The 71331-nt window shown below is 34.3% G+C and overlaps 2 protein-coding genes across 6 annotated transcripts in view; one reads left to right on the forward strand and one right to left on the reverse strand.

Annotated features, from left to right (window-relative positions):
* The window catches only part of LOC123535774 (uncharacterized), a 5401-nt gene extending 2739 nt beyond the window's left edge, over positions 1-2662 (reverse strand). Inside the window, exons 1-4 of one of the 2 annotated variants that reach the window (XM_053528014.1) lie at positions 2280-2662; positions 1579-1804; positions 981-1113; positions 49-537 (exon numbers count right to left, since the gene is read on the reverse strand). In XM_053528014.1, coding sequence (XP_053383989.1) covers positions 49-537; positions 981-1113; positions 1579-1804; positions 2280-2382 — 951 coding nt within the window. In that variant the 5' untranslated portion in view covers positions 2383-2662. Of the gene's footprint in view, positions 1-48; positions 538-980; positions 1114-1578; positions 1805-2279 lie in introns of those variants that run through there. The other variant, XM_053528015.1, reaches the window with a different exon arrangement.
* An 8092-nt stretch (positions 2663-10754) lies between these two features.
* LOC123537189 (CCR4-NOT transcription complex subunit 4-like) lies at positions 10755-48270 on the forward strand. Of its 4 annotated transcripts, none has more exons than XM_045320814.2 (22): positions 10755-10851; positions 14607-14666; positions 17074-17142; positions 19881-19946; positions 20305-20351; positions 20623-20712; positions 21007-21154; positions 21430-21594; positions 22050-22117; positions 24039-24137; positions 24852-24978; positions 25330-25514; positions 25882-26078; positions 26419-26553; positions 27420-27587; positions 28296-28388; positions 31291-31427; positions 33280-33412; positions 36718-36804; positions 44395-44499; positions 47327-47425; positions 48165-48270. In XM_045320814.2, exons 2-22 carry the CDS (start codon positions 14640-14642, stop codon positions 48173-48175), a joined length of 2256 nt encoding a protein of 751 aa, XP_045176749.2. In that variant the 5' UTR covers positions 10755-10851; positions 14607-14639; the 3' UTR covers positions 48176-48270. The 4 variants fall into 4 exon arrangements, with proteins under 4 accessions (XP_045176749.2, XP_045176750.2, XP_045176751.2 ...); XM_045320815.2 differs by having other exon boundaries at positions 22050-22108; positions 48165-48259; XM_045320816.2 differs by lacking the exon at positions 36718-36804 and having other exon boundaries at positions 48165-48256.
* The last annotated feature ends 23061 nt before the right edge of the window (positions 48271-71331 follow it).

Genomic DNA, 71331 nt, shown 5'->3' on the forward strand with positions numbered 1-71331 from the left:
ATATAATATACAATGAATAATGTCAAGTACAGTTCTTGACCAAATTACCTTAAATGTTCCATCCATGAACCATCTCCGGGTGTTGCTAAGAAGAGTGAGCTGTTCCTCTGTAGCAAATATCATGTGGCGGGCACTACCGTTTCGGATGTCTGCGACAAGGAAGTCTTGACACTGCAGGTAATCGTTGTCAACCACAAACTCAAGGTCCTTGGGCTCTGCAGGCCTGAACTTCGATCTGTACCGGTTGGCAGAACGATCAACGCTTTCTGGTACTGGCATCCCTGGTTGGTTCGGTGGTAAGTGCTCTTTCAGGGCCTTGCTGACAATTTCTGGTACTGACTGGTAGACATGACGTTGCGCTTCGTTTTTGGCCTGGAGGTTCAGCTTTACCTTCTGGGAAAGTGACGGTTCTGGAGCATGCTGGTGGGAGTTTGAACCTCTGGTATACTCGCCTCCTTTCTGGACCACTGTTGCGTAACATTTCACCTTAGCACTCCTTGCACTACAGGTCCACAACACGGAGCTCTTCAGGGTTTTCTGTAAAGCAATTTCATTTTTGCAAACATGAGGACAGCACCAAATACTAGTAAATAAACAAACAGCCTGGCAGATGAACATTTAGTGCCACTTACTAAATTTCATATGCGAATTTTTATGAAAATACTTCCATAGCAGTATATAATGCACTTAAAGACAATTGTTTAAAATTACTTTTAAGGATCAATCCTAGCGAGTTCCGCAATACTGCCTCAGTAGCCTACTGGCAGAGTGCTCGCTTCAGGTGCGGGATGTCATGGGTTCGATCCCTGGTTGCATAATACCAAAGACATAAAAATTGGTACTAGTAGCTTCCTCTACATAGTACATATTTTTGATATTCGCTTTTCTTGAATATTTACAATGTGTATTATTAATGCTCGTTTTTCTTAAATATATAAAATGCGTATTATGAATATATGGAATAGGCAGAAAGAGCATACCTTTACATAGTACCTGAAGCCATCACTGCCAGCTAACAACGGTTTTCCACGTTTGCTGCCCTGTTCATATAAATCATAACAGACTGGTTCTTCTTCCAAGACAGTAGTTGAGAGTGGTTCATCTGCCATTGATCTACAAATACAGCATGTTGTTATGTTATGAGGTAGTCATTTAAAAAGGATAAAACAGGAAAAAATTAAGATTTAGTTTAATTAACTAGCTTTGTATAGTGCAATACCTTTTTTTTACTTTATAACTTTTGTCAGTGTATAAATTGTTTAAAATGTAAAAGATTCAACGAACAAAAATAAAAAAATGATTGATTATGCTTACGAAACCTTTTTATTGCAAGATACTAAATAACACTGAGTATTTCCCAGTAAAAGGCAGTATTTTCTGGGAAGTCCCAGTATTGCCCATGTTCTGTTTTTTTTTTGTATTTTTTTAGTATTTCCCGCTTTTTAGCCAACCTTGTACGCACTACTACTGTCAGCGACAATATTGGCATTATCAAACTCAGATATGTATCAAACCAGTAGGACACTGCTACTGGTGATTTCAAGCTGTAAAGAAAAAGAGAGAAATAATTATAATTACGTTTCATGGGTTTCTGCCGGGTCTGTTATCTGCCTGTTGGATATGTTGAAAGGCTGATTGAGTGGGTTTGTGTTTGAAGCATTGGCGGTCTCATCACTTTCTGTAGGAGTAACACTGTCATCAGCGTTTTCATGGTCAGAGATTAAGGAAGTCTGTATGTGAAAGGTTATCTCCCCCAGCATGGACTGGGAAGTGTTTTCAGTGGTATCCATTGGCTCTGGTCTTGCTGGAATGCGCAGTATTAATATATGATGTATGAACAGTAACATTTACTAAACTTTATGTTTAAAAATCAAATTACCACTTCTAATCCATCATTATGAGCTTAGAGTATACGCATTGTATTTTCTATATCAAACCATAGAAAATTGCTGGCTTCTTTCATATGTTCCAAAGATATTACAATAATAATAAAAAAGTTATACATAAATAAATGATAAATTAGTGAATATTGTTTCGAGGATAGATTCTATATTCAACTCTTATTTCTGGTAATACTACAATTTAGTACAAACTAAATACTTATAAAAAGTATTCATGAAATACTCATTAACTGCCAGGGCATTACTATGATAATGTTAAAAAAAAAACAAAGTACAATTTGAGCAATACAAACAAATGCCTTATTTAATTTTAATTCATTTACACGAGTATATAATAATAACAACAATATTGTCAATAATTTTAAAAGCTTTACTTACCAGTTTTACAAGTCCTGTGCTGCCATCTTTCACATGATTCGCATGCAACAGCATGCTGACGAGGACGGACCTCTTTCCCGCAGTCTATACAAGGATATTGCATATTTATAACTCAAAATAGTCAATTTACGAAATAAATCCAATATTAACTAATAGTCACTATCAAATAATTCCAGTAATAACACAATTTCTTTCAAATAATTTCAAAGACACTTAGCAGAAATGACTGTATTTGGTATTAAGCTAAGAAAATGTATAATTATTCTTTACTTGAAATATATATATAGGGAATTTGTTGGATAACTTACAATTTAATTGATGAAAATTAAAAATTTAATGATGTTAATTAGATACTGAGTAACAGATAATTAACTAAGATTAAAGTACAAGTGCCACCCTTTTCTCATAAATAAGTTAGATAATCGCCTTCAATCAATAGAAGAGAGTGTATCGAAGCTGGGCTTAATCCAGAAAGAAATTGGACAAGTAAGATCCGATGTTACAACCTTAAAATGTGAAAACACTGTAATTCATTCAAAACTGAACGAGATGGAGTCTTTTTGCCAGTCTGTGAGCAATATTGCTGATGACTTTAATAATCACAAAGTAAATTGTTCATCCACTATATGCGACATCAAATATGAAAACAAATGTCTACATGATACGGTAAATAAACTTCAACAGGAGAATACACAAGTTAAGCAGCAAGTTCTCGATTTACAGTGTAGAAGCATGCGTGACAATTTAATTTTCGTTGGTATAAATGAAAATAACGGGGTCGAAAAGGAGGACTGTGAACAGGTATTGCGTGATTTTTTAGAAACCCATGTGGAAAACGACTCAACTGTAAATACAAGGAATGACATAACAGTGAGCGACATACAATTTGACCGGGTGCACCGATTAGGAGGCCCCGACAGAAAATCTACAAAACCAAGGCCAATTATTGCAAAATTTACATTTCCTAAACAAAAAGAAATAATTAGAGATGCGGGTGTTAGATTGAACATCAAAAAGGGAACATATTATATAAATGAACAATACCCACAAGAAATAGAAGAAAATCGCCGCAAACTGTTCCCGATTTTGAGAAAATATAAACAGGTTAAATCAAACAAATGCTCGTTAGTAAAAGATAAATTGACTGTAAATGGCTGGGTATATAATTTAGACAAAGAAATTTTCGAAAAACCAATTAATGCAAAACCGCCTCTCGCACCCGATCGTCAAATGGACATAAATTTCCGGCCTGAAAATTCGAACGCCAGCCGTTCAAGAAAACATTTTAATGCACGTATACCAGCATCTAGAAGTCAGTCACCACATATCGACTTCAGGACGCCCAATAGATATGATGCCCTGAACGCAGGGGAGCAGCCACCATCTTCAGTGCGCAATAATAAACAGAAAGCTGGATCTCCACTGGAGGACGACAATTTCAAGAGACCTCGGGATGAAACGATGAGTAAAACTTTGTCTAATGAGAATGAGGACGAACCTCATTTTGATTCAACGGTTTCGTGTATTAATAATGACGGTTACTAGGACAGGCGGGGAGAGTTACCGTTATATGACAGTGTATTATTAGCGAATAGTCAGAGTTCTGATCAATGTGTCAAACGCTGTATAAATAAGACACCGGATTATAATCTGAAATTGCTTTCTTTAAATGTATGTGGCCTCAAATCCAAACAAATTGCCCCTGAATTTAATTCATTTATTGAGAGGTATGATATTGTCGGTTTTCAAGAAACCAAAATGGACTCTTTAGATACGGTCAATTTACCAAATTTTAACATTTATTACAAGCACAGAAAAGTCAAGCACAGAAAAGTCATCTCTAAAAGAAAGTCCGGTGGTTTAGCTTTAGCTGTCAAACAAAATATTGACAAATACATCACTGTGATTGAAAGTGAAAGTAAACTGGTATTATGGTTTGCTATTTCAAAGACATTGATAAATCATAATGATATTTTGTATGGTGTAGTTTATTTGCCACCAGAAAATTCCGAATTTTCCATCGATGATCCATTCACTGAAATTCAAAATGAATTTAACTCATTTTCTGATAAATTTTCTTCAGTATGTTTATTTGGGGATTGGAATGCTAGAACAAAAAATTTACAAGATTATATAAATGCTGATTTTGACATTTTTCACGAAATCGACCTAGATGAAGTGTATTATAATTTTCAAATGGAATTAGATAAATTCGATAAAGGCAGTGTTAGACTTGAACGAAAAAATTGTGACAATTCATGTAACAATTATGGCTACAGGTTTATAGACTTTTTGCAGTATAACAATCTGTACTTACTTAATGGTAGAACACATGGGGACATAGAGGGGAAAACTACGTGTAAAGGGGTCAGTACAGTTGACTATTTTCTATGCACGTCTAGTTTATTTTCACATGTTTGTGAGTTAAAGGTAGCTGATTTTTGTCATTTGTTGTCAGATGTGCACAATCCTTTAGAGCTTTCACTAAACTTTAAAGTAGAAGAACAAAGTAGTGCGGAATTATATGTAAGTAAGGTAAAAAACTGGGACCCTCTTAAGTCAAGCTTATTTTGTGATAACATTGATGACTCTATTGTACAAAATATATACACAAATCTTTGCCGCATTGAAAACTGTAATAGTGTTACTGAAAAGCAAATCGATGATGTTGTAGAACATCTCTCGAATTTATTTATAGGTAGTGCTAGTAAAACATTTGGTCAGTGTAAACATAAGCTACATGTAAATGACATACAATATGATAAGGATAAAAAATGGTTTAATAAGGAATGTAAAGTGGCACGAAAGAACTTCCATCGGGCCAAATACTTGTACAAATTGCGTAAAAATGATGAAAACAAAAGAAACCTGCAATGTAAAAGTAGATCATACAAGTCATCGTTAAAAAATGCATTTGCTAGTTATAAGAGGACAAATGCTGAAAACCTAAAAAAAATGAAATTTTCAAAACCTAAACAGTATTGGAAGATAGTGAATGGAAGAAAAACAAATAGATCAGGTGCGAAATTAAATGACTTGTATGAATACTTCAGGCAGTGTAATTATGCAAATGTTGATGAAAATAATGTTGATATAGATGTCACTAATGATAACATTAATCAGGATCTAAATCAATCCATTTCTATGGAGGAATTAGAGAAAACAGTAAAAAACTTAAAGAATAACAAATCAAGCGATGTTGACAATATCTGTAATGAATACATTAAGGCCACTGTTCCGAAACTTAAACATGTACTGGTTAAACTTTTCAATATCATTTTTAAAACTGGAGTTGTGCCTAATTCTTGGACTGTAGGGAAAATTGTTCCAATTTATAAAAACAAAGGAGAAATCACAGACCTTGCAAATTACAGACCAATATCCTTACTAAGCTGTTTAGGAAAAGTTTTCACAGCGATATTAAATTCAAGACTGGAAAAATTTACATCTGATAATGATATCATAAACAAATTTCAAGCTGGATTTAGAAAGGGTTACTCCACAGTTGATAACATGTTTGTTCTTAGTACTTTAGTTGAATTGTTAAAACACAGTAAAAAGAATGTATTTTGCGCTTTTGTTGATTTAAAAAGTGCTTTTGATACCATATGGAGAAATGGACTTTGGGCTAAACTTATTGTTGATAATATAAATGGAATTTTTTTACGAGTTATTAAAAATATGTATGACAAAGCAAAATCGTGTATTTTTTCAAATGGCTTTAACTCTGATTATTTCCCTTGTAATATCGGAGTCAGACAAGGGGAAAATTTATCGCCCTTGCTTTTCTCCTTGTATCTAAATGATTTGCATGATTACATTAAAAACAGTAATTTAGTAAATGGTGTAAAATGTCATAAATATGGTATAGAAAATGATATTAACAATTATATTAAACTGTTTGTTATTTTATACGCTGATGATACGGTTATAATATCTGACTCAGCAGCTGATTTGCAATCAGCACTGAATGTTTATGAATCATATTGTGATGATAACAAATTAACTTTGAATACGTCAAAGACAAAAGTTCTTGTTTTTTCAAGAGGTAGACAAAGAGCATATGATTTTAAGTATAAAGGTGAAAGTATTGAAACTGTTTCAGAATTCAAGTATTTAGGTATTTTATTTAGCCGAAGTGGTTCATTTTACAATGCTAAAAAAGAGATAGCCAAGCAGGCAACGAAAGCAATGTACTCCCAGCACGCAAGCCTATATGGGGCCCATATGGGCTATATCTGGGCAAATGTACCATATGGGTCCCACATGGGACCCTTATTGTAAGTATTGGCCCATATTGGTCCCATATGGGACCCATATATAATGTCCCAGTGATGTAAATTACAAATGTATTCATTTTAAGTTTATATGTGGTGTCACCAGTATATAAGTTCATATTTTAAGTTTTCTTCGAAAATTTGTATATTTTTTGAAGTATCAGAAGAAACATGTTTCCAAGAAGGGTCCCATCTGGGTCCCATATTGTAAGTATTTGCCCACATTGGACCCATATGGGACCCATATACAATAACTCAGCGATGGATATACCAATGCATTCATTTTAAGTTTAAAAGTGATGTATCTAGCATAGAAAATAGTTTTTTATGGTTTCTCTGAATGTCTCTACGTTTTCTTTTCTCTCAAAAAGAAACACGTTTCCCAGAATGGTCCCATCTGGGTCCCATATTGTAAGATTTGCACACATCAGAGCCATATGGGACCCATTGAAGTGATACAGCAACGTCTTGACTTTAAGACCATAAGTGTTGTCACTAGTATAACAATCCTTTTTTTCTATGTTTTCTTTGAATTCTAATACATGTACATTTCTTTGGTCTCAAAAAATTTGTTTCCCAGAAGGGTCCCATATGGGTCCCATCCCAGCAAACAAAAGACGTCTTGAAGACGTCTTTATTTGGTTGTTTTATGGTCATGTCATCTGTGAACAGAAAAAAGACGTTCTTTTCCGTTGTTTTACCTACGAAATAAAGACGACTTTTAAAAGACGTTTTAAAGCCGTCTCTGTCTATAAGAAAATGCAAGGTTTCGTTCTTCTTAGCTGCAATAACATTTACAATATAAACTGTTAGAAAAAAAAAAAATATGCTATTAGACATACCGGAATGTTGGATCGAAGGTTTGATAATTTTCTTACTTCACAATAGAAAGGACGGGTATAGCATTTTATTGTATTTTCAAAATAGAATTACTAGGGTTACAAAATCATGAAAATGGACTAATACTAGTAAATGATTTTTTGCACTTCCGAAATTATTCCTAATTGTTATTAAAATTCGACTGTTGTCTAAACTATTTCGAAATTGTGTAATCACTTTTTAATAATAACATTCATTCATTTCAAAATATTCAGGAAAGCTATACTGGACATTGGGAACATTTATAATACATGTTTGTAACCATGGTAACTAAGGGTCCATCTCTCTCTACACATGTTATCTATTAGTCACGCCAATGGTTTACACACTATTCAGTTAATTGGATGGAGGTTTAAGCTGCAATACAGAACAAGCTTATTCATTATGTACAGAAGGGACCGATGCAGAAAAAGTGAGTACAATACTTTAAACATTATTATAACATAATAATTATATAATTATTCGTCAATAACTTGACGTACTTATAAGATATCTATTTTAACATCATTAGCTTTTTTTTTAATCTGCATTCTATTTCCTTAAAAATATCTCATACTATAAACTTAGAGAGGACAATGTTGATAATAGTTTAAATGCTTCCATTAAATGTTTAATCAGTACCTTATTTATCAAAACTGTTTTTGCATTTCTATTTAATTTACGGGAAAATGATGAATGATAATTATGAAAAAACTCGAATTTAATATATTTCAGGTGATATTAAAGCTATAAATTACGACTTACTTTTTTGCATTTAGCCTTACTTTTAATGGACAAATGCTTTTTTCTACTTTACAGCATGCCTTTACAAAGAATCTGATGAAGTGAGTTGGAAATGCAATAGATCAAGATAAAAAGGTCCACAATGATTCTGAAACAACTACATGGGCAGCTACAATGTTTCGGACAGTTGACAATATCAATCAGTCAATAAGACCCATACAATTCCAGAACGCCCCTAAATGGCCCATACTATATATACGACATGGGACCCAGAAAGGTCCCACATGGGTTATAAGATCTGGGACTCATAAGGGGCCCACATTGGTCCCATATAGTATATCCCATATGGGACCCATGCCAAAATGGTTTGCAAAACCCATCTGGGTCCCATATGGGTAGCCCATATAGGTCCCATATGGGAACCCATATGGGTCCCACATGGGTCCCATGTATGCTTGCTAGCTGGGCTGTCTGATTAAAAAATCTAAAGCGTTATGTCTACCGCTTGACATGCAGATTGAACTGTTTTCAAAAACTGTAAAACCTATACTTTTATATGGTTGTGAGGTATGGGGATATGGAAACTTAGATGTAATTGAAAGGGTACAGTTGAAATTTTTAAAGTATATTTTGAATGTGAAAAATTGTACGGCAAATAATATTGTTTACGGTGAAACAGGTGTTACACCAATATCAATTGACATCAAATCGAGGATTGTGTCATTCTGGTCAAAACTTGTTAGCTCAAATGAAAGTAAGTTAACAGGGGATATGTATGCCATACTTTTAAGTCATTTCCAGGAAACAAATGTAAATAACGTAAGACATTATTTATGGATTAGAAATGTTAAAGATATATTGATAAGCAGTGGAATGATAAATGTATGGGAAACACAAACATTCCCAAATGGTAAATGGTTATATATGACTATAAAGCAAAAATTACGTGATTTATTTCTAAATGAATGGTATTCAAATATTGAAAATTCAAGTAGTTGTAAAAATTATAGGATATTTAAAACAAAATTTGGTTTTGAAGAATATTTGATCAATACACAAACAAAATATGTTAAGTATATTGTTAAATTCAGAACGAGAAATCACAGACTGCCTATAGAAACCGGTTGTTGGAATAGAATCCCTTTAGAATTAAGGAAATGTACATTATGTAATCAAAATATTGGCGATGAGTTTCATTATCTCTTAGAATGTTCAGCATTAAATATTGCAAGAAAAAAATTTATTAAACCACAATACATAAGGAACCCTAATATCATATCATTTGAAAAATTAATGACAACCAATTTACACAATCATGTTGAATATAGAAAGCTATGTATGTTTATTAAGGAAATTATTAAAACATTTGAGTGATGTCTTGAATACAGTGATTTATGCTAGTGGTGATATATGTATACTTTTTGTCAGGCATTATTGTCATTACTACAAATGAAATGTTTTTGGTTATATATATTCTGTTGAAAGGAACATCTCCCTTTGTATAACCATGTTAAATGTATAATATTTAGCCTCACTGATATTATATGTCAATATTGTATTTTGCCTCATATTATCATGTGTATCATGAAATGAGAGTAATAAACTGAATTGAATTGAATTGAATTGAACAGGAGGCATACATAAAGAAATGTAAAAGAAATAAATATGCATAATTAATCTTACCTTTAGCATCATTGCAAACTGTTGCTTCTCACACTCACAGGTACATAAAAAAAAAAACACTTCAAAAACCGTATTATTTAATGAGCGCAAACATATCCATTATGGTAATTCACAACTATCATAGGCTTGATAATGAGTAAATTGTTAGCTGGTCAGACTAATTAATTAACCCTGATAATTTGTCACAAATAAAGCCTTTTTGATTTATTTTTTCAACTTTTTCAACATCAATGGAAATTATAATTAATTGATGTTTATCAATATTTTCCTTTGATCTTTTGTTGTTTACATTACAGGTCTTCTGCTTTACAAGTGTAACCATTAAATGTTATAAACATTTTTTTTTTCATTTCAACACATTTTTTTTCTTCATATTTTTTATTTCAACACAGTTTTTTATTTCAACACATTTTTTTTTATTTCAACACATTTTTTTTTTATTTCAACACAACTTTTTTTTAATTAAACACATTTTCTACATATTTTACTGCATATTTTAGCTTATATGTTATATGGCATATTATAATACCTTTTTTTTAGAAATGGGGGTTAAAAGTCTTATAAAGCTAAGACAATTCCCCCCCCCCCCATTTGGAAAAGTCTTGGGGGGAAACGTCTTGGCGGGCGGGGTGGGGGAGGGGGGGGGGAATGTCTGGACACCGCTACTTACTAAATTGGTAACAAGAAAATATTTCGTGTTATCAGATATAAATTGACATTCAGACAATGTTTTCCGTTACTATACCACTGAGTTATCGAGGTGAATGTCTAGATATCCGGTTACCGGAAACCTTGAAACTGCCTCATTGACATATATTCGCTTTATTTCTAATGACAGTGACTTGATGCGCTATACTTAGTGGTCATTGATCAAGTAATTCATGGTTGTAATTTAGTAGTATCTGTCCTCAATCTCGTGAGTGTGACATCCGGGCATTCGATGCGTGAATTTGTTGCGCACAAATCTACGATTCTGTCGTCGTTATAATACTTCAGAAAATTTCTGCATTGTAAGCTATCTGTCGTTATTAAGAAATATATTTTTGCCTTATATACATCCATAAGATGTTAGCTAACGTTCGGTTTTACAGAAACTACTTATATGATAACTCCAAGCTGGAAAATACATTGGGAGTTTACCATGTCTAAACCCGATTTTCAGTCTAAACAGCTTGTGAAGGACGGCGAAAATTTTGACATAATATTTCATATTCTGGTTTTAAATAGCACTGAATTATTAGGTCAGCGACCATCTTTATTCTAAAGTTATTACAGGAGTTCTGTATCCTCAACATTAAATTCAAAGGAGATAATTTTTGTTGCAGTTGTGAACAAGGGCACACACCCATTTTTCTTTTGATGAGAAATGATCTAATTATAGATGATAATGATTTAGATATATGACATTTCATTAACAGGAAATCTTTGTTATGCTTATTTATATGTAAGTGATGATAAATAGCAGGCTCACTTAAAGCATACATGTAGATGTGTTGGGGTAGTCGCTACTTGACAAGTAGTTCTGGCTACCACCCAGTAACTTTATTTCTTAATCTTTTTGGTGGCATCAGTTAAGACATATTCTCATTTCAGGGCTTTCGTTTTTGCAAAATTTGGGGCTGAATGTCGGCCACAATCCCCTCTCAGAATAGTGTTTTTTCCCACTTTTTAAAAAAAATTCGACCTCATAAAAAAATAGCAAGCAGAAGGGGGGTAACATTGACAGATATGCGCCATGTAACGTAAACGGCACTTTATACTTATTGCAGTCCCATCCGGACAGATCTTGGCATTTATTAAAAAAAAAAAAACTGGTGAAATTTCCCAATTTAATGAAAGATTCAGATTGTGATTATTTCATCAACGATAAGAGCACTCGTTCAGAATTATGTAATAGGCTAAAATACAGCCCTGGTACTTTTATGTACCAGATTCCTGTTTTGTAGGACTCTAAACATGGGGTTTACATGAAATTCCCTGTATGTATTCACAGTTAAGGTAATTTGTTCACTCTAGTCTGAATACTTTGAAAATGGATCAGCTCAATTTTTTTGGCAAATTTATGATTGTTAGACTTTGGGAAAAGTCACCGCTGTAATTTCACGGTTTGGTCCTGAAAAACTGATTTTATACATTACCCAAGTCGACTCTTCACCCGATTCAAATTGTAAACAATGAAATTATACATGTTTTCAAATTCCATAACAAAAATGATGCTGTAATGTGATGGTGACTCAGCCTAGTGACTGAATGCACAAATGACGGAGGTTATGAGACTTTTATTATATGAATCATTTTGAAACTCATGCATTACTGTTAGTGATAGAAAATGATTTTCAAATAAATCTTTTTTACTATGTTTAAAGAGTGGCCTATTTTATATGTGTTTTTAGCTCACCTGAGCCAAAGGCTCGTGGTGAGCTTTTATGACTGCTCAATGTCCGTCGTCCATCAGTCAACATTTTCTAAAAAATCTTGAAAACCACTGGACAGAATTACTTCAAACTTCACAGGAATGATCCTTGGGTGGTCCCCTTTCAAAATTATTCAAACAAATTGAATAGGGGCGACTATTGAGGCCAATTTTGACTATTGCAATACTATTGATATTGCTTAAAACTATTGCGATACTATTCTATTGCAGGTTACTATTGCGATACTATTGCAATAGTTATTGGCCATCATATTTTATACAGTAAAGCTACCAACTGGCATTGTTACACAGTGTAAGAGACGGCACTGTTTATAATTGCTGTTAACACACATTGAGATGTTTGTATAAATGAAATGGACAGAAATAATTCTAACATTAAATACTTCTTGCATTCCTTGGCTTTGGAACAATAAGTTAAACAATAAACCTATGCAAGGTATACTCAAACGAATCGGCCATTTTGTTGCGAATGTCAACATGTTTAATAACCCAAAGCATCAAAAAAGACGAAAATTAACGGATCGGATTAAGGTGTACCAGCACTAAATGAAGGGCCCTACCGAACAGTTTGCTGTATAATACAAGTAGCCTTCTTTCTCAATAGTACATTTTCTCATCTAAGATTAACAGTTATTTAAATATGTTTAATCACAGTTTCTAAGAAACTAAATTTATTAATTATCTCCCAGACTTCTCAGTCCTTTATGGTAGTTAAATTCAGTGAGGGTAATTATTGTAATGGAGACGTAAACATTTTCTGAGGCGCAAATGAAAGCTGGCTCTGTTTCTTGGTTTATAAATTATGAATTATTTCTGTATTTACTAAAATTTCGAAACTATTGATTGTTGAAGAAACTATCGGCGATTGTTATTGGATCGTGACCTTTCTATCGATGCATGCTATCGGGACACTTAGTATCGCAATGCATCGATAGTTCGATGTATCGTTACACCCCTAAAATTGAATTACATGTAGAACTCCTAGGAAAAAAATTAAAAATCTTCTTGTCCAAAACCGCAAGGCGTAGATCCTTGATATTTGGCTTATGACATCATCTAATTGTCCTCTAAGGAGATTGTTCAAATTATGCCCCTTGGGTGAAAAGAGGCCCTGACCCGGGGGTCCCAAGTTTTGCATAGACTTATATAGGAAAAAAACTTTAAAAATCTTCTTGTCTGAAACCACAAGACCTATGCCTTTGATATTTGGTATGTAGCATTGCCTTGTGGTCCTCTACCAAAATTATTCAAATTTTAACCCTGGAGTGAAAAGAGGCCCTGCCCTGGGGGGTCTCAAATTTTACATAGACATATATAGGAAAAACTTAAAAATCTTCTTGTCTGAAACTGCAAGGCCTATGCTTTTGATATTTGGTATGTTGCATTTGCCTTGTGGATGTTTAACAAGATTGTTCAAATTATTCCCCTAGGGTGAAAAGAGGCCCCACCCTGGGGGTCCCAAGTTTTACATAGACATATAGGAAAAAAACTTTAAACAAAAAATCTTGTCTAAAACCACAATACCTAGGCCTTTGATATTTGGTATGTAGCATTACCTTTTGGTCCTCTACCAGAATTGTTCAAATTATGCCACTGGGGTGAAAAGAGCCCATACCTTGGGGGTCCCAAATTTAACATAGACTTATATTGGGAAAAAATATCTTCTTGTGTGAAAGTTCAAGGCCTAGGCCATTGATATTTGGTATGTAGCATTGCCTAGTGGATGTCTAATAAGATTGTTCGAATTATTCCACTGGGGTGAAAAGAGGCCCCGCCCTGGGGGTCACTTGTTATATGAGTTATATAGGAATAAATACTTAAAAATCATCAGATCATATTTCCTAGACTATTTGATTATAATTACCTGATGACCCCAAGTGATTAGGGGTCACCTGACTGTGACATTGACCTACTGACCTACTTTCTTATTTTTTTAAGATACAGCCTTGAAATTTGGATGACATGTACAGTTTTGCACACCGATTTTAAAACTGACTTTCAGTGACTATGAATAATTGAATATGGCCTACTGACCTGCTTTCTTATATTTTAGCATCAGTTTGGCATTTTAAACATGTGGCTCATATTACTCAGGTGAGCAATTCAGGGTCATCATGACCCTCTTGTTTAAACAAGTGGTAGTTATAATAAGTAAACAATAAATTATTTTGCTTTGGACTTGAGCTAAGCTCACGAAACTCTTGCAGTCTCCATATTTTAGGTAAGTTGTATGTTTTAGCAGCTGATTGTTTAATTATCGCACAGTCCTAATTTATATTTACTCAAAATTTACAAGATTAGATGAGTCATTTGAAGTATATTGTTTTTCAGACGTGAGATTCTACGCTAGAGAGAAAAACAGTCATGTCAGGAAATGATGAACAGATTGAGGTAATTTGAAACCTGTACATAATCATTTAATTGTAACCATTGGTATTTATGGGTAAGACCTTTTTTTTCATGTGTAGAACTGATAGTTCTATGGTTGAGCAATTATAGTCACAGCCTGTGACCACTGTTGGTTGGAAACTGCCTTGACATGTAGAATTTTCATGTGTGGAAGCATCAAAGCTGGTTTCATATTGTGGATGGTTCTACCCAGGTATCAGCTTGAGCCTGAAATAGTGCCTTCAGGGACACTGTGTCTTCCACTGTCAAAAGCTGGAAAGCAGCCATGTGACCTATACATAATTATTTATGGCAAAAACCTTTTTATGTACAAGAACTTCTTTGGATCTATTCAGGATGGTTAAATGAGTACATGTTGCATGCAAAAGGTTGTTTAGGAAAGTTATTTTTATAAAGCAATTTATTTAATGTTAATGTATATTCTCTGGCTCGTGTAAATAGAACTGCTTTAGTCTGCTGCTTCTGTGCACCTATAAAAATCAATAAAAAAGAATAAGGTTAAATTACACAAGAGATGTGCATGCAGATCAATAACTGTGTCTTTTATTAGCTCACCTGTCACAAAGTGACAAGGTGAGCTTTTGTGATCGCGCAGCGTCTGTCGTCCGTGCGTGCGTAAACTTTTGCTTGTGACCACTCTAGAGGTCACATTTTTCATGGGATCTTTATGAAAGTTGGTCAGAATGTTCAACTTGATGATATCTAGGTCAAGTTCGAAACTGGGTCACGTGCAATCAAAAACTAGGTCAGTAGGTCTAAAAATAGAAGAACCTTGTGACCTCTCTAGAGGCCATATATTTCACAAGATCTTCATGAAAATTGGTCAGAATGTTCACCTTGATGATATCTAGGTCAAGTTCAAAACTGGGTCACGTGCCATCAAAAACTAGGTCAGTAGGTCAAATAATAGAAAAACCTTGTGACCTATCTAAAAGCCATATTTTTCATGGGATCTGTATGAAAGTTAGTCTGAATGTTTATCTTGATGATATCTATGTCAAGTTCGAAACTGGGTCACGTGCGATCAAAAACTAGGTCAGTAGGTCTAAAAATAGAAAAACCTTTTGACCTCTCTAGAGGCCATACTTATGAATAGATCTTTATAAAAGTTGGTCAGAGTGTTCACCTTGATTATATCTAGGTGAAGTTCGAAAGTGGGTCACGTGTTTTCAAAAAGTAGGTCAGTAGGTCAAATACTGAAAAAACCTTGTGACCTCTCTAGAGGCCATATTTTTCATGGGATCTGTATGAAAGTTAGTCTGAATGTTCATCTTGATGATATCTAGGTCAGATTTGAAACTGGGTCAACTGCAGTCAAAAACTAGGTCAGTAGGTCTAAAAATAGAAAAATCTTGTGACCTCTCTAGAGACCATACTTTTCAATGGATCTTTATGAAAATTGGTCAGAATGTTCACCTTGATGACATCTAGGTCAAGTTCGAAACTGGGTCACATGCCATCAAAAACTAGGTCAGTAGGTCAAATAATAAAAAAACCTTGTGACCTCTCTAGAGGCCATATTTTTCATGGGATCTGTATGGAAGTTGGTCTGAATATTCATTTTGATGATATCTAGGTCAAGTTCAAAACTGGGTCAACTGTGGTCAAAAACTAGGTCAGTAGGTCTAAATATAGAAAAACCTTTTGACCACTCTAGAGGCCATATTTTTCAATGGATCTTCATGAAAATTTGTCTGAATGTTCACCTTGATGATATCTAGATAAAATTTGAAACTGGGTCACATTTTAGGTCAGTAGGTATAAAAATAGAAAAACCTTGTGACCTCTCTAGAGGCCATACTCTTCATGAGATCTTCATGAAAATTGGTGAGAATGTTCACCTTGATAATATCTAGGTCAAGATCAGAACTGGGTCATGTGCCTTCAAAAACTAGGTCATTAGGTCAGATAATAGAAAAACCTTGTGACCTCTCTAGAAGCCATATTTTTCAATGGATCTTCATGAAAATTGGGTCATGTGGAGACAAGTGAGCGATTCAGGACCATCATGGTCCTCTTGTATTTTCACATGACCATTCTACAATGTACAAACTAAAAACTATTCGACATTGCAAATCAATACTCCTTTAACAAGTAACCCTTGTACATGTTGCGTAAACTCTTACTAGTTGAAATTGTTACTCACATCATTAATAAGGCAGGCAGATTCTGCTCTACTTGTCTCTTGTTATTCTGTTTTACCTTATATGAAAAGAGAAAAAATATTTTGAAATGTTCAGTATTATAAAAATACTTCATTTATGGCAGTATATCTTACACTTGTCTGTATGTTTTTAAATAAGCAAGTTGAATTAACATTTAGTCTTACTTTGCCTGTGTTAGAAGATATTCATCAGGAAATAAAGTTGATTAATGTTTATTATTTCAGTGTCCCCTATGTATGGAACCATTGGAAATTGATGATATTAATTTCTTCCCATGCACATGTGGATATCAGGTAAGTTTTCAGTGGCTTTCCTCCTATCTTTTTGAATTGTTTTGTCGCCCCATGTGTTTGTGGGATGATCTGTGTATGAAAAGAATTGGAACCACTGCCTTACCCTTGCATGATCGTAAGAGGCGACTAATAGGGTCTTAACACTTGGTTTTGCAGTAACTCTGTGATTCCAGCAGGTATGCAAATTTTGATTCCATACCTCATGTTTAATTTCGATGTAAATGAGATGTGGAACCAAAATTTGTAATCCTGTTTGGCGCCATATAACCTATACTGTGTTGGTGCGCCGTAAAACCCAAATAAAATAAATAAATGAATTGTTTTGTCTTCGATCTGCCTAAAGGTTGCTTGAAAGGTGGCCAGTCGCATTTAAGTTAAGATTTTACTTTTTAGCTCACCTGTCACAAAGTGACAAGGTGAGCTTTTGTGATCGCGTGGCGTCCGTCGTCCGTCCGTGCGTCCGTAAACTTTTGCTTGTGACCACTCTAGAGGTCACATTTTTCATGGGATCTTTATGAAAGTTGGTCAGAATGTTAATCTTGGTGATATCTAGGTCAAGTTCGAAACTGGGTCACGTGCAGTCAAAAACTAGGTCAGTAGGTCTAAAAATAGAAAAACCTTGTGACCTCTAGAGGCCATATTTTTCATGAGATCTTCATGAAAATTGGTCAGAATGTTCACCTTGTTGATATCTAGGTCAAGTTCGAAACTGGGTCACGTGGGGTCAAAAACTAGGTCAGTAGGTCTAAAAATAGAAAAACCTTGTGACCTCTCTAGAGGCCATCTTTCTCAATGGATTTTCATGAAAATTGATCAGAATGTTCACCTTGATGATATCTAGGTCAAGTTCGAAACTGGGTCAGGTGGGGTCAAAAACTAGGTCAGTAGGTCTAAAAATAGAAAAACCTTGTGACCTCTCTAGAGGCCATATTTCTCAAGAGATCTTCATGAAAATTGGTCAGAATGTGCACCTTGATGATATCAAGGTCAAGTTTGAAACTGGGTCACGTGCGGTCAAAAACTAGGTCAGTAGGTCTAAAAATAGAAAAACCTTGTGACGTCTCTAGGGGCCATATTTCTCAATGGATCTTCATGAAAATTGGTGAGAATGTTAATCTTGATGATATCTAGGTCAAGTTCGAAACTGGTTTAAGTGCGGTCAATAACTAGGTCAGTAGATCTAAAAATAGAAAAACCTTGTGACCTGTCTAGAGGCCATATTTTTCAAGAGATCTTCATGAAAATTGGTCAGAATGTTCACCTTGATGATATCTAGGTCAAGTTCAAAACTGGGTCACGTGCGGTCAAAAACTAGGTCAGTAGGTCTAAAAATAGAAAAACCTTGTGACGTCTCTAGGGGCCATATTTCTCAATGGATCTTCATGAAAATTGGTGAGAATGTTAATCTTGATGATACCTAGGTCAAGTTCATAACTGGGTCATGTGCGGTCAAAAACTAGGTCAGTAGGTCGAAAAATAGAAAAACCTTGTGACCTCTCTAGAGGCCTTATTTTTCATGAGATCTTCATGAAAATTGGTGAGAATGTTCACCTTGATGATATCTAGGTCAAGTTCAAAAGTGGGTCACGTGCCTTCAGAAACTAGGTCATTAGGTCAAATGATAGAAAAACCTTGTGACCTCTCTAGAGGTCATATTTTTCAATTGATCTTCATGAAAATTGGTCAGAATTTTTTATCTTGATGATATCTAGGTCAAATGTGCTCAAAAACTAGGTCACTGTGTCAAGTAATAGAAATAACGACGTCATACTCAGTTCAACACTGGGTCATGTGGGGATAGGTGAGCGATTCAGGACCATCATGGTCCTCTTGTTGTATATTCTGTTAGAGATTTACGGAATGAAAAGACCCATTACATAGTGATAGATCCTTATGAAATTTTTTTAATAGATGAGAATTTCTTTTTATTAAGTATGATTTCTAGTTTGTAGATATGAGCATGTTTCAACAATCTGAACTAAAATCGAGTTTTAAAACTGTGTCTAGCTTCTGCATGTATTCCAACTGATCATAGTTGCACAACGAAGATAGGCAAAGGCCCCTAAATGGATAATTGTTAATACAAATCTTTCACAAATATATTACAATAAATATTCTATTTTATATCATTCCTTAGGCAAAGTATTTATCAAGTCTATACTTATAAATGTTGAAATAACCCATCAAATTTTTAAAACAGTCAGTGAAAATCTAACTTGTATTGAGAGTTATGTGAACACAAGTAAGTGTAAATAATGAGATGTTAGAGTTTTGAACAAATCTTTTACTTGACCATAATTTGACCCGTGCCATGAGAAAACCAACATAGTGGGTTTGCGACCAGCAAGGATCCTGACCAGACTGCGCAGTCTGGTCAGGATCCATGCTGTTCGCTAACAGTTTCTCTAATTGCAATAGGCTTTGAAAGTGAAGCCACTATGTTGGTTTTCCCATGGCACAGCTCAATTTTGATTAATCACTTTGAAGGTGTAAACTCTTGCTATATTGGTAATGTAACTACATATATATGTATGTAAGTCAGTTATTTTATCTTTCTTACCAGCATCTAGGGTTAGAATGTTTTTATTAAATAGTAAAAATTGTTACTTTTTGCCTGATTAATTAGCCCTTTTATTAACTGCAATTTCACTGTTATGTGTAAATTTTTATACTCTAATGCATTCATATATTGCTGTTGGAGAATAGAATATTTTGATATTGTAATGTTTTTATTTCAGATTTGCAGATTCTGTTGGCATAGGATAAGAACTGATGAAAACGGTCTTTGTCCAGCTTGCAGAAAGGTATGGCAGGAGTTATTGCACTGTATCTGTGAAGTTTAATATAACTTTAATAGATGAAACACAAATTATGGACAATTGTCATTTTTTAAGTGAAACCTCTTAATGAATACTTGCATATCTACTAGGAGGTCTTCACTTCATGTTTAGTTGTTAACAGTGAAGCTATTTTGGTGAAATAAATGTTTATGCTAAGTGGTAAAAATTTGCAAAAACATACAACCCATTAACCAAAAACGAAAACAATGCCCTGATCTGCCCTCTGACTTCTTTAAGTATCCTGGTGTTATAAAATTTTCATTTGCTTTTAAAGTAACATGCCATGTGTTTATATATTGTTACAATTTTTGTCTTATTACAGGCATATCCAGAGGATCCAGCTAAATTCAATCCTCTCACAGAAGATGAGTATGTGTCATGTTTTCATGTAACTTTGTCTCATATTGATCAGTATTCACCAACTTGTTCATCTCAGATGTCTAGGCTTCTAATGGAATTGTTATTTAATCAGTCTACAACATTTAAAATGATACTGTGTTTTGATGTCCTCACCAGTAGCAAATGTTTTTAGTTGTAGTGTACTAGATGACTTTTCAATGATCTTCCAATGATTAATGTCTTCCTGTGTACTTCTTGCAATTATCTACTGAAGCTAAATCTTTCTGTTCCAATATTGCAGGTTACAGAGGATAAAGAAAGAAAGACGTCAGAAAGATCTGCAGAGAAAACAGAAAGCTGCAGAAAATAGAAAACATCTCGCCAATGTCAGGTAAATATTACCGTGCAAGCAATGATATATAGGGCATTGAAAGGGGTAGTCAGGCCAACTGATACAAAGTATTTGAAATCATAAAACTAAATGTTAGTGTTTCAACTTTTTAGGAAATTTTTTTGCCTATAAGGGACTGATGAGTTAGAAGGTAAAAGGAAGTTACTGGTTGCTGTTGTTGATACATATTCTTCATCCTGGATATTTTACGTATACAAAATTAGCAGATGTCCTTTTGCTGAGGAGCACAAAATATGATTAAGCAAAACAAGTACTCATTTATATATATTACAGGGTAGTCCAAAGAAATTTAGTGTTTGTTGTTGGTCTGTCCACAAGATTGGCTGATCCAGAAGTGCTAAAGAAACATGAATATTTTGGAAAATTTGGAAAAATTCATAAAGTTGTGATAAACCAGAGTACATCATATGCTGGTGCACAGGTAAACATTGATCACATCATGTGACTCTAGAAAGGGAATCCCATTATATTGTTACGAGTTTCATATTCTTTGATTTCATGTTTTTAAACATTAGGTAGCATTTAATTTAAAAGAAAAAATAACTGCCATTATCAATTCATGTGGTTCAACTTTTCTATAATGTACCTGTAGGAAGTAAAGAACATTTACAATTTGGATGAAGAAGCAGCTTCCATATGATAGGATTTATACATATGAAACATCATTTCTTAGTTTTATGTTTGATATATTTTCAGGGTCCCAGTGCTAGTGCTTATGTAACTTATAATAAAACTGAAGATGCTCTTAAAGCCATAATAGCTGTGAACAATGTACATATAGATGGTCGAACTTTGAAAGCCTCGCTTGGAACAACTAAATACTGTAGCCATTTTCTAAGAGGCACACAGTGTCCTAAAACAGTAAGATTTTAGTTTTATTTTCATGTCCATTTCCTTCTCTTTCATAGTTCCAATTAAAATTGAATCAATTATGTGCTTATTAGCAGTTTGATTTAATTGATATTATGACCTTTCATGCAGACATGTTATAGAATGCAAATAGAAGGTAGAAGAATGGGCAGTCACGGTCTAGTAGTTAAAGTTGCTTGACTGCATCACTTGACCCTCTTTACTATCGGTTTGAAACCTTGAAAGGGTGTACAACTCTTTCATTTGAGGAAGTCATTCAGCAGGCTTGTGGAAGGTTGATGGTTATACCAAGGTGGCCACTGGTACATGAAATACTGCCCTCTTCTACCTGAACCAGGGGATTGCCTTATTCCTAAATGGTATCATTAAACATAAACAAATATAAATAAACAAGCTTAGTAAATGGTTATATTGTTAAGTGACCCTTTGTTACCTTTTGTTTGCAGGACTGTATGTATTTACATGAACTAGGGGAGGAGGCGGCTAGTTTTACTAAAGAAGAAATGCAAGTGGGGTTTGTAACTTTGTCTCCGTAGTTGGACAGTAGTCCCTTATGGCATCTTGTATAGATCCCTGTCTGTATTTTGAGATTTGTACAGTGTTACCTTTCACTTTAAAATATATGCAATGCTTTTGAGATAACACAGTAAAACACTCTTTGCTTGCAGTGGCAAGGGAATGAGCAAAATGCTCGAGTTTTTAAGCAGTCTAAATATAGAACATATCAAGAAACGATCTGGGGACAGCTTGCATTGCTCAAGTGTGTCTTAGTCTTCCAATGACTTCAGATGCTAGAAGAAGTCTGGATATTGCGTGAGACATGTTTCACTGTTTGTGAAATCAAGTATGTTGATAGGTTTAGTTTCTGAAAAAAACTGTCACCATGGACCAGGGCTCCGGAAATTTTGATAACTCAATCGGTCCGAAATGAAAATCCTGACATCGGCGCTACCCCACCCACTGCATTCCCAATATTACATATTTTGTTAAACGTGATAGAGTAAAGATATAATCATGTCATACATTAAAACTGAGTTACCGGTCACCGCGTGTTTCCATACAATGAAGACAGTTATTCAGTGTTATGTGTGATTGTTACTTTGTTTAAATTTCGATTTTTTTCGGAGAAAATACTTGTAAGGATAAAATTACCGAGGCATTGACACCGTGTGCGTAACTAGTCTAAAAGCCAACGCACGTGACTGGTACCGTATACACGGCAGATACTTTGTGATGTTTCCTCATTCTTTGACGGAATTCTATAAAATACAATTACATGACACATATTCTCTGCTAAACAGTCTCGGTATTTTAAAAATACTCTGCCGCGGACCGAATGTGTATGTTATATGAATGCTGAGATCGAATTTCCCACATGTATAGTACCAAAAGGTCACGCGTGTTGGCCACGGATATTTCATTTCACTTTTGTTGTACTTCAGTAAGCAGCTACATTTTAAAAGTTATATGTTCTCTTCTGATGTAAACAAAATTTCATTTTGAAACGTTTTTTAAAAGACCGATTTGATAAACAGCACCACTCCGGTTTTCTTTATCATTCGTGTTTGCCAGTCCATTTTTTTTTTTCTTTTTCTTTTTTGCACCGTCGGGTTGCAAAGACGATTTTCTGCACTTGTTTCAACTGGAGCCCCAACAAATGAATCTTGTAATTTTTTCAAATCAAGTAATTATAAAACATATTTTGATTGGTTTTCCGTGTGATGTCTCATTAAATCAAAGACCTATAATGTACAATTATAGCTCTTTGATTAAATGCAGTGACCATTTGTTTTTTACCATGATGAAACATAGCCTTTTGAAATAAACCATCTGTCGGATTTTAAATAAAAGAAGTGGATCCCAGTCGAAGTGATTTGGATCCAGTCAGACATATTTGGAAACCAGTCAAAAATGTTTAATACATTGCAGTCGGCTGTCTGCAAACATTAAAGGATGTGCCGCACTAGTACTGATTGCGTCATGTGCTAATTACGGACCGATTATCAAAGTGACAGTCAGACTGTTTGACACGTTTATTGATTATCTGAGGGTGCGACCAACAATTTCCTGCTTGGCAGTAGATGGTGTATTGAGATATCAGACAGAAATTTATACTTTTCTCCATTTTTACGGGACCGATTTTGTTTGTTTTTTCACTTTATGAATCGGTCTGAAAAGTAAAAAATCGGTCCAAAACCGACAAACCGGCAAATTTCCGAAGCCCTGCCATGGACATGTTTAAAGCTATTTATCTTCCATGTCTGCCTGGTGGACTTCACAGATGGAAAATTATTCCTGCATTAATCATATTCTGAGAGAAAAGAAGGAACAAAGATAATGAACTGAAAGATTGTCAAATGCAGTACAAAACATTGTAAATAATTTGATTTCAGCATATTGTAAATGGTTTTGTAACGTTTATAATTTCTTTGCAGTAAACATCAAGAGTATGAACAAAAGCTTTTAGAACAGTATATAAACAGCCAAAATACAGCACAGAATAATGCCAGTAACAGAACTTCATCAACTTCTAGGTAATCTGCATGCTAGAAATTGTAAAATTATTGTCCATAGATAGAGATTAAATACCCCTGTATAAAACTTACAGCAAGATTATATTATTATCAATAATGATTTGTGGAAGACGATAGGTCTTAGGTCAATTATCATCCGCAACTGATTCATGTGAGGAAGTTGTCAGTTACTTGTAAAGAACAAGTTGATACTGGTAAGGAATCTAGGTGAATTTACTTTCATATAATACAGAAATATTATTGAAACACAGTGTTCCATGTGACATTAAACTCAGCAAAGCAGATAAACTCTTAGACTAATCCACCCCAGTTTTTAACATGTAATTTGATTACATAATTTTTGCCGATAAAAGTATTTTCAGTATTGCTTAGCAGCTGTAACTGACAGCTTTATTATTTCATTGAAATTTATCAACTTTCACTTTGTTCAACATCTATTAGTCTGTCACTATCTGGCACAAAATTTTATTTTAGGTTTTCATTCCTTGTTACATATAACGTTGACTTCCAGTTTGACCAGTCCGGTACGAATTTACATTTATATGAGTGATATTTACTAGCAACCCTGATAAGCCTCTGGCTTGTCTGATTTTTATCTAGAAAACAGCTGATTCCTTATGGTCAGTGTAGAAAGAAGTCTGCAAAACCTTTATTTATTGTCCAATCTTAAATTCTTTCTTTTAAATGCCAATAAAGTAGTAGTATAATTTACAGGAAAAAAGCAAGTTCACCTACACAAGTGATACAGCCATCACAGAGTCCCCCACAGAGTGTGCAACACAGTCCTCCAGCACAGTCTACACAACCACGCCAAAATATACACAACCACAACACACAACAGGTAATAAAAACTATGTGTTAGTTGATAACTATGTCACTTGGATTGCAGGAAGAACTACATCCATACCTTGCAATGGCTTGGTTGGTGGGGTGAGGGGGTGCATGTGCAAATACTCTGCTACAATGTCTGCATGTCGTGTAAACAATGGAATTATCTTTTTTTTTTTAAATGATAGTGCTATGATTGGAGACTTTTAATTTTTGTTTGTGAGGTAAAAGTTCATTTTGATAGAGATCTCCCAATAAAAGGTGTGTTGCCAGATTTCGTCCTGTTGGTTAATTTGGAATAGAAAGGGATCATAATGCAAAGAGAGGAAGAAAATGTTAAAGGTTGTGGTACATTTTGTTTCAGATTCCTCCACATACAGCCAACAATGAAGCGTGGCCGTCACTACAACAAAGTGGTGGTAACGCAAATAAAACACAGCTTCCAAATACAGAAAGAAGTCCAGAGAAAACAAAACCAGAACACAACAAAGCTCCGGGTAAACACAGAACTACAGAAAATACAGAGACACAACAACAGCAACAACATAGGTATGTATTTAGAGGCCAGAACATACAGGGAGAAGACGGACTATTTACTTTTACATAGATGAGGGATTAAACCTCGCTGTCATATCAAAACACAATATTTTCAAAACTTTTGATAGGATTTTGAATTAGGTTCTTATTTAGAACTATGTTGTGTCAAACTTCTGTTTAAAGGGGAAAAAAGGGTGTTAAATGCTTATATATTAATATGTATATTGACCTTTTTCTCATTAACTTCTTACAAATTATGCATTGATGTAAGTTAATATACTGGATTTGTTTCAGTGATTAAAGTGGCCAAGAATAAAACTTACAAAAATTTATTTTTTATGATTTATGCATTTTCTCTAAGATATATTTGTTGCTTCAGGCCACAGAACATATACACAACAGAAGTTACAGCTCCTCCAGTGAACACAACTTCTCCACCAAGACAACAACAACCAACTTCTCACAGTATCATAAACAGAAAAGCACTGGGTCTTGATAATACAGACAATCTTTCATTATTTAGTAGTATAAATGGATTTCACGGGGCAAGAAATCCAAAACCTCCCATGCAACCAGGTAGAAAATTTGATACAAAATTTTATCTAGTTTATTCTTTTACTTCACTGTTGTATAAGAAAATATAATGAGTATCTGTTGGTGTTGAATGTATTGAAAGTTTATTTAAAATGTGTTGAATGATTTTGCTCAGGTGTATGTAGAAAATTAAAAAAATGTTGGTGTCAATTACCTAGCCTGGAGATTTGAAGTAAGTGCTAGGCCTTACCTGATTAAAGTTTTTGGCACTATTAGGTCTGGAAGGGTTTTGCAAAATATATTCTAGAATATATTCATTGAATAAATTGAATCAATAAGTGGTAAAAATACATTGAAGAAACATGAAAAATCTGAATTTCAGAAGCACCAGAGATACAAACAACAGAGATTCCTGACACAATACCGGTAAACACAACTACAGATTGGCAAGCCGCATTTGGTTTTGGTCAGACCACAAACACAAATAAAAGCAAAGATTGGCAAGATGATGATTTAGGTACTTAACAGTTTTAACACTAATTAGTGAATTGCTGCTAATTTTTACAAGCAGTCTTTTTTCAAAGACATACCCTGAGTGACTATGTTGTTAGAGTGCAATACTACTGTTGCAGAGGTGGCAAATGAAATCTCTGGCTGAGGCAGATGATTTTTCTTGCCAGTTTGATAAAAGATCTCTGAAGTAATTTTGCCATCACCTTGAATTCATCTGGTGAAACATGCAAGTAACAAGTATGTACTGGGACATATTTCAGGAACAATATGTCAGTATTGGTGCTTAATCTAGTACTTGCGTTTTATTCAGAGAAACATCAAATAACCGAAATACTGATGAAAACTGCAGTTGAACCTTCTAACTACACCGGGGCCTCCGTGGCCGAGTGGTTAAGGTTGCTGGTTTCAAATTACTTGCCATTCGTAGATGTGGGTTCAAGCCTCACCCGAGGCGTTGAATTCTTCATGTGAGGAAGTTATCCAGCTGGCTTACAGAAGGTCGGTGGTTCTACCCAGGTACTGCTTGTGATGAAATAATGCATGGAGGGGCACCTGGGGTCTTCATCCACCATCAAAGCTGGAAAGATGCCATATAACCTATTAATTGCGTCGGTGCGACGTTAAACTCAACAAAATATAACTACACCAACTTCTAGATATGTACATAATTATCCTGTCAATATTTCAGTTTATGGAATAAAATTATGAAAGGGTTGGAATAAAAAATGTTGCACACATACCCTTCATACTACTGCAGATCAAAAACAGGATGTTCACTGATTTAAAGATATTAATTATATCAATACAAAAAAAAAAAATCAAAAGAATGCTTTATTTAAATTTAAAAAAAGACATTTCTATCATTGGCAGGTTTCGATCCACTTGAAGAATCCTCTAGAGGTTTAGCAGATCTGTTAGAAAAAGAAAACGGCCAAAAACAACAGCAACAACACAGTACGTTAGGATTTTCGTCACATAGTTCTTTCCAGCCTCACTCTAGACAGATGCATAACAACATAGGACAAAATCTCCCCCCAGGTAAGTTATTGAGATGTCTGTGGATATATTTTGTTGCCATAGAATTTCTCCTTTCTCCAGCAAAGTCAGTTCTAAAAAAAAGAATATATTCCAACATAATAGCTTTTATTGCTTTTGTAATTTATTTACAGTATTATTTTCCCAGAATATTATGAATGAGCTCGCCTTCAGATTTTTGTTTTGTTTAAGAAAGAAAGTACTTTCTTTTATTTCTAAATATGAATTAAATATAAAAAAAATATTCTGACAGTCATTTCTAGAGTTTTATTATGTAACCATACATGTACATGTAAAAAATACACAAAATTCTCACAAGCATAAGACGGACCATGTCAATTTGATGTTATCTAGCAATAATTTCCGTATATTTTATATTGCAACTGGTGGCGAGTTTTGAGGATTTCATTTTGACAACTTTGCTTGAGAAACAATTCTGTCCTAGAAATGCACTATCCTTCTACCTTAGCTTTAATATAATCTGGAGTAGTTTCTCTGAAAAGATTTCATAATTTTTTTTTTTTTTAAGAAATGCAAAATTCCTTATAAACAATTACCCTAAATGCAAGTTATTGATAGATAATACTTGAATGTTGTGTTGTTTAGTCATATACATTGTACATCTTAGACTTTGGTTTTAGTATACAGTCACATTATGTTGTTCTAGTGTAGACCTATTTAATTTAAAGGGTGGGTGCCCACTTTTTTCAGGGTTTTCACTTAGTCATATTGCACCACAGTCCCAATTAGGCGGTACACAGATTCCCCAGTCGCGTACAAATCACACGTCGGTCACAAATACAGGTAAATCATGTTACATTGGTGCATTGTTATATTTATTTATTTATTGAATCCAGTTTTTACTCTTAAGTGACAATCTAAAATGACAAATTGTGTGTGATTTATCACAGATCTGTGGCAATAGAAGTTCTGAATTTAAAAATTTGAATGGATATACCATGCTGTAAGCTTGTTGCTTTCACAGACATCAATTTAGGCTTGTTAACGTTGAGCTTATATAACAGAAGGGTTTACTACACTAGTATTATTGTCTAGGAATTTCATGCTTCCACAACAAAATCTATACCACTGTATTGCATAATTATGTCTCCCCACACAACTGTGGTGGGAGACGTATTGATTTACTCCTGTCTGTGTGTGTGTCTGTCTGTCACAAATCTTGTCCGCGCTCTAAGTCGAACATTTCTCGTCCGATCTTCACCAGACTTGAACAAAATGTGTTTGCCATTAAGTTCGGTAACTAGCCAAATTGGCCGAGGCACTTCGGAATTATGGCCCTTGAATTACTAAAAATACTAATGCCAGTGATACAGGTCTTGGTGCATGGTTGACTCGGATACATAATGAAGAAGAAAAGCCAATCTAGATGATTAGGCAGTTGTAGGGGGATATGCGCTTTTCCCAAAAGCAGCTCTAATTCTTTTTACAGACCCTGACTACAGTTATACTTCTTGAATATGTTTTTTTTTATTTCTTAATTTATTAGAAGCTCAATTGGTTTCTGTGAAAAAAACAAAACATACAGCTGGCTGCATACATCTACAGTAGGTCTAGGATTTCAGATAAACTGTAAAAATATGTTACAGATTTACTGGTTAATATTACTGACTGTATGTAGACTAAAGTAAGCACTGATTGCTGGTGAGCTGAGCAAAATGCTAGTTATTCAGGATTCCGAGGCAATACATAGAAAGTATAAGGAACAGCCAGGCTCCACATGAATAGCTCAAGAGAGCTCTGGTGCTCAAGCCAGCAGTGTTTTACTGTATTTTGTGAAAAGTTTTATTTTTAAAAAAAAGACCTTTGATGAAAAAAGACAGATCCTGTACTGTAGGACATGTTACTGAATATAGGCCGACTGCAGGTGAGCAATGTCCAGAGGGGGTTAATTACATATTTGTGGGAAGGTGTAGTTATTCACTGTGTATGTTATAAATTTAAGTTATAATAGTAGAAACATTGAAATATCTGATGAAATAAGATTGGTAAGTATATATTACTGTATAACGAGTCATACAGTTATATCTTTTCTGTTTTTCTTAATATTGTGATTCATTTCAGTCCCTAAAAGTATGATAGCTGGCTATTACATAAGATTAGTAAGACAGTTATCTCTCAGAAACCTTACACGAAAGTTATTCAACCTACAGCATGAAGGTTCCTTTGATAAAGGGTGTTGTTATTGTATTTGTGTTTGTTGCTCTGCTTATAATCAGATTACTGACCTGTAGTGTTATGGTACTGTGATGTATTAAATTATATTTAATTGGATGAATTGAAGTATACAAATTTGTCAGTGTACCATTCATTTTAAGAATATTTAAAATCAAATAATGTTCAAGGAAAAAAGTGGACATGAAAAATGTGATTTTTCTCTCTCCATTATAATAGATAACCCAGTCGTGTATGCAAGGTTTAAGGGTTAAAAAAGCTGTGATATTTGAGGCCAGTATTATAACTTTGAACCTTTTATTTAAAGGCCCTGGATTACATAATTGACAGGTATACAATACCAGGCTCTTCCTTAAATATTGTGTTTACAAAATTTTATCAGTCTGGTAATATTCATTAATCCCAACCACAGATGACAAACATTGTGATTTTGGCCTTCTGTGCCCGCTAAATTTAATTAACTTTAACACTAACAGTAAGTCATTGAATATGTAACTAGTGTCATTGAAACGCAGTGGAACATATTTTTAGCTCTACTCATGGAAGAATAAAGAGAGCTATTCTACTCACCCAAGCGCTGGTTAAAGTTTTTATGAAATGGTAATAACTTGTATACCATCAAAGATATTTACTTCAAACTTGGAGCACTTGTTTATCATAGCAGTAGCTACCTGTAAGCAAGAGTACATAACTCTGTCAAGTATTTTGGCTGAATTATGGACCTTTTTGGACTTTGAAATTGATTCAGATTTCTTACAAAGTGTTTTGCAAAAACTATTTGACATGTGGCTTTGAAACTTTGAACACTTGCTTATTATAACAGTCTTTACCTGTAGGCAAGAGTACATAACACTGTCAACTATTTTGACTGAATTATGGCCGTTTTTTGACTTGGAAATCAGTTAAATTTTTCATTCCAGTCCATATTTTGCCTAACCTGTTTGTCATATGGCTTTGAAACTTTGACCACTGGTTTACCATTATAGTCTACAATTTAGCAAGACTACATAACTATGACAAGGACTTTAGCTCAGTTATGGCCCTTTTTTGACATAGAAATTAGTTAAGTTTCGCATACCATTCAATATTTTGTCTAAACTGTTGATATATGGCTTTGAAACTGAACACTTTCTTACTATCTTGGTCGCACTTTGCCATATAGTGCAAGACTTGTCTAAATCCACAAATGCATGTACATTGTTTGTCTTATCTATTTTTCTTCTTCTGTCTGAAAATCTAGTAATATTTTGACTCCATACTTCCATCAGTTCTTTGAATGGTCCAGGGCGCTGCCAACAAACAGCTCTTGTTAGTTTTGGGCCTCGAAGCAGTTAAACTGCACTTGCTTTGAAACTGATTTTCTGCTTACTTTTGATTTGAATGTTGTGTGCTTTGGATCCATTGATGTTTTGAATTGGGCTTTTTTTGTATAGATCAACGTAATTTTGATCCTGGGTTAAAAGTAAATTCAGGGGTATTATTTGTATACTTGACAAATGTTTTAATCTTTCAGATGTACTGACTAGTCGTATGATGGGTTTAATGAATCAACCTTTACAGAATTCTACGTATCCAGATATGTTTCATGATTTCTCAATGCTAGGTGGTGCTAACAAAGATATCCACCAACAACAGCAGTCTCGTTCACAGGTAAACTTCACGTTATGATATTAGTAGAACCTTTTAGCAGGGCAACACATAGTTGCAAAGTGGCATTTTAACTATCACGCTGTATCTAAACTTTACTCAATGCTCCCCAGTCATCTGACTTACTGAAATAACTAAGTAAGATAACTCTTGTTAAAATTGTTACATATTATGGCACTTTTTCAACATAGAAAATTGGTAAAAGTTTTATGTGCAACTAACCATCAAAACTTGGTCTTAGTAACAACTGTATGTATTGGATAAAAACATCACACAGTCAGACCTACTAAAATAACCAAGTTGGATAACTCATGGTTGAATTTAATGTAAATTATTGCCGTTTCCGGTTAAAAAAAGTTTGTTTCAACTTTCCATGGAAACAATTGTTGAGCTTTTTCTCAGTAATGGTTGAAACTTCACAAAAGATATATCCTTCTCATCAAATGTACGTACACACACAAGTTAGATAACTCTTGGTTGCATCTAGTACAAATTGTGGTCCTTATTTGACTTAGAAAATTATCTTGCCAAGTTATGGTCCTTGTTTAACATAAAACTTGTTGAATAGTCAAGGGCCCTGTCTTATGGACGAGTTTTGTTTACTATAAAGTCATTTTTATGCCTCTGATTTAGAAGACTTGGTGTGTGTGTATGGTGCTGATTAATCACATGATTGTCAAATCATAATTAAATGTCTCATGACATGATATTAGACCCAAAACTATATTTGTTGATAAATTCTGGGAAATAAGCTTATGGCACTAGCAATAAACTAAACCGATATGACTTTGGCTGTTTACTGTATGAAATGGGAAAAGATAACTTCGTTCATTGTGCAGAGATAGTTATGTTTGTCTATCGAAAATTTAATTTTTAGCTCGACTATTCAAAGAATAGGGGAGCTATCCTAATCGCCCCGGCGTTGGCATTGAGCGTTAGCATCACACAAACGTTAAAATTTGCGTACCACCCCAAATATTTTCAAAGTCCATTGAGATATTGCTTTCATATTTTGCATTCTTGTCTACCATCATGACTGCAGTCTGTGAAAAGCAGGAGGCAACTCTATCAAGCATTTTGACTGAATTATGGCCCCTTTTCGACTTAGAATAAATGTTAAAGTTTGCGTACCACCCCAAATATTTTCAAAGTCCATTGAGATATTGCTTTCATATATTGCATACTTGTTTACCATCATGACCCCAGTCTGTAAAAAGGAGGAGGCAACTCTATCAAGCATTTTGACTGACTTATGGCCCCTTTCGACTTAGAATAAATGTTAAAGTTTGCGTACCACCCCAAATATTTTCAAAGTCCATTGAGATATTGCTTTCATATTTTGCATACTTGTTTACCATCATGACCCCAGTCTGTAAAAAGGAGGAGGCAACTCTATCAAGCATTTTGACTGAATTTTGGCCCCTTTTCGACTTAGAATATGCTTATTGTAATGTTTAAGTTTTACTCGTAGCATATATTATACTATCAAGCACTGAGAATAGTCGCGCGCGCTGTCCACTGACAGCTCTTGTATTGTCCTGTTTTTAGGGGGGCCAAACCCACAACATTGCATTACAAAAATTTATGGTTCTCAGAATTTTTTTAAAAAGAGCACCATTAATCCTGAGGAATTTTATATGTTTGTTTGAATTTAATTTTGTAAGTTTGAATGACCACAAACTCCACATCAATTGTCATCCACAAATAATGATTCCATGGAAAAATATGAATATAAAACTTAAAACTAGTATACTTCTGGCAAATGTTACAGTTACTGACTGAATTTCCAGAAAACTGTTGATGCATTTTACATCCGTTGAAAATACTTAGGAAATGTTTCAATTGTCTTTTTCAGAATGATGTTTTCAATGTAAAAGATTGGCAAGATGGATTAAGGGCATTGTTACCAAATATAAACATCAGTTTTGGTGCACCACAAAATGACATACGAACAAATACACAACATAATCCTTCGCAGAAAAATACAAGTATGAATTATTTTGTAAAACGTGGTAGTTGGTAAACTGAAGGTCATTCCAGCAAGGAAATCTTGTGCATAATGTAGCATAGAATTAGTGCAGGGAACCAGGCAAAGAAATACTGTGCTATAATGTACTAGTAGTAGTTTGTAGACATAGGTACAGTAGCATACTGTAGGCATACATTTATTAGCGCAGCAAAAATTTAGCGCAAACGCAATTTTTGGTGAAATATCTAATTAATGCGTGGACGTGAATTAGCGCTCTCGCGAGACTGAAAATTTCTGATTTTAGCGCTGTCCGAGATGAGGTTCTCGGAGATTTACAGAGATTCACAAAGATTTTCGGAAATAAACTTAACCGTCGGAAATTTTTATGTAATGTTTCTGCTGTAATTATACGTCATACTGATTATGAAATAAACTTTCTTCACTGTCAGCGGGCTAAAGAAAGTACGATTTAATTGAAATTATTTACTTAAGTGTTATACCGTAAATCTCTCGAAAATGCGATAATTGGTCCGTTTTGTGCCTGCTGGTGGTACCAGCGAGTTGCAGCCACTCGATCTATCTGGGAATGATGAGTTCAAGCGAAATATCAAACAAAGTTTCCAGTGCTGGTACAGTGATGAAATTGAACATGCCCCCGCAGAAGGAATCAAGATTGAAAATCTTGACGTAAACTTAAAATTGAGTAGACTTAAACCTATCGATGCTGCCTGGCTGGTCGATGCACACAGAAATGTGAAAAAAGTGTCAGTCATGACAGGGTGTAGCCTTACAGGTCTAATGGAAGCAATCGAAAAAATCCGTTAGCTAAAATCTTTAAAACATGTACCAAGTATGACTTTAGTTTAAACATATTTTATTTCAAACAAATTGGTATGATTACAACAGAGGTATTAACATTAACAATGATACAATCAATTTGAAAATGGATACGACTGAAAGCCTAGCTTATAGAGGTCTTCTCCCAACTGAAGTGTAATTACTTATACATCTGACGGTCAAGTATATAATGTTTGAAATATGATTTTAACAATGATCAAATACATTTTCATAAGAAGTATGAAAGGGATGACGATGAGATTTGATTTGGATTAACGAAGTATGACTTTGAGATAGTGTGCCGTGATGATACTTGCAGGGCTCTCGCGACTGGGCGACTTGAGCGAAATAGGCGCTCTAGAACTTCAAACTTCGCTTAGATCTAACCTCAAAGCGAAATGCAAGTCGCCCGATTTTCTTTGATTTCCGCATTCGCTAATTACTGCTACCCAGACTGTTGACAATTTGCACCGTGTCATAATGAGTGTCGAATACACAAACACACGCCGGCAGCATAATTTAAGCTCCGCCTACCTCAGGTACTTGCGAGATTATCCCGAGAAGTGTGAAAGCGAATCAAATTATCCGATACACCAGAGTCTATTGTGTTAAGCCAATCAGCGCCGCGCTTACGTCTTTGACACTTCCCGTTAATTGTCAACAGGTTCGAGTGCTAAAAAAAACCCAATGTTTTATTTAAGAAACTGCTGATTAACCATGCGATTAATTTGAATATGGTACACAATTATTTGTTATCTATGATAAAAGAACGACATGTAATGTATTAACTACGTTAAATTGACTTCCATCGATGAATTTATTTGAATATGTATTTCTAGATTACTGTACACATTTTACTTTCAGTTTTATATTTCGAGTGAGATACTGACATTTCTCGGTGAATGACTCGGTGCAAAGAGCTATAAAAAATAAATACACTTCTACTTCTTTGCTGCTGTTAATAATAAACACTTCATACATGTACAAGATATAACCAAAATTCGGCGGGTTACATTTATAGCATCGGCTTGAATTTTGAAAACGACTTTTTTCAGAATTTTGTAACAAAACGATAACCACTGTATTGGAAATGATCTAACTAAGAAAATGAATGGTCACATCAATGTTTTTTATCAAGAAAATTACAGCCACCTTTCGAATCACTCAACATCATTGCGGTAGAAAAAGTCTTAAAGTTCCCACTTCTCCCTAAAGTCTCCCCACTTCTCCCTAAATCAGCTTGAGGGAGAAGTGACTTCTCCCAAAAATTGGGACCTAGCTAGAGCCCTGACTTGTATTTTTTCGATGGTGCTTTCAACTGTGATGTAGCTTTATGTTTACGTACAGTATATAAAGTATAATATTGCCTACGTAACTGTATTGTCTTATTGTATTTAATTATAATAATCTGCGTGTTTTATATTTTGTATACTAGTTATAACTGCTGAAATAAAACGAGATTGTCACACATTTTAATCACTGAATCCCCTTTGTCCTACATGCATTTTGTCTTAATACAAACGTTCACACCTTTCCGTAAACGAGCGACTGCAACAACGGACATGCCCGAAGGTGATACGGAAATCGATAACAACTTGATCAAATGAGAAAAAACACAAACTACAAGCTTAAATATTTTATTTTGCATGATCATATATTTAAAATAATAATATGAACAATAAACAGGAATATCACATGAACCTTAAAATATTAGCAAGCAGTATAACTAGTGCAAACTCTCAAGAGTATTCATTTGCAAAAGTTCGAAGAAAACATCATCAAACGAAAATGTACATGAAAATTCTTGGACAAATTAATGCGCAGACATGAATTAGCGCACGTGCGATAGCGCTAAAAGCGCTGTTATTAGTACACTGCTAAAATAAGTAAGCCTACAGTAGTAGTTTTAAACTGCCGTAGCAGTTTGCAAACTGTTACTGTAGAAACTAAGGTATTTTCAAAGAGTCTTCAACATTTCTGCATCATATAAGTGTTGTAATGTAGATTTTAAATCACCTAAAGTAAGGTTTCTGCATCATTGAATTTTTGAAAAAGATTTTAAATCACTAAAAGATGGAAAGAAAGTACGGAATGAAAATTAAAGAATAATAATCATAAAGGGTTGAGAAATATAATATAAAAAATAATTTTGGATAAAAAAGAATATTGAAATTCTGACAGTAGAAAAAAGTCTCTGAAAAACATTCTGAACAGAACAGTTTTTCTTTCTTAACATTTTTTATTAAAATAGAATATCATTTGGAAAGCATATAAAAGCAGTTAAAAATTATTATGATTGTTGATGTCTAAAGTTGTCTTTTGGAAAAGTGAATTTTTTACAATGTAATCAAGTTAATATAAAAGAGCTGCTAGTGATAGGTTCACAGAATATATCTGATGTTACAAGCACTGTGATTGGTTCTGTGTAAACGCTGGTATTGGTTTGTTGATGTAACACAGTGTGTGATTGGCTGGTGTGTGTTTCAGACTGGTCAGGCACGACAGCAAGCACAGATCCGTCCTCTTGGATGTCGTACGACCCTGCTATTCTCACTTCAAGCAATCTCTCAGATGGTATGTACCATCAGACACTGCCATATACCATTATACACCTCAGTCTAACCTTATCCCTGTCACTTAATATCCATCATCACCATTATCATCATCATCACATACAAGGATGTTTTCTAACATTGTTCATGTTCTTTTTCACGACTACTACCATCATCATCATCATCATCATCATCAAGTCAGAGAGTTCTATCATACACAGTTACTTTCATTGAATCACATTAATCTTATTCATGTTCATGTTAAAGTGCTTTTCATTGGTTCGGAAATACTCGGGATTCCATATTCTGAATGAGGGGAACTAGAAGCTTGTTTATTAGGAGGTAGAGGAGTTGCAGCTTTTTAGTTTTATTTCATGTTTTGTTTATCACTCATTTGTCCATGAAATCATTTCATATTCTTACCTCTCTACAACAGCAGCAGGAACAAACATGGTATCAAATTTATTGTGAAGAAGTATGTAGGGGTAGTTTTCTTGTTTGGAGAATCATTTACAAATAAATTGCATTTGTTTAGATTCTCCCTCTTGTATTGTGTCTGAAACCATCACCAGCCAATCACACAGAAAATGGTTTTGGTGATACTTTTTTCCTGTCGTGTTTTGACATGATCTGCTCTGCAATGCTTTTTGTTGGAATTCTGAGGAGTTTTGACTGGTGTCAATACATCTTATCAGAGATGCATTTGGACAAAACATGTCTGAGAAATTTTATTGTGGTAATATTAACTGCACGCTGTTGTAAAGGTTTGTATTTATTGTTGTGTTCAGCAGAATTTAAATTGTAGTTTCTATGTAGTGTACTTGGCTTAGATCTGATTTGAAGTGTTCTTCTTTGACACATTCTTATAAAACTTTGTATTAAAGTTACAAAACTTTGTATTAAAGTTACAAAACTTTGTATTTATGTTTTTGGTCACAATGTTCAAATACCTGTAGAATTGATGATGTAAATTTGAAATACGATCTTAAAACAGTAGAATATTTGTAAACAATGATTGACATCTTCATTGTTTTTTTAGCTCACCTGTCACATAGTGACAAGGTGAGCTTTTGTGATCACCCTTCGTCCGTCTGTCCGTCAACAATTTCTTGTCTGCACAATAGTGGTTTCATTTATGATTTTATTTTAACCAAAATTACAACTTGTATCACCATAAGATCTCGGTTCCTTTCTTGAACTGGCCAGATCCCATTATGGGTTCCAGAGTTACGGCCTCTGAAAGGGCCAAAATCAGCTATTTTGACCTTGTCTGCACAATAGCAGCTTTATTTATGGTTTGATTTTTACCAAACTGGCACACAACTTGTATCACCATAAGATCTTGGTTCCTTTCTTGAACTGGCCAGATTCCATTATGGGTTCCAGAGTTATGGCCCCTGAAAGGACCAGAATTAGCTATTTTGCCCTTGTCTGCACAATAGCAGCTTCATTTATGATTTGAATTTAATCAGACTTGCACAAAACTTGTGTTGCCATAAGATCTCAATTCCTTTTGTTGAACCGGCCAGATCCCCTAATGGGTTCCAGAGTTATGGCCCCTGAAAGGGCCAAAATTAGCTATTTTGACCTTGTCTGCACAATAGTAACTTCATTTATGATTTGATTTTAACCAAAGTTGCACACAACTTGTATCACCACAAGATCTTGGTTCCTTTCTTAAACTGGACAGATTCCATGATGGGTTCCAGAGTTATGGCCCCTTAAATGTCCAGAATTGGCTATTTTGGCTTTTGCAGCCATAAAGAGACTTCATTTATGGTTTTATTTGATACAAACTTCCAAAATATGTTCAACAACAATAAATCTTGGATTCCATGACAAATCAGATCCATTCGTAGTTTCCAGAGTTATTATACCCCCACCAAACATGTTTGAGGGGGGTATATAGGAGTCAGTTTTGTCGCGTCCCGTCCCGTCCCGTCGCGTCCCGAAATCTATTATCTCAGTCATTACCAAATGGATTTGATTCAAACTTAAAATACATGTTGCACCTTATCACCCACATCATGTGACACAAGGTGCATAACTCTTGACACCAAGTTTTCATGAATTATGTCCCCTTTTACTTAGAATTTAAGGTTAATTTTGTTGTATTTTCACTATATCTCAGTTATTACTAAATGGATTTGATTCAAACTTAAAATAGATGTTCCACCTCATCACCCACATCATGTGACATAAGGTGCATAACTCTGACACCATTTTTTTTTTATGAATTATGCCCCTTTTTACTTAGAATTTAAGGCTGATTTTGATGTATTTTCACTTTATCTCAGTTACTACTGAATGGATTTGATTCAAACTTAAAATAGATGTTCCACCTCATCACCCCGATCATGTGCCCACATCATGTGACACAAGGTGCATAACTCTGGCACCAAGTTTTTATGAATTATGTCCTCTTTTACTTAGAATTTAAGGTTAATTTTGTTGTATTTTCACTATATCTCAGTTATTACTAAATGGATTTGATTCAAACTTAAAATAGTTGTTCCGCCTCATCACCCAGATGATGTGACATAAGGTGCTTAACTCTGACATAAATTTTTTATGAATTATGTCCCCTTTTACTTTAAATTTAAAGTTGATTTTGATGTATTTTCACTATATCTCAATTATTACAAAATGGATTTGATTCAAACTTAAAATAGATGTTCCACCTCATCACCCACATCATGTGACACAAGATGCATAACTCTGACACCAATTTTTCATGAATTATGCCCCTTTTTACTTAGAATTTAAGGTTAATTTTGATGTATTTTCACTATATCTCAATTACTACTGAATGGATTTGATTCAGACTTAAAATAGATGTTCCACCTCATCACCCACATCATGTGACACAAGGTGCATAACTCTGACACTATTTTTCTTGAATTGTGTCCCCTTTTACCGAGAATTTAAGGTTAATTTTGATGTATTTTCACTATATCTCATTCTGATTGGCTTAGAGCCAAAGGGAAGTAACCTTTTTTTAACCTTTGTACTGAGTTTCTTCCCCTTAAATTCCAGGAATTAGTCTATTTTTAGAAATCCTATTTTTAGATTTTAAATATTTTAGGTGTTTTTCTAACTTTTTAGTTCACCTGAGCACAAAGTGCTCAGGATGAGGTATTGTGATCGCTCACCGTCCGGCGTCCGTCCGGCGTCCGTCCACACTTTCCTTTAAACAACATCTCCTCCTAAACCAACAGGCCAATTTTGATGAAACTTCACAGGGATGTTCCTTGGATGGCCCCCTTTCAAAATTGTTCAAAGAATTGAATTCCATGCAGAACACTGGTTGCCATGGCAACCGAAAGGAAAAACTTTAAAAATCTTCTTCTCAAAAACCTGAAGCCCTAGAGCTTAGATATTTGGTGTGAAGCATTGCCTAGTGGACCTCTACCAAGTTTGTTCAAATCATGACCCCGGGGTCAAAATTGACCCCGCCCCAGGGGTCACTTGATTTTACATAAGAAAATCTTAAAAAATCTTCTTCTCAAAAACCAGAAGCCTTAGAGCTTAGATATTTGACGTGTAGCATTGCCTAGTGGACCTCTACTAAAATTGTTCAAATCATGACCCCGGGGCCAAAATTGACCCCGCCCCAGGGGTCACTTGATTTTACAAAGGAAAATCTTCAAAAAATTTCTAAAAATAGACCAGAAGGCCTAGAGCTTAGATATTTCACATGTAGCATTGCCTAGTGGACCTCTACAAAATTTGTTCAAATCATGGCCCCCGGGGTCAAAATTGACCCCGCCCCAGGGGTCACTTGATTTTACATAGGAAAATATTTAAAAAATCTTCTTCTCAAAAACCAGAAGCCTAGAGCTTAGATATTTGACATGTAGCATTGCCTAGTGGACCTCTACTAAAGTTGTTCAAATTATGACCCGGGGGTCAAAATTGACCCCGCCCTAGGGGTCACTTGACTTTACATAGGAAAATCTTCAAAAGTTTTCTTAAAATAAACCAGAAGGCCTAGAGCTTAGATATTTCACATATAGCATTACCTAGTGGACCTCTACAAAATTAGTTCATATCATGACCCCCTGGGTCAAAATTGACCCCGCCCCAGGGGTCACTTGATTTTACATAGGAAAATCTTCAAAATTTTTCTAAAAATAAACTAGAAGGCCTAGAGACTAGATATTTGACATGTAGCATTGCCTAGTGGACCTCTACAAAATTTGTTCAAACCTTGTCCCCCGGGGTCAAAATTGACTCCGCCCTAGGGGTCACTTGATTTTACATAGGAAAATCTTTAAAAAAAATTCTAAAAATAAACCAGAAGGCCTAGATCTTAGATATCTGACATGTAGCATTGCCTATTAGACTTTTACAAAGTTTATTCAAATCATGACCCCTGGGGTCAAATTGACCCTGCCCCATGGGGTTACTTGATTGTAAATAGAAAAATCTTCAAAATTTTCTAAAAATAAACCAGAAGAGCTTAGATATTTGACATGTAGCATTGCCTAGTGGACCTCTACAAAAAGTTTTCAGATCTTGTTTTTAAAGTTACTTAAAGAAAATTTCAACTATATTTTCTCATAATTCTTTTGATTGATTTCTATTTTGATCTTTTGATCTTGAAGACTTGTCCTTAAGTGCAATGATAACAGGTGAGCGATATAGGGCCATCATGGCCCTCTTGTTTATTATAAGTCCTATGTAAAAAGTAAAAACATTTTTCCGTGGTAACATGGGTCGGTAAGACACTTTTTTGTATTCACTTTTAGTGTATCTCTAATATTAGAGATTTAATATATTTACTAGTATTACTTATATGTGGAAGCCCAGGATGAAGTACTCCAAAGTATTTTTAAGATTCCTTATGGTTGCCATTCTTCTGTGACAAGACCGTATGGTGGGGGTATGAGTCACTCCTGTGACAGTTCTAGTTTTATATCTGATTACCTGCCCAGATTGTAGTCAAAATGGATTTATATCAGTAAGTACTTTCAGGACTTATCTGAAATTTCATTATTGTCATTAGTTGGACCGAGCCAACCAGGGTAGATAACTGTGGACTGATTTTATGTCAAATTACCTCCCTTTATTTTTGAAATTAAAATAGGTATATCTCTGTAACTAATGAAGATACTGATCTGAAATTTCATTTATGTTAACAGATTTATTTGGCAGATCCTTCTTTTGTTAACTTACAATAATTTGCTTTTGAATTACTTCCCTTTTACGTTACTATAAATAGCCTATTTTTAGTAACTTTTTTATAATTGGCCGTAGGGAAAAACCGAGACCACTTTTCTGTGGTACAACATGGATGGTACCTCCAATTTTTAGGTGTATTTTGACATATCTGTACATATCCACTTTTTTCACTTTTATGGTTTAAATATCTGTACCTTGTAAGAATTCTGTTTTTCTTTTTGGTTAAATTTCTTTCCTTTGTTATACCCCCACCAAACATGTTTGAGGGGGGTATATTAGAGTCAGTTTTGTCGCGTCCGTCGCGTCCCGTCGCGTCCCGAAATCTATTATCTCAGTTATTACCAAATGGATTTGATTCAAACTTAAAATACATGTTGCACCTTATCACCCACATCATGTGACACAAGGTGCATAACTCTTGACACCAAGTTTTCATGAATTATGTCCCCTTTTACTTAGAATTTAAGGTTAATTTTGTTGTATTTTCACTATATCTCAGTTATTACTAAATGGATTTGATTCAAACTTAAAATAGATGTTCCCCCTCATCACCTACATCATGTGACACAAGGTGCATAACTCTGACACCATTTTTTTTATGAATTATGCCCCTTTTTACTTAGAATTTAAGGCTGATTTTGATGTATTTTCACTATATCTCAGTTACTACTGAATGGATTTGATTCAAACTTAAAATAGATGTTCCACCTTATCACCCATATCATGTGCCCACATCATGTGACACAAGGTGCATAACTCTGACATAAATTTTTTATGAATTATGTCCCCGTTTACTTCAAATTTAAGGTTGATTTTGATGTATTTTCACTATATCTCAATTATTACAAAATGGATTTGATTCAAACTTAAAATGGATGTTCCACCTCATCACCCACATCATGTGACACAAGGTGCATAACTCTGACACCAATTTTTCATGAATTATGCCCCTTTTTACTTAGAATTTAAAGTTAATTTTGATGTATTTTCACTATATCTCAGTTACTACTGAATGGATTTGATTCAGACTTAAAATAGATGTTCCACCTCATCACCCACATCATGTGACACAAGGTGCATAACTCTGACACTAATTTTTCTTGAATTGTGTCCCCTTTTACCTAGAATTTAAGGTTAATTTTGATGTATTTTCACTATATCTCATTCTGATTGGCTTAGAGCCAAAGGGAAGTAACCTTTTTTTTAACTTTTGTACTGAGTTTCTTCCCCTTAAATTCCAGGAATTAGTCTATTTTTAGAAATCCTATTTTTAGATTTTCAATATTTTAGGTATTTTTCTAACTTTTTTATTATAAGTCCTATGAAAAAAGTAAAAACATTTTTCTGTGGTAACATGGGCCGGTAAGACACTTTTTTGTATTCACTTTTAGTGTATCTCTAATATTAGAGATTTAATATATTTACTAGTATTACTATACTAGTATTATACTAGTATTACTTATATGTGGAAGCCCAGGATGAAGTACTCCAAAGTATTTTTAAGATTTCTTATGGTTGCCATTCTTCTGTGACAAGACCGTATGGTGGGGGTATGAGTCACTCCTGTGACAGTTCTAGTTGTTCCTGTCCTTTGGACTTAGATATTTTTTCTGAGGACCTTCTTGTCCTCAAGTGCAATGATAACAGGTGAGCGATATAGGGCCATCATGGCCCTCTTGTTTCTGTCTTAATATTGAAAACAGCTGGGAAAAAATGCTTCATTCCGAGTCTTCTGGCGTAGTTATGTAAAATTTGGAAGAGTACTTGAAGTAGCAAACAAACAAACTTATAAAGTAGGAATTTTATAAACTGTTGTGGAGAGGTTACGAACAGCATGTATTTCATAATAAATCATATTTTAAGCCTATTTTTGTTGAATTTTTTTTTTTTATGTTATTTAATTTTGTTTTAGCTGTTTAGGGAGACATTTTTAAGCAAACTGATTTATACTGTTTGTTCCTCTAATTATAAAGGAATGTTTACATGAACAGACTCAGTCAAACCGAGTCTACTATTATTTTGCTTGGTTGCATTCTATACTTCCAAAGGATCTTTTACAGATTTTATCACGGATTTGATTACAATTGCTTTGATTTTCGTGGTATTTTCTTCACTTTTCACTACCAAGTTAGAAAATAATTTCAGTTCTTATGTGAAATATATAAGTTTATGAAAAGTTCTAAGCTTATCATGTAATATAAGTTATATGTGTAATATACATTTGGTTTATCTTTTACTGTCATAATTAACAGCAAACATGATTAATAGCTGTTATGTTGTTATTTGACCAGTTACACAATGCAAATAAGGCTGCACAGTATTTCAGTCAAAGAGTGAAAGTGATCGAAAAAATACTAAAAACACCAAATCTTCAGTACTTATTAAGAAAACCGGTATGTCTTACTATTTGTGCTATATGTATTTTCAGGTAATAGTTTACAAGATCCACATTGGCTCAAATCTATAAATCAATTAACAGACCTTGATACAGCCAACCACAGATTGCCATTTGTACACCAGTTTCCAGTAAGAAGTAAGTAGCCTTGTTTACAGAGAGCTTTTGACGGATTCATACCATGAAATCATTAATATTTAGTAGGTGCTACTATTAGTTCAACTACACAAAATAAATTTAGAGCTGTCCTGTTTTCAGTGGCATTGGTGTACACATCCTGGTTTTGATGCAGTTTCTCTTGCTTTAAGGTAGTTCTGCATGTTTAATAAACCGGAAGTGATGGCGTAATGTCATTTATCCGGAAAACTTAGAATAAAGCCTGGATTTGGCATACGGAAATGAAAATCATTTTATGAATTTATGACAACCTGTGAGTAAATTTATTAAAATGGCACTGTTCCTACATTTCTAAAGTCAGGATATGATATAAAAATATATGACATGTTAAATAATTCAAAATAATGTCTAGAAATAGCGTGAAATTTTCAGTTCACTTTAATCATGGTCAAATATTTCAAAAATAAGCACACAGACCTATATATTTTATTTCACCACATTATAGACCATATGTTTATTTACAGTTATGAGAAGTTTCATCAAAATCTACATTGTAAAAAAATTTCTATTCGCGAGAATGTTTTGAAAGTTATATTTTTCCTATAGACTCCCATTATGGAAAAATGTGTGATGTCCAAATTTTTAAAATCAGTCTGAAGTTTTGAAAAATCTTAGTTTAATCAAATTCTACATTTTAGAAAAAAGTTTGATCCAGACATGCAGAATTACCTTAACTGGATGAATTTGTTTCACATTTGAAATAGTTACTCATCATAACCTAATCAAATGATACAAGAACCACAACTATTACACCAATAATGGCAATATTTTAAGAATTATTCTCCTTATTACATAGGATTTTAGGCTAAAGGTATGATGTACTTGCGCTTTCTCAGTTATTATTACTGTATGGACGATTCAAACTTAAAATAGTTGTTCAATATCTTCACCCACATCATATGACAAAGATGCATTATTTTTGCAGAAAACTGATTATGTCCCTTTTCATATTATTACAATAGGTTCAGTATAATCCATCCACATCTGGACATAAATTGCTGTAATGGTAGTTCTAATTTCCACAGGGTGCTGTCTCTTGACAGCTCAAAATTTATCCCAATAAAGGGGCTGTATGGTTCTGGTTGCTGGCATGGAGTCGCTTTCCTCTCACTGTTGTTGTTTTAAACCCTGCTAGGGATATAAAAATCTTTGATATGAGAAAATCTTCATTCAGGCTTATGAAAGGTTTGTTGTTATGCCGAGGTGCCAGCTATTGCTTGAAATAATATTTGTGGGGAGGGAGGGGTCACTAAAGGTCTTCCTCCCCCATCAAAATGTTGAAAGTTGCCATTTGATTTAGGTATAATTGTTTGGGTGTGATGTTAAACCCAGCAAAATAAATCCCAAGTGAATAAATTTCCTATTCAGTTTATGTTCATAACTTTAAATCCCAAGAATTTATATTGCAATATAGCTGATTTTCCCAAAACCACAGCATTTCACAGTCCCAAATTTTCATTATTTAACTGTAGTAAAAAATATGGTGACCTAGTAATTAAGTTCACTGTGGGGCTCAAGGTCAGATTCTTTCCAGGGAGAAAGCTGTCTAGCTGGCTTGCAGAAAAGCCAGTGGTTCAACATAGGTGGATGGTATTTCTGTTTAAGTGTACATACTTAAAATGCAGCACAAGATGGATTATGTTGGCTTTCTTTACTAACCAAAAGCAACAAATCTGTTGTATGACCAGAAATATGCCAGTAACTTTAACAAAACAAACATAGTCGAATGTTCACACTTTATAAAATGAAAGTTTTGCACAAATACAATTTAAAGTCTTGAGTTTTTGTTGGCATTGAATATACAGGGTTCGCACAGGCCTTGAAAAGTCCTTGAATTCATTGGTAGTCCATGAAAATGACAAAAACCATAAAAAAAATGGAAAAGTACTTGAATTTTGAAGAAAAAAATCTGCTTGAATTTGACCTTTCACTCCTTGAAAACATTCTGTCCGTAACTTTGCTTTGCAAAATGAATTAGGCTTGAAATAAATCGGACAAAATGAAAATGAATTCTTGAAATTGCTGGATTGGGTCACTCATTGATTTCCCTGTATGCTATGGTAGTGGTCTACGGCCGCATTTTATCGATATTTACACAGAGTGCTATTTCTACTTTATCACCGTTTGTATATTTCCGTTTAAATATTCCGGTGAATAATAACTCGCAATTTTTTGCTGTTTGCGAGTGTTTCCAGTGAATTTAAAATGAGTAAGAAAAATAAACATGTTAGCTCAAGTAAGTGGGAGACAAAGGACGAATATAAACAGTGGCTGAAGCGCTATAAAGCAGACTGAACGAAGGGTATATGACGTCGTATGACAAAATTCTTAACGTATGAACAGTGGGAGTGCGCTAAAAAGTCACAAGAAAAGCATTAAACATCAGCAAAATAGTGAATCACATCAATCTAACAGTCCAATTACGTCATTTTCAAAGGTGTGACAAGTGATGGTTGTTTTATTTTTGCATTACATGATGAACACAATAAAAACTTGTTAAAAGTTGTTCAGATTAGGTCACGGTTTTGAAAAAAAATAGTCCTTGAAAAATTGTAAATAGTCCTTGAAAAGTACCTGAATTTTGTCTCTGATATTCTGTATGAACCATGTATATATATCAACTCATGCTCCTGTTACCTTGAAACTCTATGTTAATATGAAATCAGGTTTCTGTTTTAAATAGATTTCTTTTTGTTTCTAGGATATGAGTTTTGCAATGTGAAATCAGTGAAATAAGTTAATGTAGTGATTTTAAGTTAGTTGTTGTATTTGTGAGTGAATATTTCAGATACAGTTTGGCCCCCACAGACACACAATCCTCCTCCAGGCTTTCAGACACACATCAGACCTCCACTACAGACAGCTGATCCACACAAACTTGCTGAAGGTAAATTTCTTGTGAACCATTGCTTTACATGATGCAAATAGAGGGATTAAATTCATCTTTTTGATTTATTGCATTTTAGAGGGCTTACTATAAATTTAACTTTTTAATTGATTATGTTTATTTCAGTAATTATTTACTGTTGGTCAGCATTTTCTTAGATATTTAGGGAAGTTGTCAAGCCAGGTTTCTGAAGATGGTTCTACCCAGGTGCCAGTCTGTGCCTGAAATACGCTAGGAACAGCATCTAGGGTCTTATTCCAATATTAAAAGCTGGAAAGTTACTAGATGTGATAAAATCTATTGGGCCCGCCCCCTTAGCTCAGTAGGTAAGAGTGTTGGTCTATGGATCGCGGGGTCAAGAGTTCGATCCATGGATGGGGTGTATGTTCTCCATGACTATTTGATAAGACGTTGTGTCTGAAATCATTAGTCCTGCACCTCTGGTTCATGTGGGGAAGTTGGCAGTTACTTGAGGAGAACAGGTTTGTACTGGTACAGAATTCAGGAACACTGGTTAGGTTTACTGCCCGCCGTTACATGACTGAAATACTGTTGAAAAACGGCGTTAAACCCAAAACAAAAAAATATTTGGAAGATGTTCATCAGAAATTGTGTTGCTCGTTAACTAGGTTTCATGCCATGATGTCATGACAGATGCTAAGAAGTGGTTTCGAAAAAAACTAGCTGCAAGTTCTTGTCATTATAATTAAAATGTTTAATGTATGATTGTATATTTCAGGTCTACAGTAAATATTGAAGGCATTACTATGAAGCATTGGCTCCCCCATCACATGTTGCTGTCCTCATTGTGACCTCTATTGTGCTACTGGTGTTCTATCTCTACTTTCTACGTCTGCCTTTCATCAGCTCTTTTTGCTTCTCCCTCCAGGGGAAATCTTTCAAAGAAACTGAAGTGAACAATTATTTGCCATTTTATATACAGTTTCCTGATAAAATTGTACAGATACGACAGTGAAAAGCTTTTTAAATTACTTAACTTCTTTCACTTTTGAAATAAAGAGTATTATTATTATTATTATTATTATTATACTATGGACACTGTAGAAATGATGTGTAAATTTGGTACTATATATTAAAGCTCAGTATGTCTATATTTGAAATCCTTTTCAGAGAAAATTCTGTTTAACAGTATTACAACTATTGTTCTTTCACAGACTAGGAATTGAACTCGCTGTCGAATATATTCAGATCTAAAAAAAAAAAATAACGGTTGAATTCATATGAAAAAAAAAACAACAATTTTCTTGCAGTCCTGTTTATGTTGGTAAGGGATTGTTGCAGAAACTCTATTGGGACTTACCAAAGGCTTGTAAGCTCCAGTTAATGTGCCTTTTTGTTATGTGATAACCATGCTTGTAAACAAAAATTGTTTTTGAAAGATTTCACAGCAGATAGTATGTTGCCACAAAGACATTTATATTTTGCAGTTAACAACCCTGGATGGTCCCCAGTTTGAAACTCCTTAGCCTAGTTTTGGTTTCCACCAAAGAGCTTAGATTTAAGGCATTGAGATGTGTAGATTCATTTGAAAAACAATGCATTTTATAAATAAAACTGAAGTTTTTTCATTGAATTAATATATATATTTATATCATTTTGACATGTATTTTAAATTTTTTTATACCCATTTGTAAAATTTCAACATTTTGAGGACCTTTTTAGTGGAAAGAATTTTGAACCACAAAAGTGAAAACTTTGATCTTTTCCTCTCATTTATTAAACTTTATGCCATATATGTTGTGAAATTGAGCCATGCTTCATTCCTTACATGAAAACCAAATAGTTGTCAAGTACGAACTGCCAATTTGTAGTGATTTTCATATAGAAAAGTATGTCATACTAGTAGGCATCATAGATGTCTTGATACTTAGACTGGAACAAATAAACACTATTTTGGGATTTTTTATGCAGCTTGTTGATGAATGCTGTAAAGTCAGAAATTTCTGCAAAGGATTTACTTCTGTTACATTCACTAACTTGCCTGACATGTGAAAAAAAAATGCTCTTGAAGCATTATTATTATTATTATAGATAGACAGCCCTGTAAGTATCACAAGTTGGCCATACATATGCTTGTCTCTTCTTAAAACAATTCTTGATATATCTACTTTACAATATTTCCAATGATAAGTATATCCTAATTTGACAGGAAAGCATTGAGGTGTCCCAAATTACTATTCATTGTCTTTTAGGGACTCTTGAGAGATTAGGAATGTATTTGGTTTTCATGTAATGGTCTAGTTTCACTGTGAAATGCTGTGATGCTTCTGATTTTCAACTTTTGGTTGTTGAAATCATTTTGTGACAAATTTTTTAGCAGTTTTATTTCATGTTTTCTGTTGTTTTCTAAACAGTAAGGTATATTTGAAATATAATCACACTTTTTTTTGTGGTAAAGTGAGGGGCAATTTATTTTAGAAGGAAAAAAAGCTGGTCTTTAGCTATTACTGAAGACTGCTTACATATGAATAGAAAATAGCAGGTCGTAGAAAGAATTTCGTCAAAGAATGTTTTAGTGTACCATTTCATATGTTTATTCATAAATGAGGAAAGGGGATTTTACAAACACAAGAAGAAGTGTTTGTACACATTTGCTAAGTGCGGCTTCGTGATTTGGCATTCTAGTATATAGAGCATGTCGAGATGTATTACTGATGTGATTATTGTTGCCAAACCATCATCTCTCATTGGTATTTCTTAATTTATGTGTTACTGGTACAGCTATTACCAAGTTAAACCTAATAAAATCTATCAACATTATAGTAAGTCTTGTCTTATTTTAACTTCCTCGAGAAGATTCACTGACTAACAAATGCAACTGTCTGTGTTTTTTGCTCGAGTTGAGCTTTTAGGAATCATTGGGTGTCAGTTGTCCACTGTGTTTATGGAATGTCCTAGCTGTGTTCTGATGTTGATATAGCACTTTTACTAAAAACTTCTAGAGTTTAGATACCATGTTTATAAACATGTCAAAAAGTTTATACTCTGTTTTATTACAGTCAAAAAAGGTTGAGTATTCTAGCTTTTATTTTTATTGAAAAATATGTAAATTACCATCACTACTGGAAAGGTTTTAAACACACTCGTATAAACTTAAGATCTTGTATGCCTGCAAGATCTTTGGAGGTAGGTTCGAAGATACATGCCCTATTAAACAAGAGCTATTTTAAAGATAGACCATCAACAAAAAAAGTGAAATGTTGTGATCATGACCTTTGACCTCTAGTTTGACCTAGTGACCTGGGTTGTGTTGTGTCATCTTTGTGTGACCTTGGACTGACATGCATGTGCCTTTACAAGGTTGATTTTTTACTATATTTGATTTTTGTCCTCTCGATGTTTGTATCTCGAACATATGACCTGTGTTGTGCACTCTGTCATTTGATGAGGTTCCCCAATAGATGCTAATTTTATGAAATGCATTCTAGTGGTTTAAATGACCAATTTACTATTTGAGTGTGTCCTTGGACTTTGTATTTTGGATCATGTGCTCTCAATGTGTCTTCATGTGGTAAACAGAGATTGAATGTAACATGGAATTTGACCTGTCTGACCTTGACCTAGTTTTTGTGCTTGGTCTTTATGATGTAAATAAAAGAAGCAAATTTAGAAGATAATGGTAAGCTCTTTTCCCTCCAAACGTGACCTTGACCTTGGACCTATTGACCTTGGATGTGGATGAGAATGAACGAAAATTTTCCTTACTGTTTTTAGAAAATACAGAGTGGACAAAAGTTAATGTAGTCTGTCTGTAATAGAATTCCAGATCTTCAATTACCTTAAATAGTAAATAGTTTTGACCTCTGTAGTTTTTCAGTCTCTGTGCCCAAGTGATTATGTTTTTGGACAGGTAATTTTATGCTTTGAGGTTGTGGGTTCAACCCCACACAGCCATATTTTCAAAACTTTTCTGATTTTTTTTCATCTTTCAAATTATTGTTTTAAGGGATAGGTCAAATGTCAAGGTCACAGTGGTCATAAACTATCCTTTATTTCTAGTCAATAACTGGATTGCAATGACTTACAGCAGTCAACCTTCATAGGATGCTGTGGTTAGAAGACAACCCCTATATTTGGTTTTTGGGAAGGTCGGAGCATTCTCAACAGAAAATTACATACCAATTTATCTCACTTGGGCCATCTTTTGGGATACAATTTTTAAAAAGCATTTTTTGTTAAAAGGTGCTCAATACAATTGGGAAATAAATGTGATTTTGGGTTTTCAGTCAGTGCCTAAATCCTCAGTAAAGGCAGTTTCATGACTTCGATATCACCTTGGTGAGATTTTGATTTAAAGTTCTTTTCTCGGTGATTATTTCCAATGCACATCATTTATGTCTGGTGTCTTGTACATTGTGTATATTACTTTTACATTAGTACTTCATTAATTAATACCATGTGGACTACATTAATATCTGGTTTTGATTTGATTGGGGTTTTACGGTGCACCAACACAGTATAGGTTATATGGCACCGAACAGGACTACAAATTTTTATTTCACATCTCATTTGCATCGAAATAAAAACATGAGGTATGGAATCAAAATTTGTATACCCGCTGGAATCACAGAGTTGAGCAAAACCAAGTGTTAAGACCCTATTAGTCGCCTCTTACGATCATGCAAGGGTAAGATAGTGGTTCCAATTCTTTTCATACACAGATCGTCCCAGAACCACATGGGGCTTAATGTCTGGAGTTGTGAAAAATATTTATAAATACTTCTATCTCATCCTAGGCCAAGTGAAACAAAAACTATAATTTAAAGAAAAAAAAAACAGGGAGAAATAATTTAAGGTTACAGCTGCAGGTGACATGTAAACATTTTTTTGGGCATTATGTCACAAGAAATTATGTCGAGCTTTTCGGCATGTAAAGATTTTACCCAAAAGAATGTCCTTGTGAATCTGCCGTTATATTTCAGTAATCTAGAGAAAAACATGCTAAAATGCTTGTAAATTATATCAAATATCTCTGAAAATAAAATAAAAAAAACGTAATATAGTGAGAAAACTTATCACAGTTTTATTACACATCAATTTTTCAACAAATAAACAAATAACAATACAGTATAGAGACAACACATCTTTAAACATATTGTACTACTGTTTGACACAAATAGAAAAATACTATTGATAGTACACATCTTTATAAATGGAAGGAATGGTGGCAACAGGGACTTCAGAAATTATTCTTATTTTTGTACTAGTGTAAAATTCATCATAAAAAGCAACTTCTATTTTCCCTAGCATTTTTGGTTCTGTATTTTTCTTGAAATGCTTCCATTTGCTGTCAGATCTTAATGAAACTTTAGAAAATCTTACTTTGAATCAATGCAACATAGTGATATTAAAAGCAAATATGTAAAATTTGGAGACAGATAATTAAAATATGTATTGGTCGAAACTTTACACACAGGAATGAGACACTCGACTGACATCAGCCAGCAATGTTCTGCGTAAATGTTAGAGAACACAATACTGTAACAAAATATTTCAGAACTGTTTTCAAAGAATATATGATAAAAACAAAGTCAAAACAAGACCATAGTTTTGTATAAAAATAAGGTCATAAAAGAAATGTTCTTTTTTATGTTTTTCACAACTACTGAAATGTTAAGTAGAGATAAATTTGAGTATAAAAATATTCTGACATAATGTTATACAGATGGTAACAAACTATTACAGACAGTCAATACCATGTCTCACCATTAAAAATGAAAATATGCAAAAGATTAAAAAGTTAGTTTTTTTTTTTATAAAGAACAATAGATCTACATTTCTGTTTTTTTGTTTCGTTTTTTTTACTGTTGCAATCTATGAAATTATAAAGGTTTGAAATCCTTCTTTTCTGAAAACCATCAAATTTAAGCTAAACATCTGATTTTTAAACATGGATCAGGCATGAAATTTACTGGTAACCTTAACATTTTAAATTTTAAGTAAGGGCGAGTTATGAAATTTAAGCTAAACATTTTTAAATTTCACATAGGAGTCAACCATGAAATTTAAGTTAAACATTTTAAATTTTAAGTAGGGATCAAAAATGCAATTTAAGTTTTACATTCAAAGTAGGAGTCAGCTTGAAATATCAAATAATGGATTAAGCAGAATAACAATAGCAGCATAATTATACCTGCAAAATATATGAGTCAAAAAGAAGAGATTTCAATGTTACTACATACATGCATTCTCAGCTTTAATGAAAACTTGCTGTAATACATATTTCTCAAAATATACTGTTTATGTATACACCAAAGTGCAACAAAATAATTCCAACTTGAGAATTATACACCTTTGTACTTTACAAATTAGTTAAACATTGTTTTTTTTTCATGGATTTTTCATTCAATTTAAGGTAGTTCTGCACGTTTGGATCGAAATTTTTTCTACAATGTAGAATTTGATTTTAAAATCTGATTTTCAAAACTTCATAATAACCTAAAAATTTCAGCAAAAAAAAAAGATAGAGCTGGGGTGCTTGATTTTTTGCAGACTGATCTAAAAAAAATGGGCCCTCGCGAAATATTTCAAAAGGGGAAAGGTCAATGGGAAAATCAAATTTTAAACTTTTTGTGAATAAAAAAAATTTTTTCTAAAATGTGATTTTGTTTGAAACTTCTCCCCATTTTGAAACTTTAAAACGGGGCCCTTTAATATGGTGAAATAAAATTTATAGGTCCGTTTTGTTTTTTTTGGGAGATTTTTTGCCCGGGGGTTTTTAAAGTGAACGGGACATTTCACTTTAATTTTAGACTTTAAATTTTTTTTTTTTTTAACGGTCAGGGGGTTTTCAAATATTTTTTGATTTTAGAAATAAAAATTTATTGCCTTTTGAAATAAATTTTCTAGGGGTTTTCCCCAATGAATTCAAAAAAATTTGATTTTCATTTCCAACCCCGAATCCAGGCTTTATTCTATTTTTTCCAGAAAAAATGATTTTTACGCCATCACTTCCGGTTATCAAACATGCAGAACTCCTTAACATTGAAAACCAAAATTGGAACATCAAAAATTTTTCAAAGGTGTTTTTCTTTTAGGATATACAAATTTTCGTTATTTTGAAAAAATTTCAAAACTAAAACATAGACGGAAAGGGTAAACTTTTAAAAAATGTTAAGTTGTTTTACAGGGAAAGTTTAGGGGGAAAACTAGAAGTGCTGTAGGCCCACAGGGTGTTGGCCCCCATGGTACTTTTGTCATAAATGGGGGCCAATAATTAAAATTTTTGCAGCTTAATGGGGTATACCTCAAAAATATTTTTTAAAAAAGGTTTAAATTTTTTAAAGGCCCTTTACTTTTTGAGTTATGACCCTCACCAAACAAAAAACCCCACTTTTTTGGGTTTTTCACGGGCCCCATAACCCCTTGTAATAAGAGCAAAACTTTCCAAAGGGAGGAACCCAAAGTGTGCAAGTTCACACCAAAATAAAGCCCCCGGGCAAGGTTCCTAAAATTTACATCTGATTACTTTTAGTTTGGGCCCCAAAATAATTAGGTAAAAAAAAAGTCCCTTTTTTTATTTTTTCAGGGGCCTTTTAACTTTTAAAAAAATAGGGGGGTGGGCCACCCAAAAAAAAATGAGGTGTGCAAGTTTAATAATGTTAAAGCTTAGGGCAAGTTTTCAACCATTTTATTAAATATTTTTGGGCTGGGTTTGCATCAAAAGAAAAAATGTGTTTTTTTTGACTATTTCAGGGGCCAAAACTCAAAAAAATGGGGGGGGCCCCAAAATTAAAAAATTTAGGAGGGGGGCAAAAATTTCAATCATGTTTTAAGATTTAATGCAAGTTTTTCAGGGAATTTATCAAATATTTTTGGTTTGGAGTCCCAAGGGGGAAAATGTGAAAGTTTGACATTTCGGGGGCCAAAAACTCTAAAAAAAGGGAGCCGCCCCAAAATGAAAAATAGGGGGGAATGCACAATTTTCATATCATGTTTAAGCCCGGGGAAAGGTTTTCATGAATTACATAAAACATTTTTTTGAGCTAGGCTTGTAACAAGGGGGAAAAAATCCCGCTTTTTTTACTTTTAAGGGGCCATAACTTGAAAATGCGGGAAAAGCCAGTTAAAAAAAAAATGGGGAGGTGCCCCAAGGGCCCAATCATAATAAAGACTCATGAAAAGGTTTTCATGTATCGTATCAAATATTTTTTGAGTAGGCATGCACAAGGGGGAAAATGTGAAATTTTTACATTTCGGGGGCCCATAACTTTAAAATTTGGGGGGGGAGCCAGATAAAAAAATAGGAGGGGCCCCAAGTTCATATCATGATTAAGACTCAGCAAGGTTTCATAAAATTTATATCGAATTTTTTTTTGAGTGGGGGGCCAACGGGTAAAAAGTGCATTTTTGGGACATTCAGGGGCCTAACTCTGAAATAAGGGGCGGACCCCAGCGAAAAATAGGAGGTGCGAAAAGTTTTTATCATGATAAAAATTCAGGCAAGGTTTCCCCAATTTGTTCAAATACTTTCGAGCGGGTTTGCGTCACAAACTTCGGAAGGAGGGGCCCAAACGGACAAGCCCCAAATTATACCCCCCACCACATGGGGGGGGGGGGGGGGGGGGGGGGGGGGGGGGGCAAAAAAACATTTCAAAAACAAAATTCACCCAATTACTGTAAGTTTTTACGAGTCTTTTTGCCAGGTAACACCATATAAATTTGTCGAAAACTACAAAAAGGGGGCCAAGAGGGCCCCCTAGGTCCTAACCCAAAAGAAACACACCAAAAAAACAACTTTTTAAACAGTTTTTAAAATTTTTTGGGACCTTGTGTTTTCCCATGGAAAAATATTTCTGCCCAAATTTTATTAAAAACTGGAGAAAAAAATATTGAGTAAAAAAATATTTTCTTTGATTTGTTTAGGACCTTTTTTTTGCCCCCCGTTGAGGCATATTCGAATTTGGATAGTTTTCATAAAGGGCTATCATTCTGACCAAATTTCAAAAGATAAATTTTAAAAAAAATACGGGCCTCTTTTCGCATACAAAAAGTTTTTTTGATTTGACCTAGTGGACCTACTTTTTGATTTTTGTTTGACCCATTTTCCCAAAAATTTGGGGGAAACCTATTTTTCATAAAGAAAACATTCGGGGTTTAAATTTTTCGGGAAAGGTTCAGTTGGAAAATTTTTGCCTCAAAAAGTTTTTCCTTTTTGATTTGCCCTAGGGGCCCTTCTCTTTGACCCCGGACCCCCATATTAAAAATTGCCCTTTTTTTTTATAAAGGCAATCTTTTGGCCCTTTTTATAAAAGCCAAATTTAAAAATTTTAAAGCCTCATAAACTACAAAGGGGTTTTTCTTTGTTTGCCCTAGTGCCCTATTTTTTGACCCAAAAATACCCATATTGGATGGCCCTTTAGATTTCATCAAGGCCCCCACCAGAAAAAATTTCCGAAATCATTTTAAAATTTTTTTCCCTTTTATCGCATACAGGGGGTTTTTTTTCTTTGATTTGCCCTAGGCCCTTAGTTTTGACCCGAGGCCCCCCATTTTTCGAACTGGGGCCTAGTTTTCATAAGGTTTCCCTTTCTCACAAATACAGAAGATAATTGAAAAAAAATACACCCTCTATCGCACCCCAAAAGGGGTTTTTTTTGATTTGCCCTAGTGACCTATTTTTTGCCCCAAAAGTTTGCCCCCATTTTAAAAATTGGCCTAGATTTCATCAAGGAAATCTTTTTTGCCCAAATATTCATGAAGATAAATTAAAAAATACGGGCCCTATCGAAATCCAAGGTTTTTTTTTGATTGCCCCTAGGACCTATTTTTTTGCCCCAAAGATGACCTTTTTCAAAACTGGGCCCTGGGTTTTCATAAAGGCAACATTCGGCCCCAATGTTCATAAAAGACAATTAAAAATACAGCCTCTATGCATTAAAAAGGTTTTTTTCATTGTTTTTAAACCTGTGACCTATTTTTTGACCCGAGATAAACCCATTTTCGGGCTTGGCCTAGTTTTTTTTTAAAGGGGAAAATCTTTTGGGCCCAATTTCATGAAGATCAATTGAAAAATACCCCCCTCTATCGCATACAAAAGGTTTTTCTTTGATTTGACTAGGGCCCTTTTTTTGCCCCGAGTGACCATTTTAAAAACTTATCTAGTTTTCAAAAAGGAAAATTTTTTGATTTAAATATTTTTGAAGTTTAAATTAAAAATACACCCTCTTTTCGCTACAAAAGGGGTTTTTCTTTGATTTGATTTGTGGACCTTTTTTTTTAAACCAGGTTGACCCATTTTGGGAACTCGGCCTAGATTTCATAAAAGGCAATCATTTTGACCCAATTTTTCTTTGGAAGATCAATTAAAAAACCCCCAGCCTCTATCCCAAAACAAAAGGGGTTTTTTTTTGTTTTGCCCTTTGTGGACCTAGTTTTGACCCCAGATCCCCATTTCGAACTGGCCTAGATTTCTCAAGGTTATATTTGACCAATTTCTTAAGATAAATTAAAAAAATACAGCCTCATCGAAATACAAAAAGCAAAAAATTTTGGGGACGGGAAAGCCCCAGAGGGGAGGGGACGACGGACATCGAGGGGACAGAAAAACTACCGGGCCCAGGTTTCAGGGGGCTAAAAACTTTAAATTTCATCCCATGGTAAAAAATATGCTTTGAGAAAATCAAATATTTAAAATTTATCACTTTTTTATTTTATTAAAATTAACAGTCCCCAAAATTTTAAAAATTGCTCGAGACTTGGGATATATTTTTTAAGTATTTCTCTTACGACTTTTAACATTTTTTGGGTTAGTTTTTTATGCAACAATGCATTTTTGCAAAAACAGGACCCTAAAAGTTTAACCTTTTTAGCAATTTTTCTGTAAGAAAAACCCCCTCTTTTTTACTCCCCCCCCAACAAAAACATTTTTTTTGTAAACTTTTGTCTTAGAGAAACCCTTTTAAAGTGTTTTGGGTCTTTTTTGTCTTGGGTTCGGGTTTTAAATTTACAGTCTCTTTCCAAAACCATTTTAAAAATAAAGCTTTAAGTATTTTATATGGAAAAAAAAAAGATTTTCCCCACTTTACTTTAAAACCACAATTTAGTGACTTTTTACAGTTAGAAAAATTTAATTTTAACATTTGCAAGGGCTTCAGTAAAAAATTTCTTTTTTGCCAATGAGGCTTGAAAAAAAAATTGTATGAAATTCCTTTATTATTTTTGAAAATGGTTGCAAATTTGAAAAACCCAGATTTATTTGGAAAGGGACCGGAACAGCTAACTTTCACCATCATTAAAAAAATTGATAAAAATTGGGTTTTTTTGGCTTTTTTTTTTTTTGGGTTTATGAAAGGGAAAAAGTGCCAAAAACTTAAGCAAGAAGTCTTTACTATAAAATATCAAAATCCTTTCAACAAGAAACACGTGCTGACAAAAAAGAAATGTTTGGCTAAAAGGGGGTTAATCTTTAAGTTCCCCCAATAATAGGGGAGGTAGAAATTTTCCTTACGGTAGGGGTACAGGGCCCATGTTTAAAACATTCTGAGGTGTGGGAAACAAACTGGGTTCCAATTTTTTTTCTTTTTTAAAGCCTTTCATATTGAGCGTACCGAAAAAGTAAAATGCCCCCCTTTTTAAACTTGCGTTTTTCCCTCGTGAGCCACAGGTTTAAATTTAAATTCCCAATTTTAGCAGAGGCTTTTTGTAAGGGTACGGGGGAATTTACTGCACATAAGAATATGTTTAAAAAAATTAAAATTTCCTCTGTTAAAAAAATTTTTTTTTTTTCTTACAATTTTTAAGAAAAGGGTTGCACCTTTTAAATTTTAAATGCTCTTTTTCCATTAGAAATAAAATAAATTAAAAATTAAAAACACTTATCATTTAGAAAATGTTTGTTTTTTTCAATTTTTGATAAGAAAAAAATTTGTTGAATTTCCCAAAATATTATCGGGTTTAAAATTAATTTTTCTTAAAAAAACTGGGGCCCCAACAACTAAACAAATTTACATATCAACACATGTCATTAATTTTAAAATTTTGGGACTGACGTTTTGCTTGCATCTTAACTTTAAAATTCTTTTTTTGAGTAGATTTTCATACATTTTTTTTTGGGTAAAAATTTGGGGGCAACCAGGAGTTTTAGTGTTGTTGGTAACAAAATCTTTCTGGTAGGATATGATGGGTTTTGTTTGCCATACGGGTGACCGGCTGAGTCTGGTGGGGTTTTCACTCAGTGTGGAGGAAAGGTCCCCCGGGACAGTCCATGTTTGAGTCCGGCCCTATATATTGATCAACTAGTAAGAATTTTCCATTGCTTCAATCTAAAAAGGAAAAAGGGTATTTTTTGGGATTAAAAAAATTCAAAACAAACGGGCCATTATGGCCTTTATCGTAACCTGACTCAATGGGTATATAAATCCCTAAGTAAGGAAACTATAATGAAAAATGCTAATGCCAAAAACTAAGTGTGGGCCCCTTTCGGGTTTTTGGAAAAATTTTTTGAAGTTTTTTTTTTAGGTTTTATGAAAAAAACAAGAGGCAACTTTGAAACCTAGGAGCAGGGTTTGTTTAAACCAAAAGGGTAACCCCAAATTTCAAATTTTTGACCCTTTGGGGGTTTAAAGAACTGAAAATTTTAAAAAATTTTTTCCCTACATTAATTAAAAAATAACAAGGGGGGCATGAGCCCTGGATCCCCACCTGAGAAAATTTGAGCATATGTTTCAAATGTCAAAACAGATAAAAAATTTTAAAGAGTCAGTAGGTCACATTCATGGTCAATAAAATTTCATTTTTTCCGTTTTGGGTGAAAAAATGTTTTATGTCATAAAAATTTCAAGGTTTTTATTTTAAAAAAAAAGGAAAGTGGGGCAGTGGGTAAAGGGGGTCACAGTCAAGTGACATCATTAAATTGGGGTCATCGGGAAATTTATTTTTTAAAACAGTTTTGGGAAAAATTGGGGTCAGTGTTTTTTTAAGTATTTTTCCTATATAACTACTTTAATAACTAAATGCCCCCGGGGGGGGGCCCCCCTTTAACCCAGGGGCAAAATTTTGAAAAATTTTGGTAGGGGAAAACTACAAAGAAAAATGTTCATACCAAATATAAAAACCCTAGGTCTTTATGGTTTCAGACAAAAAGGTTTTTAAAGTTTTTTCCCAATAAGTCTTTTTTTAAAAAAGGGGGGGGCCCCCCGGGCGGGCCCTTTTTTCCCCCAAGGGGGGTTTTAATTTGAAAAATTTTTGGTTGAGGACATAAGCCAAGCTACAAACCAAATACAAAGGTCTAAGTGTTGTGGTTTCGGGACAAAAAGTTTTTTTAAAAAAAATTTTTTTATAAGTCCATGAAAAACTTGGGACCCCGGGGGCGGCCTTATTTGCCCCAGGGGGAAAATTTTGAAAAAAATTTTGGTAGGGGGACCACTGATGTTGTAATAAAATATCAAACCCCTGGGCCCATGTAAACCCGGGTTTTTGGCCCATGAAGATTTTAAAAGTTTTCCCTATTTAAACCATGTGCCCCCCCCGGGGTTTGGGGATATTTGCCCCTTTGGGCGTTTTTTTAAAACAATCTTGGTAGGGCCCAAATAGATGATGCAATACCAAATATCAAAGCCCTGGGCCCATGTGGTTTTGTACAAAAAAGTTTTTAAAAAGTTTTCCCTATAAAAGTTATATAAACCATGTGCCCCCCGGGGGCGGGGCCAATTTGACCCTGGGGGTTTTATTTGAAAAATTTTTTTTGGGTTAGAGGCCCATAGTTTATGCTACACACCAGTTATCAAGCCTAGGCCCTGTAAATTTTGGACAAAAAGTTTTTTTTTAATTTTTTTCCTTTGGGTTCCCAATGGCAACCAGAGTTTTGCAGGGAAAATTCATTTCTTTGAAAAATTTTTAAAAGGGGGGTTTCCTATGGATCATTCCTGTGAAGTTTGGTTGAAATTCTGCCTAGGGGTTTTTCAAGAAGAAGTTTTTTTTTGAAATTTCCCGGACAAAGCACGACGGCACACCCCGGGGGTCACAAAAGCTCCCCTTGTCACTTTGTGACAGGGTGAGAAAAAAAAGTGAACCCCGGTTGGGGGCATGGTTAGAACAAATTTAAGCAGTTAGGACCCCTAAAAAAAATTTCCCAACATCCCAAATTTTTCAAAATTTTGGGCCCTTGCTGTTTTACGGGAAACCACTGTGACCAGGGCCCTTTTTTTCCCACGACCCCTAAAAAAATTTTGATGGGTTTATAGGGAAAAAGGGTTTATTTAGAAATTGGAGAAAAAAACAACAATTTTAGCCCCCAATTTCAGTGACCATGACTTTGCACTCAAAAAAATTTATGGGTCATCAACTGCCCAGACAATCTTTCTATGAATTTTTTTAAGGGTTTTCCTTCCCCTTTTCAAGAAATTTTTTTTTTTTTTTTTTTTTTTTTTTTTTTTTTTTTTTTTTTTTTTTTTTTTTCTTAAAGTTTTAGGGGGGGTTTTTGGGGGGTTTTTTAAAGGTTTTTTTAAAAAAAAAAACAAACCAAAAAAAGAAAAATTTCGGGAAAAAAAAAAAAAAAAAAAAAAAAAAAAAAAAAAAAAAAATTTTTTTTTTTTTTTTTTTTTTTTGTGAAAAAAAAAAAAGGGTCAATTTTACTACTAGTAGTAGTAGTTGGTCACTTTTAGAAACCATAATAATTTCCGGACACCCCAATATTCAAACTTGTTAAAATTGGGAAATGCTAAAAACAGTAAAAAATTACCCTTGGGTTTCCCAAAACCTTCCCGCATTATAATTTTAGTTAAATTTCCTACCCCAGTTTAAGAAGAGTAGTCGGGGAAAGTATTTTTCACGGAAAAACAGACAAAAAAAATAAAAGAGGGTCCTCCACAGATACGTCAAAAAATAAACCCTTTTACCTTAACTCTGGATTTTTTTGGGGCCTGATAAATCTCCATTTTGGCCATGTGTTTGGGTTTTGGGGAGTTCCATGGAAACTGGGGCTTTATAGTTGGGCTGTTTTGGGTTGGTTCCTGCAGATAAAAAATCAGGAAAAAGGAATTTCAAATGAAAAAAAATTGAGAAACCCAAACGCCCTTACCAACATCAAAGGAAGGAAAAAACAAGAGCTGTCCCTAAGACAGAAAAAGCTCGACTATTCAAAATATTGCCCCCGGGAAGCGGGAAAAATTTTTCCCCAAAAAGGTTTTTAAATATCAAAAGAGTTTTTAAGTTAAAAAGGGGGAAAAATTTTGCCCCAAAATCCCATAAAATTTATGGGACTTGTTGCTATAACTAGTTTTATAAGGCACAGGGAAATTTTTAAATTTCAATATCGGCATTAGTTTAGGGGGATAGAAATTTGCATTTTAAAAAATTTTAAACCCAAAAAATTTTTCTAAGGGTTCTAAAAGGGGGCTAATTTGCCCAAAAAACAAGTTTAAAAATCATATCCCTTTTTAGAAAAAGCGTATGTATTTGACGCAAAACTTTCCCAAAATTTTTGCAAAGTCCAAAAAGGGGACAAAAATTTGGCCAAAATGAAGGGTCGATTTTATGGGATTTGATGCTATCAACTGGGTTTTTTTTTTAACCCCGGGAAGGGACAGGGGGAAGTTTCAAACAATATTGCATTATTTTTGGGAGAAAAAACTTGCTTTGTAAAATTTTAACCAAAAATTTTTTCGTCAAAAAGGGGGGCTTTAAAATTTGCTAAAAAAACGTCAGGTTATGGGTTTTGCCCCCGTGGGTTGGTAATTGATCTAGAAAAAAAAAAAATAAGTTTAAAAATAATTGCCTTTTAGAAAAAAGCGGATGTACTTGCACGAAAAATTTTTACCGATTTTCTAAGTCCAAAAAGGGGGCAAAATTTGGCCCAAAAAATAAAGGTTTTGGGTTAGGGCCCTTGCGCTTTTCCAACTAGTTTATAACCCCGAAGCCCAATTTTGAAGTTTAAAAAATCAAATCTTTTTTAAATTTTTGGAGAGAAATTTTTGGGCAAAAATTGACATAGGGGCCCCCTTATTTTATTGTATTGTAAATGCGGGTTTGAATCATTTTTTGAAAATTTTTTGGGGGTTTATTGAGGTAAAATGTCAGATTTCACGCTTTGGAAATCCCCTTCATGTTTTTCGGTCTTTTTCAAAAACTTAAAATTTCCATGAAAAAATTTCATTAAATTTGTTCAAAAAATTAAAAAAGTTGATTTTTTATAAATTCAGTTTTATTTTTTTACCCCCCAAAACCACAAAAAAAGGGGCCCCAAAAATTGTCAATTTAAATTCGCCCCCAAAGTTTTTAGTTTCCCCCGGCTTTATCGTTGAATCCGTGTAAAATTTAGAAATGAAGAGTCACGGTTTTTACCCTTTGTTTCCCATAAAATTTAGTATTTGGGGGACTTTTCCCTTTAAAAATGGGGACGGACTAGATAGCCTTGGCACACCCCCTTACGATTTTATGAGAATCTATTTTCTAAAATTATTTTCTTGCTAAAAATTTTTAGCTCGATCGGGGTTTAAGAAATTAATTTTTTTTGATTTTTGTATGATTTTTGCATTTACGTTTTTTTTTTGGGAAAATTTTTTGTTCTTTCAAACAAAATTCTTTTAACATTTATTTTTTGGGGGCACTGATTTTAGCTAGTTTGGGTTATGTAAGGATGATTTAAAAAAATTTTTCAGATTTTGGTAAATTTTTTCGAAAAAAAGGAAATTAAAAAGGGTTTCGTTTATAAAGATGAAAAATTTTTGTACTAAAAATTTTAACATAAAATTTTTAAAAAGTACTTTTTTTAAAAAACCCTTATGTAAAAAATTTTTTGTTAATTATTTGGGCGCCAACGGCCCTTGTATTTTTAGTTAAAATTTTTATGGCAAGTCTAGTGCCAGGGTTTTTAAATATTTTTATTGTAATTTGTAAATTTTGGCCAGTCTATAGCCAAACTAAATTAAGTCCGTTTTTAGTGTATTGGGATAGTTTTTATAGGATTTTCCAACTCTCATATAACGTTTTTTTACATTGAATTTTTTTAATTTGTAGTTGTTTTAAAAAAAATAAAAAGAGTTTATCATATCCCTTCTATAAAGTTTCATTAAATACTTTTATATCATTTATCCCTTTAAATTTTGTCTTTTAAGTAAGTAATCTTTGTAATGTTGGGAAGTAAATAAGGACCCCTATTTTAATTTTGTGACGTTTTAACTTAGTAAACAAATATATTTTGTTAAGTGCACGTATTATTTATGGGAGCCCCGGGGGGTATGGTTTTTACCCCAAAAAGGGGCAGTTTTTTTTGCCTGACTTTTTTTGTTTTGTATGGGGGGGGTTTCCAAAATGTTATATATTTTTGCTTTTTCCGCCCGACGATTTTTTCCCGGTGATGTAAAAACCCCGGAAATACTTTTCCCCCAGGTTCACTTGTCTTCAATCGCCTGGGTGTGATATTCCCAGCGCAGAGCTTTCGTCCCTGGTTGTGGTAAACCCCAAAAACCCATTTAAAATTTTTTTTATCCTCTGAAATCAGTCAGGGGTTTCAATCACTTACCACCATAGGGAGCCAACAAAGGAACAACGTATTTTACGGTTTTTTTTTTAAAAGGGCTGGATTTTGAAAATATGTTTTGGTTTTGCTACTTTTAAAATTCACAATTGAATTTAAAAAAATGTGCACGTAGATTAGAATGGATTTAAGAACTTTTTTATCTAGAGATACTGGGAAATTTCTTTTTTTTTTTTCTTTAATCAGTTTTTTTTTTTTTTTTTTTCTTTTTTATTCATTGTTAAAAATAAACTTTTGTAAATAAATTTGAAAAATTGTTTAAAAGGGGGTTGATTTGTTTTTGATTTGGTTTCCCGTCGCCGGGGACGGCCATTCCTGTCACAAAGGTGTCAGAAGTGGGGGTTGGGGACCAGGGCACAGTAAACTTTTTCGAAAATTATTTAAAACCCCTTTAACGGGGGCCTTTTAATTTTTAAAGGGTTTCCCCTTGTTTTTTTCTATTTGTACAATTTTAATAGTTTTTATTTTATTTTTCAGGTGACGGCCCTTTCCCCAAAACAAACCCCAAGGGGCGTCCGTAGGGTTCAGCTAACCGCTTTTTTGGGGCACAGACTGTAACAGTTGTTTTTCGACACTTGGATTCTGGGGGGTTTTGGTTTGTTCCTTTTTTTTTTTTTGGGGTTTATTTTTTGTCACTCTATGATTAAGCCACCATAATTTGGCTGAATTGGGCCGCCCTTGAAAAAGGAGATTATCCCACTCATCTTTAAATTTTGCGCGCCACTTCTCCCAAATGATCCTATTTTGTTTTTAGTGTACGGGATTTCATTTCCGAACAGATTTTTTTAAAATTTTTGTGGTTTTTGCAAGTTGTTTTCTTGGGTATATTTTAACCCATTTATGTTTTAGTGCTTTTTCCAGTTGGGGTTATAACCCTTTATTTTTTCTTAGGATTTTTAAAAAATTTTATTTATATTTTTTTTTTTTTGTTTCCCCTTTAAAATGTTTAACCCCTAGTTACAGTTGATTGATATTTGATAAGGCTAGGGATTTTTGCAGCCTACGGTTTAAATGTACTTGTTTTATTTTTTTGCCCATGCAACCTTGATTGACACATAGTTTTTGTTGCGGAACCCTTTGGTATATTTTAGTTAGGACGTTTTGTGTGTTTTATACGTAGAGTTAGTATTTTTTTTTGGGGTTCAGTGGTAAATGTTGGCCTTAGTTAAATAGTGGGGTTAGTTTATTTTCCCTTTACGTTGTTTATTTAGTGTCTCAGGTTGTTTTTTAGTAGCTTTTTGTCTGTTTGTGTTATATAGTGGAAGTGTTGTGAATCTGATAGTGGAGTAGAGTTAAGAAGGAGGCAGGAGGGAGGTTATTTAAGGGAGAGGAGTTACGTAACCCTTTTTTAAGGAAGACAGGTTGGGGAAAAGTGAGGAAAGGAAAATAGTAGATTAAAAAGGCCCGAGAAAGATAGGTTAGAAGGGAGAAAAAGATTTAAAAGTAGAAGCAGAGAGAGAAAGAGAAAAAAATAGGTTTAAAAAAGCAAAAAGAGGGGAAAAAAGTAGAAGCAAAAAAAAGGATAAAGGTTTGAAGCAGGAGAGAAAAAAAGAAGGAAAGGAAAGGTTTTTGAAGCAAGATAGGGGAAAAATTAGAGTTAAAAAAGTTAGGTTTTCGGGAAAGGGAAAAATTTGAATTTTGAAAAAGACTAGTAGTTTTGAGAGGGAAAGGGAAAAATTTGAGTTAGAACGGAAGTTTTTTTAATTTTTTTTGGGAAAAAAAATTTTTAAAAGGGGGGAAAAGGAAAAAAGTTAATGTTAGCTTGGAATTTTTAAAAAAAAGGGAAAAAGGGGGGGAAGCAAAAAAAGTAGGAAAATTAGAAAAAAGGCATTTAAGGTTTAAGACGACTTTGAAAAGATGAGTAAGAAAAAAAGGTTTAAAAGGGGAAAAAAAGCTCCCTTTGATGAGGGAAAATTTATTCCTGGATGCCCTTCTTTAATGTGTACGAAAAAGTACGCTGTTTTTGGGGCAGGGGTTGGGGGTAAAGGGATATGGCACTTAAATTTTCCGGTTTCCCTTTTAAAAAGGGGACGGGAAGGGGAGGGTTTTTTTTTAGGCTTGTTGGAAGGGTAGGAAGGATTTTGATAAACTTGGGAAAACCGCTTTGCTAAAGTCAGTTCGAATCCTGACCCCTTTGGGTTTAAGAAAAAAATTTAGAAAAAGAGAGGCCCCGTGATAAAAAAGACCTTTGTTTATTTTTTCAGCCCGAATAATAGATTTTAGAGGTTGGCTTAGAATGGAAATAAGGGGGAGGAAAACGTTTGAAGGATTATTTTGATTTTTTTAATTAGGGGCCCCAAATTTTTTGGGGTGTATGTAAAACAGAATATTTCCAGAATTTTTAAATTTGTAAGAGGGTTTGTTTAAAACTGGGATTGTAGCCCGAAGATGCAGATTTGTTTGCAAAGATCGAGGAAAAGGTTTCCCCGTATGTCGTGAATCGAAAAAAATAAGGACCGGAGCTAAAACCATTTTGGGAAAAAATACCTCAGAGGACACTATCCTAGTATCCCAATGTAGGGATAGTTTAAAAGAGGTTTGGGAGCAATGTTGCTAATAGAGGTAGGGGGTTTTAAACCCTTTGGTGTAAATGAAGTTTTATTTTGGTGGTCGAAAGGGCATACTAATTTTTAAATGTAGGGGTGGAAAGTACGGCGGGGATTAAAATGCCCAAAAGGGAGAGCAGAGTTAGAAGTGAGCAGGAACAAAGGGAAAATAGTAAAGGGGGGAATAGAAATAGTAAGGGAAAATAGAAATAGAGGTAGAGGGGGTGTGGGACCCCCCTCTAGGAGGAGAGGTAGAGGGGAAGAAATTGGATAGAGATGGGGTAAGTCAAGAGGTCAGAGAGTGGAAAAAAATTAGAATAAGGGTTTAGGAGTAGAGGAGTTAGGTTTGTTAGTGTAAGTACATGCCTACAAAAACCCGGGGACTTGTAAAGGTTTTGGGGTTAAACGCTATGGGGATACAGGTTGGTTTTCAGTGTGAATAGTGAAACGGAAAATTGTAGAAACAAACAGTTTTTTTGAGAAAAACCCCTAGGGTAAGGGACAATTTGATGGGAAGTGAAAAATAGGCAGATGTAAACTAGAAAAAAGTTTTTGATTGTCCGGATTTTAAGGGTACAGTTGAGGGTTAGTTTTAGTTAATTCCTACCCAATTTATGTTTTTAATTTTTAAAGTAGAGGGGGCTGTAGAACCTCAGTTTTGTTTGCTTAGCGTCGCAGGAGGGAAAAAAAAGGGGGCAAGCCAAAGTTTTTGAAGCAAATTTAAAACTTGAAAAATTCCCCTCAGATTTTAGAGTTTTTAGAGGAATTCTTTGATAAAACAACGAAAGATAGCCCCGGAGTTTTGGGTAGAAAGGGCTGAGGAAATACGATTAAGCAGTGGGAGAGGTAAAAGGGGGTTTAGTTAGGTTTTAGATAAGGAATAAGGGGTTGTTATATAAGAGTATACCGCCCCGAATTTAGGGAAAAATAGGACAGTTTGTTGTACCTAAAATGGCTTAAAAAAGAAACTGTTTATGAAAAATTGGGACTTTACTCGTTTTTCTGTAGGCCATTTTGGTTAAAAGGGAAAATTTGTGATAGGGGGGTTAAATTTGGCGGGAAATTTTTCTGGCCAGGAGTAAGGCCGAGGTTTGGAGGTACGTCGTCATTTTTAGTATTTGCAAAATTTCTAAGGAAGGGTAGAGTAAGTAAAATTTTCCGTTAGGGGGAAAAAAAACCTTTGATTGATACTCCGTTTAAGGGGAGTTTTCCTCGATACGTTGGGCCGTTTGAACCTATGGGTGATAGGAAAAAAGGTACATTTTGACTATGGAGTTATGTACTAGATTCCAAAAAGCTTTTTAGCATTCCCAGGTTGAAAATGGGAAGTAGAGAGGGGATTTGTAGATATGTACAGTAGATTAGGAGTGCCAGAGGAAATTTCTTACCCAAATTTTGGGGGTCGCATTTAGGGTTAGAGGAAAATTTGGCAAAATAAATAAGTAGGTTTTTGTCAAATTTAAAGGGAGTTAAACAAAAACACCGTAAACACCCCCTGTGTAACGGTTTTTGTAGAGAAGTTTTAAAGGTTAAATTTGAAGCAAAAGGGTTTTAAGCGTATGTGTTTTGAGAGCCTAGAGTTGGGGTGGGTTTGGTATTTGAATGCTATGTTGTTTGCTTACCGTGAAGTTCCGCCCAAAAAAGTTTGGGATTTTCCCTTTTGGAGTTTCTTTTTGGTTTAGAACAATCCGTTGGGGCCCGGGAAAATGTGCTAAGAGAGGTTTTGGGTGGGAAGCGGAGGGGAAAGATGGGGGGTTTTTAAAAACCAAATTCCAGTAGTTATGGATTTTCAAAAAAAAAAGTTTTGGGAAAATAGTGTAAGATTTGATCAGCAACCCGTTAGCAAAAAGTAGTGCTAGATACAAGAAAAATTACAATAGGAAGGCTTTGAGATAGGAGGTTTTTGGGGGGTAGTAAGGGGGACTTGTTTGTGCCTACAAAAACCAAAAAAGTTGGTTTACATTGGAAAGGGGCCTTACGTAGTAGTGAGGGGAGTAAATAGGGTAGATTAAAGGGTTGATGTTGGCCCGGAAAAATTGAAAAAGTTTCATGCAAACGCTGAAACAGTACTGTGAAAGGAAAAGGGTGTTTGTAAGTCTATACCAGATAAGGGTATTTTAGGTTTAAAGGTTTGGGGCAGCTATTGTAGAGGAGGATCAGAGAGATTTTGGGCAGGGTTAGATCCGAAGAAAGTAGTGATGAGTTTTTGAATAGAGTAGAAAAAGGTTTTTAGTTTTGTGTCCTATAAAGCAGGGTTTCAGAAAGTACAAAAAATGGAAGATAAATCCAGGATGTTACCAGTAGAATGTAAACAAGGGAAATAGTTTTACTTGTTAGAAAATTTTCAGATGTTAAATGAAAAGATATTCCCGGAAATAATAACTTTAGTTTAAAATGAAATTTTTTTTGTCAAAACAGATCCGATAAGAGTAAAGGGGTTTTCCCATTCCCTTTTTATTCGCAGCCCGTTTGTGAAAGAGGAAAATAGATAAAATGTTGGAGTTGGGGAGGGTAATCGAACCCTCCAGTGCTCCATTTTCCTCCCCCATGTCCCAAAAAGGAAAAAAGATAACAGTAAAGGGGGTTTGATAGATTTTCGTCAGGTAAAAAAAAATGACGGTTTTTCGAGGGTGAACCCATGCCAAAAATGGAGGAAATGTTTTCAAAAAACTTAAACTAAGTATAGAATTTTTTTAAACTAGACTTGAGCAAAAAGGGTTTCGGGCGGGGGCCCTTTTTCTGAAAAAGGGAAACCCCTGACTGCTTTTTAAAAACCCCCAAAGGGTTTTTTCCCGTTCCCTAAGATGCCCCTTTGGTTGTTAACGCACCCGCAACGTTTTGTAGACTGAGCGGGGGAAAGGGTTTTGAAGGACCTAGGGCACTAGGGTAGCTTAAAAGATTTAATCCTGGTGTTTTAAATACATGGCCAGAAAAAATTTTAGAGCCCTTTCTGAGTTTTTAACCAGACTAAAAGAGGCCCAAATTTTAAAAGCAAAAACCCACAAGTGGGTTTTTTAAAGGTTTTTTTAAAAAGTTTGAATGGTTTTGGGCACATGTAGGGGATGTTCGACCCTTGAAAACCCGTTCCCAAAAAAGGTACAGGCAACGGATAAGAAAAAACCCAAAAAACCAAGAAGGGAATTCGTTAAATTTTAGGGGTAGTTGGATTTTTCAGAAAGTTTATCCCAAATTTTGAAAACCCTTGCAGTTCCCCTCACAGATTTGACGAAAAAGGGAGCCCAAAACTTGTAGAGTGGGGGTTTTGAAAAGTCCAAAAAAAAAAAGGCTTTTTAGACTTTTTAGGCTAGCTTAATGGGTCCGCCCATTTTGAAGGTTTTTCCCCGATTTTGATCAGACTTTTTTATTGAGGTAAAATGCTTTGATTTAGGTTTAGGTTTTGTATTGCTTAAAGGAAAAGTGAGGAGAGAAAAAATTTCCTGTTGGTATGTAAAGGGAGGAAAATTGCTACCTAGGGGGCAAAAGTACTCAGTGATAGAAAAGGATGTTTTTGCGATAGTATTTTGGGGGAAATAAACTAAAATTTTTACCGGTTTTTTTGTTCGGTTTAAAAACTTTGTATTAGAGACCGATCACAGCCCCCCTCAATTATTTTAATAAAGCGAAACTTAGAATTCCCCGGTGATGGGGAGGGGCCCTTGGCTTTTCCCGCCATTTTAAGGAAACGTATCAGAAACAATTCCTGGTAGAGAAAAAAGTTGGTGCAGATTATTTTAGTAGAAATGTAGGGCCGGTGGCTATATTTATTTTGGGGACCAGGGTAGTGACAGGGGCGTTTTTTTTTTTTTTTGTTTTTTTTTCTATTTTAAAATTTTTCATTTTTTTTTCATTTAAAAAATATAAAT

This window comes from Mercenaria mercenaria, chromosome 17 (genome assembly GCF_021730395.1).
Source record: "Mercenaria mercenaria strain notata chromosome 17, MADL_Memer_1, whole genome shotgun sequence".
Lineage (NCBI taxonomy): Eukaryota > Metazoa > Mollusca > Bivalvia > Venerida > Veneridae > Mercenaria > Mercenaria mercenaria.

What these genes read in the sequence shown, in the direction of transcription:
- LOC123537189 (XM_045320814.2), top strand. Translation starts at nt 14,640, where the DNA reads ATGTCAGGAAATGATGAACAGATTGAG. An exon ending in AAACATCTCGCCAATGTCAG is followed by an intron (nt 20,713 to 21,006) that starts GTAAATATTACC and finishes TATATATTACAG; the next exon opens with GGTAGTCCAAAGAAATTTAG. An exon ending in AACAGCAGTCTCGTTCACAG is followed by an intron (nt 31,428 to 33,279) that starts GTAAACTTCACG and finishes TGTCTTTTTCAG; the next exon opens with AATGATGTTTTCAATGTAAA.